The sequence below is a fragment of the Hibiscus syriacus genome, unplaced genomic scaffold (genome assembly GCF_006381635.1).
Source record: "Hibiscus syriacus cultivar Baekdansim isolate YM2019G1 unplaced genomic scaffold, ASM638163v2 tig00110556_pilon, whole genome shotgun sequence".
Classification (NCBI taxonomy): Eukaryota; Viridiplantae; Streptophyta; class Magnoliopsida; order Malvales; family Malvaceae; genus Hibiscus; species Hibiscus syriacus.
In genome coordinates this window covers 729,778-801,866 of record NW_024062779.1, presented here as the reverse complement: position 1 = coordinate 801,866, position 72,089 = coordinate 729,778, and the positions used below count along the sequence as shown (strand labels likewise).

Here is a 72,089-nt window from a genome sequence, read left to right as displayed (position 1 = left end):
TTGATCCTATGAATTCATAGTCATAGGAATTAATAATTTACTGGAGTACGAATTTTTACTTGGCGGGAAAAGTAAAATGAATAAATGATTTTGATTTTAAAAAATGTTTTGGGTGTCGTCATTGATTTTTTGTGTTAGGTAGGTCAAATACCTAAAAATAATCTTTTAAAATAGTTTTTAATAAAACATAATTTAAAAGATAAATTGATCTGTATAACCAAAAAAATTTAGTAAAAAGGGGATTCGTGGTCGGTTACGTTTAGGAAGATTAGCACCCCTATAACGCCCAAAATTGGTACCATTAATTATAAATTGTCTCTATTATTAAAAATTTAAGAATTCAAAAATATATTTAATTCATAATCATGTGATTTCAAATTTATTAGTATAATTCCAAGAAAATATTAACTTTTATAAATATATATTTTGTATATTTTTATAAATAATATATTTATTTACTTAAAAATATCAAAAAAACTTCTAGTTGCTTTAAGACATTTATTTTCTTAATATTAAAAAAAATAAATATTAATAAAACATTTCTCTAAAAATAATTAATATATATATATATAATTTAAAAGTAGGATATTCAATTATTTAAAAATATCAAAAAAAGACTTTTAGTTGATTTAAGCAGTCATTTTCTTAATATTTAAATATTAATAAGAATATGATAATATAATTCGAAATATCATAAAATATAAGTATTAATAATGTGGTTTAACCATAATTAATTAATCGGAATATCATAATGAATTATATATATATATATATATTTGTAACACCCCTAACTCATATTCGACCTGAATACAAGTCCAAGATGTCACATTGACTTTTTAAACTTTAATTCTTAAAGAAAAATCCCGGGAATTTAAAACTTTCATTAAAACAAAATACTTTAATTTAAATAAAAGAGACCACTTAATACAAAATCGATCAGAGCATTCGTAATTAACCACTTATTACATACCAACACTTTATACACAACAAAATACCTACTTTGTCAATTACTTATGATCTGATTTCTTAGTAATGTTGTTGTCGTGCCACTGTTATTCTGAATCTTCTTATTTCTTGGTACATACGTGTAAATCACTTACACGCTAAGTCATAGAATTAGTGAGGCAATAAATGAACATGCAACAATATATTCATAAATATGCATGTATCTATTACACAATAACATATATAATCATATCATGCATGTACAAAACTTACCTTCTTGTACCACTTTCACTTTACTTTGTGTTTCAATTGCCCATATATATTATTGAGAATAGAGGTATGTGAGTACATAGAGGTTGTGCACTAATGCTGTCACCACAGCTCGTATCAATTCCCTCATGGGGCACCGAACCTTAGTTCAGTATTCGTCCCGAAGGACTGTCATATATGTCTCGTAGGACCACTACATCCCAAAGGACTACGTCCCGAAGGACTATTATACCCTCGACTCTTGGCATGCCAATTACACCTATAGCTCTCATATCGTATACTATAGGCATTATTCTTATATTTATCATGTACTCATGTCATGTTCATGTATCTCATGTCATTTCTCTTGTGATCATGTAGCTCATGTCATGTCTCATATCACATGTGTATTTGAATCTATTCATATATATACATCATTTATCCAATCACATGAACATATATATGCCTTATGCATGTATTACAATAATTATCATGTATGCATGTTCACAACTATTGTACATAAAAATCAATATAGGAATTAGACTTATCACAAGTCTTATTCAATTATACTATACATATAGTATGCACTCATCTTAGCTTTGCTTTGATTCGATTCTAATCCTTTGATCGTTCCGGAATAAGCTTACTTTTAGTATCTACATAATCACACATGGATCTATATCAGTATTATAGCTAATATACTCTAATGGTTCACTCTTTAGATTAAGATAAATGTCAATTTTCTCTTTTAATGAAGGTATGCATCGATGCACTACTTGTGCATCGGTGCATAAAATGCATTCGATGTTTTATTATTAATGGAATGCATCGATGCATGCCTTATGCATCGATGCACTAATTGCATTCGATCTTTTTATTTTAAAAGAGTGCATCGATGCACTACCTGTGCATCGATACACCTTCAAACAATTTCTGGGTTTTAACCTTGATGCATCGATGCACTATGAATATGCATCGATGCACTCTGCCTAGAATCCTCTTTTTGAACCCGAAAATTCATTCATTTTGGATTAAATCCTTCATGTTTAATCCTCTTTTTCATTCTTAACTATAGTACACATCCTTAAACCAATTTATACTCATTTATTTCATCTTAAACCTCCAAATTCTATCCTTCATATGTAATTTAAGAATTACATCAATAAATCAACATGTTTGAATTCCACTTTTAACACTTCGTATATCTTAACTAGATTAATGACAAGTCAAATTTAACTTTCAATTCTAGTTATGAACTCTATTCCAAGATATCATTTAAGAACTTCAAATCTTAAATCTCTCCTAACTCAATCATCCTTTGATGTTAAGATAACTTAAGCTTTCCTTAAGCTTAGTTATTATCTAATAATCAAAACCTAATATTAAATTTAACGAGAAACTCAATAATCAGAAATCTTACCTTTGCTTTTGTTCACACGCACAAGGAAGAAAGAAGAAGAAGAGAACTCTGGAAGTCTTGGGTGTTTTCTCCCCTTCCACCCACGTATATCCTTATATATACATACTTATCCCTTCTTTAATTATTTTTCCTTGCAATTACTCTATTGTCCTTTCATTCATTCTTCCTTTCAATTCCATCCTACACAATAATTTACATGTAAATCTTTATACTCTTCATTCATTTTATTTTAACCACCAAATTCTGAGACTTTACAATTTAGTCACTAACCCGGTATTGAGGATGTTACAACTCTCCCCCTTAAGAAAATTTGTCCTCAAATTTTCATTATGCAAAGAGGTAGGGGTACTTAATCCTCATGTCCTCTTCGCGTTCCCATGTTGCTTCCTCTACTTTGTGATTCCTCCACAAGACTTAACCAATGGAATAGTCTTGTTCCTTAGTTGCTTGACTTCGTGAGCTAATATTTGAACAGGTTCTTCCTCATAAGTTAAATCTGGTCGAACTTCAATTTCTTCAGGAGTCACAATGTGGGATGGATCGGATCGATATTTCCTAAGCATTGAGACATGAAAGACATTGTGTATCTTTTTCATTTCATGTGGCAAAATTAGCTGATATGCTACTGGTCCTACTCTCTTAGTAATCTCGTAAGGTCCAATGAATCGAGGACTCAACTTTCTTTTCCGTCCAAACCTTAATACTTTCTTCCACGGAGACACTTTCAAGAACACTTTATCTCCGACTTGAAATTCAATCTCTTTCCTTTTTAAATCAGTATATGATTTCTGTCTATCAGTTGCAGCTTTCAGATTATTCTGAATTACTTGAACTTTTTCTTCCATATTCTGAATCAACTCAGGACCAATAACTTCTCGATCCTTCAGTTCATACCAGTTCAAGGGCGTACGACATCTTCTTCCGTATAGAGCTTCATAGGGAGCCATTTTGATGCTTGATTGATAACTATTGTTGTATGCAAATTCAGCAAGTGGTAAATACCTTTCCCACGATCCTTTGAATTCAATGACACAAGCTCTTAGGATATCCTCCAGAATTTGAATAGTTCACTCGGATTGACCATCGGTTTGAGGATGAAACGTTATACTGAAGTTCAACCGAGTTCCCAGTGCTCCATGTAATGACTTCCAAAACCGTGATGTGAATCTAGGATCTCGATCAGAAACTATGGAAATAGGTACACCATGCAAACGTATAATCTCTCTAATGTACAGTTCCGCATACTTATCCATGGAGAAATCAGTTCGTACCAAAATAAAATGGGCTGACTTAGTCAATCTATCTACGATCACCCAGATTGAATCCTTTTTGTTCGGAGTTAAAGGCAACCCCATTATAAAATCCATCGTTATGTTTTCCCCATTTCCATTAAGGAATTGAAATTGGTTGTAACAATCCTGACGGAACCTGATGCTCAGCTTTGACTTGTTGACAAGTCAAACACTTTGATACAAATTTCGTAATGTCTTTCTTCATTCCTGGCCACCAATATCGACTCTTGAGATCCATATACATTTTATTCCCTCCCGGATGCATTGTCAATGGACTACAATGAGCTTCCGTTAACAAATCATTCTTTAATTCATCATCATCCGGAATTACCAATCTTTCTCGATAATACAAATTCTCATAAGACTTAATCTCATAATCCGTACCCTCTCTATTTCTTATCTGTTGTATCTTCTTTAAACACTTTTCATCTTTAGCTTGCAATTCTTTAATTTGATCTAGCCATGCTGGCTTGACAGTCAATTCTGCACAAATTGCACCATCTTCTCTTAACGATAATCTAGCATCAAGAGTTCGCAAAGCTGCAAACGTCTTTCTACTCAAGGCATCAGCTACCATATTTACCTTTCCGGGATGGAAATCAATCAAAAACATCATAATCCTTGAGAAATTCCACCCATCTTCTTTGTCTTAAATTCAACTCTTTCTGAGTCATCAAGTATTTTAAGCTCTTGTGATACGTATACAAGTAGCACTTTTCACCATACAAGTAGTGACGCCAGATCTTTAAAGAAAACACTACTGCCGCCATCTCTAGGTCATGTGTTGGATAATTCTTCTAGTGCGGTTTTAGTTGTCTCGAAGCATAGGCCACCACCTTACCTTCTTGCATTAGTACGCATCCCAAACCACTAGGAGACACATCACTATACACTATAAAGTTCTTACCAGACTCAGGTTGAACTAACACTGGAGCTTCTGTAAGAATCTTCTTTAACTTTTCAAAACTCTCTTGACATTCTTGAGTCCAAACAAATTTTACTTACTTTTTCAACAGTTTAGTTAGGGGTAATGCTATGATCAAAAAGTTTTTAACGAACCTTCGATAATAACCAGCTAACCCCAAAAAACTTCTAACTTCTGATACATTCTTTGGAACTTCCCACTCTAGAATAGCTTTAATCTTTTGGGGATCCACTCGAACTCCTTCTGCAGAAATTACATGTCCAAAGAATGTCACTTCATTTAACCAAAATTCACACTTAGATAATTTAGCATAAAGCTCCTTGTCTCGTAAAATCTGTAAAATAATTTGTAAGTGTGAACTATGCTCTTCTTCTGACTTTGAATATATTAAAATATCATCAATAAACACCACAGCAAAATGATCCAAATAAGGTTGAATATCCTGTTCATTAGATCCATAAAAGCAGCTGGTGTATTCGTAACTCCAACGGTATCACGATAAACTCATAGTGACCATATCTTGTTCTAAACGCCGTTTTTGAAATGTCTTTCTCTTGAATCTTTAATTGATGATAACCCGAACGTAGATCAACTTTTTAGAACACTGAAGCTTCCTTTAATTGATCAAAAAAATCGTCAATTCGGGGAAGTGGATACTTATTCTTGATGGTCACTTTATTGAGTTATCTGTAATCGATACAAAGACGCATTGATCCATCTTTCTTTTTAACAAATAGAACAGGAGCTCCCGAAGGTGATACACTTGGTCTAATAAACCCTTTGTCTAGTAACTCTGTAATTGAATCTTTAATTCTTGCAACTCTTTTGGAGCCATCATGTATGGTGCCATTGCAATGGGCGCTGTTCCCGGTATTATCTTAATCTGGAATTCTACCTCTCTGTCCGGAGGTAAACCTGGCAACTCTACAGGAAATACATCGGGAAATTCTCTGACTATAGGAATTCCTTCAATCCCTTTCTCCTTGGTTCTAACATCCAACACATTAGCAATGAACCCTTGACATCCTTGTAACAATAACTTCTTCGCCGACATTACTGAAATTACATTTGCCAATGGATTTCATCCTTCACTAAACACCACCACATCTACCCCTTTTGGACTTCTCAGCGTTACTATTTTCAATCTACAATCGACATTAACTTAATAACGATATAACCAATCCATTCCCAGTATCACTTTAAATTTGTCGAAAGGTAATTTCATCAGATTAGCAGGAAATTCAATTCCCTGAATTTGTATGGGACACCCTTAGCTCACCAAATTTATCCGAGCATTGTGCCCTAATGGGTTCGTCACTATCACCTCATTGCTAGTAGTTTCTAACGGAATATTCAATTCTTTCACTAACTTACTAGTAATGTATGAATATGTAGACCCCGTATCAATCAATACAATTACACCTTTGTCAAACAATAGAAAGGTACATGTTATAATATATGGGTCATCACAATCCTCATTGGTCTTGAGGTTGTACACTCGAGCAGTGGAGTGTATCTCCTGTTGAGCAGAGGATTCGATTGGCTTCTTCCTCTACCTCTACCTCTTCTTCTGCCTCTACCTCTTCCTCTCTGGCATGCAAATAGATCTCTCTGGCTGTGTAGCTTTACTGGTTAACATTGGACAATCCCGAACAAAATGCCCAGCGTCCCCACATCTAAAGCAAACTCCAGAAATCATCCGGCATATCCCTGAATGATTCTTTCCACAATGTGAGCATTGTCTGGCTTGACTCTGATTAGATCTCTCAGCTCCAGATCCCACTGACTGAGTTTGTCTACCTCTTATCTGATTTGATCCTCTTGCAGAGGATGCCACTGACTCTGATCTAACTTGGGGTCAAAAACCAGTATCTCTGCCCCTTTTTTATGATGTGAAACTCGAAGAAGCACCCGTTCTTTTGACTGTCTGAGCTCTCAATTTTCAAACCTCTCGTTCTGAGCTCTTTCCAAAGCCTTGGCACGATTGACTACCTCTTGAAACGAGGATAAATTCAAGATACCTTCAACCTAGGACGTAACCCCTCTACAAACCACTCACAACTATCCTTCTCCGTAGGAATTAACTCGGCAGAAAGCGGCTCAACTTATTGAATTCACACTCATACTCATATACAGTGTGATTCTATTGCTTCAAATTCATGAACTCTTGATTCATTTAACGAACAAATTGATCTCCGATGTACTTATGTTTGAATTCTTCTAAAAATAATGACCAAGTTACTTGGGCGTTAGATATCCTCAATGTAACATTGGTCCACCAGATCCTTGCTTGTCCTCTCAACAAGGAAATTACTCCATCCAGCTTCTCAGCATCGGAACAATGAAGTCTCGTAAGCATGACCTTCAGGTCATTAAGCCAAAGGTCCGCAGTAACAGGACCTTCATTGGCTTCCCCTCTAAACTCTAGAGCTTCTAATCCCTTCAACTCTTTCGCAACATTCATTTTTGGAGTTGAAGTAACAGGAGGTTGGAAACGCGTCAATACCGCGTCTAACGTTCTAAAGAATACATCTTGATTATTTACAGACATTCCAGAGGATGTCTGTTCTTCACTCTACCTGACCAGGGCATGTGAATTACTACTTTCAGCGGGTCTATCATCTCCCGCTTTATTCCTAGAACTACCTCGTCCGGACATCTATAAAATTACAACCATATAGTTCTATTAGCAAAACAACATACTTACTATTCCATCATATCAGAAGTTTCCACTATTTTGTTGGTATGTATACATTATCAGACACTCTAGACTCTGCCGAGAATCGACTCATATTATGACCTGAATACAAGTCCAATATGTCATTGACTTTTCAAACTTTAATTCTTAAAGAAAAATCCGGGAATTTAAAACTTTCATTTAAATTACATAAAAACAAAATCGATCAGAGCATTCGTAATTAACCACTTATTACATACCAAAACTTTATACACAATAAAATACCTACTTTGTCAATTACTTCTGATATGATTTCTTAGTAATGTTGATGTCCGTGCCACTGCTATTCTGAATCTTATTATTTCTTGGTACCTACGTGTAAATCACTTACACGCTAAGTCATAGACATAGTGAGGCAATAAATGAATATGCAATAATATCTTCATAAATATATATGTATCTATTACACAATAACATATATAATCATATCATGCATGTACAAAACTTACCTTCTCGTACCACTTTCACTTTACTTTGTATTTCAATTGCCCATATATATTATTGAGAATAGAGGCATGTGAGTACATAGAGGTTGTGCACTAATGTTGTCACCACAGCTCATATCAATTCCCTCATGGGGCACCGAACCTTAGTTCAGTATTCATCCCGAAGGACTGTCATATATGTCCCGTAGGACCACTACATCCCGAAGGACTATTATACCCTCGGCTCTTGGCATGCCAATTACACCTATAGCTCTCATATCGTATACTATAGGCATTATTCTTATATATGTTCATGTACTCATGTCATTTCTCTTGTGATCATGTCATTTCTCTTGTGATCATGTAGCTCATGTCATTTCTCTTGTGATCATGTAGCTCATGTCATGTTCTCATATCAAATATCATATCACATGTGTATTTGAATCTATTCATATATATACATCATTTATCCAATCACATGAACATATATATGCCTTATGCATGTATTACAATAATTATCATGTATGCATGTTCACAACTATTGTACTATAAAAATCAATATAGGAATTAAACTTATCACAAGTCTTATTCCATTATACTATACATATAGTATGCACTCACCTTAGCTTTGTTTTGATTCGATTCTAATCCTTTGATTGTTCCGGAATAAGCTTACTTTTAGTATCTACATAATCACACATAGATTTATATCAGTATTATAGCTAATATACTCTAATGGTTCACTCTTTAGATTAAGATAAATGTCAATTTCCTCTTTTAATGAAGGTATGCATCGATGCACTACTTGTGCATCGGTGCATAAAATGCATTCGATGTTTTATTATTAATGGGATGCATCGATGCATGCCTTATGCATCGATGCACTAATTGCATTCGATCTTTTTATTTTAAAAGAGTGCATCAATGCACTACCTGTGCATCGATACACCTTAAAACAATTTCTGGGTTTTAACCTTGATGCATCGATACACTATGAATATGCATCGATGTACTTTGCCCAGAATCCTCTTTTTGAACCCGAAAATTCATTCATTTTGGATTAAATCCTTCATGTTTAATCCTCTTTTTCATTCTTAACTATAGTACACATCCTTAAACCAATTTATACTCATTTATTTCATCTTAAACCTCCAAATTCTATCCTTCATATATAATTTAAGAATTACATCAATAAATCAACATGTTTGAATTCCACTTTTAACACTTCGTATAACTTAACTAGATTGATGACAAGTCAAATTTAACTTTCAATTCTAGTTATGATCTCTATTCCAAGATTTCATTTAAGAACTTCAAATCTTAAATCTCTCCTAACTCAATCATCATTTGATGTTAAGATAACTTAAGCTTTCCTTAAGCTTAGTTATCATCTAATAATCAAAACCCAATATTAAATTTAACAAGAAACTCAATAATCAGAAATCTTACCTTTGTTTTTGTTCACACGCACAAGGAAGAAAGAAGAAGAAGAGAACTCTAGAAGTCTTGGGTGTTTTCTCCCCTTCCACTCACGTGTATCCTTATATATACATACTTATCCCTTCTTTAATTATTTTTCCTTGCAATTACTCTATTGTCCTTTCATTCCTTCTTCCTTTCAATTCCATCCTGCACAATAATTTACATGTAAATCTTTATACTCTTCATTCATTTTATTTTAACCACCAAATTCTGAGACTTTACAATTTAGTCACTAACCCGGTATTGATGATGTAATAATATTCATGTAAAAAAATTAAGGGATTATATATAATAAAGTAAAACATAGAGATTAAAATAAAAAAAGGAAAACATAACACCTAATTTCGAAATAATAATAAAAATAGAGAAATTAGGAACTAAAGTGTAAATATGCACATAAATTAGAGGGATTATTTCATGGTTTTCTCTATTTTTAGTGAATAAAGTAATGAACTCCAAAGTCTAGGGACCTGGCATGGTTTATCCAAAAATTTTATAAACTCAAAACTCATCTTCTTCCTCCTTATTTTACACGCAGAACACCCAAAACTTCCAACTATCCTATTTTCTGTTTTATTTATTTATCTATTTAACTTACCTTTTTTTCGAAAATAAATAAAAATAGAATATAAACTGAAAAAAATCAAATGTAGAAATAACCTTTGTAGAAATTTTTATTTTCGACTTTCTTTGTGTATTTTGCTAGATTTCTCCTCAATTTCTCTTGATTTTTTTCTGTGTAAATTTACATTTTGTTCTGGGGTTTTTATAGCCCCAGTTTACATGAAGAATCAAAGATGATTTTTCCTTTCTCCTTGTATGTGTGGACTGTTGTAGAGGACCAGCTGTTGTTGGTGGAAGCTGTTGGAATTTGTTGTGGTGGAGGGGATGCAGGTGCTAATTGGAGCAGGGAACCAGCTGGACCAAGGTAAAAATGGTGATTATAGCTGCCCTTCTTTGCTCGTTGTTGTGGAACAGGAATGGAGCATAGACATAAAGCACATTTTTAGCTTGAATTGTTCAAACTTTTGAGCTATGTGTTCTTCTTATTATGAACTTTTCGCTCACTTTGGACAAGTTCTTCTTCAGATGAATTCTTCTTCAGATGAGTTCTTCTCATTATGAACTTCTTATGGAAATGTTGATGCTGATATATTTCCATATGCAATAGAGTTGAGTAAAAGGTTGAATAAGTTCTTCAGATTATGAACTTCTTCTTTTTCTTCAGTTGAGTTCTTCTTATTACGAACTCTATCTGGAAATGTTGATCCTTGAAAGAGATGTTGTTGATTCAACTTCATATGTGATGAATTAAGACAAGGTTAAACAAGTTCTTCTCATTATGAACTTCTTCTTCCTCTTCAGATAAGTTCTTCTCATTATGAACTTCCTATGAAAATGTTAATCCTCTTCAAATGAGTTCTTCTCATTATAAACTCTTCCTGGAAATGTTGATGTTGATATATCTCCTTCTGTGATAGAATCAAGCGAAAAGTTGAACAATTCTTCTCATTATGAACTTCTTCTTCCTCTTCAGATGAGTTCTTATCATTATGAACTCTTCCTGGCAATGTTGATGCTGATCTATCTCCTTCTGTGATAGAATTAAGCGAAAGGTTGAACAAATTATTCTCATTATGAACTTCTTCTTTCTCTTCAGATAAGTTCTTCTCATTATGAACTTATTCTTCTTCTTCAGTTGAGTTCTTCTCATTATGAACTCTTCCTTGAAATGTTAATCCATCGAGTGATGAATTCGAATCTTTGCTAATCCTTTAAATTCCTTTCAAATATTCAACATAGATAAAATGAATGGAAATATCCCTATTTTTATAAATGCCTAAATATGATGCATGATATAATTTTAAAATTATGAGCTCTTGTATTCTCATTAATTAATGTTTCATTCTCTTAACGAGTCTTTATCTTTGCTGAGATTTCCTCTTTGCTTGGATTTGACTTACTCTTTCCAAAAATTCTTCATTTAGATCTATTTCCCAAAATACCCCATCAATTTCTCTTTGCTGAGAATTTTTTTTGTTGCTTTTCTGCTTTATTTGTCTTCAAATGACTTTATGGCAGAAAAAAACTTGTTCGCCTTTTAACAATGATTGCAATTGTTGACATTAAGATTTACCTTGGATTCCATGCACTCAATAGTATTAACATAAAGTGATAGCCAAAAATCTTTTGCTTATTTAAAAATTATGTTAATCCATTTGCATGATGTTTATATAAAAGAATAAATTGAATTTCAAAAAGAAATTGAGTTTCGAAAAGATAAACTTGGAATCTATTAATAAATATATAGAAATGTATTCAAAGTCATGGCAAACATAGGAATGATAAAAATTCAAATGACTCAACAAATTACTAGCATAAATATTACTAAACTAATCAATTTGATATAATTTAGAGCACTGAGGTAAGCTTATGTCTGGAAGATCTCAAATGTTGCCCGAATGCTTGTAGATGTCAAGCTTCTCCCAAAATATCAAATTCTTAAGAGGGTTTTAATTGCCATATGCCTAATATCAACATGCATTTGAGCAGCTCTTTCAGGTTTTCAACTCAAATCCTTCATTTGGTTTCAAGACGCCCTTTATGGGTTTTCATCTTGACCCTCCTTTTTATTTTCTACTTTTTCTTTTCTTTTTCTTTTTTTCTTCTTCTTTAAGCATAATATTTCTTGACAGAATCTGAGTTTATCGGGTTTCTCAGAACTTTTCCATCTATTTCTGCCAAGATCAACGCTCCTCCGGAAAAGGCTTTTTTACAACATATGACCCTTCCCAATTAGGCATCCATTTCCCACAAAAATCTTTATGCATAGGCAAGATCTTTTTCAGCACTAGATCACCCTCTTGAAATTCTCTTGGATGTACTTTTTGTCATGAGACTTCATCATCCGTTTCTGATACATCTGTCCATGGCAAATAGCTTTCAATCTCTTCTCCTCAATAAGGTTCAATTGATCAAATCGAGCTTGGATCCATTCAGACTCATCCAATTTTACCTCTTTCAAGATTCGAAATGATGGGATCTCAACTTCAATCGGTAAGACAGCTTCCATCCCACAGACTAAAGAAAAAGACGTTGCCCCAATAGATGTTCGAACGGTAGTTTGATATGCATATAAGGCAAAAGGTAACTTATCGTGCCAATCTTTTAAGTCTCAGTAGTCTTTGTAATGATTCTCTTGATGTTCTTATTTGCTGCTTCAACTGCCCCATTCATCTTTGGGCGATAGGTCACTAAGTTTGCATGCTTGATCTTGAACTGTGCACAAAGTTCAGTCATCATTTTGTTGTACAAATTCAAAGCATTATTTGTAATGATTCTCTCTGGTAGCCCATACCGGCAGATTATTTCTTTCTTTATAAATTTGCAAACTGTATACCTCTTAATATTGGCATATGAAGCAGCTTCAACCCACTTGGTAAAATAGTCAATTGCCATTAGGATGAAACAATGTCCATTTGATGTTTTTGGTGTGATTACCCCAATGACGTCTATTCCCCACATAGAAAATGGGCCAAGGTGTTGTCATTACATGTAAAGGTGATGGAGGTGCATGAATCTTATCTGCATATACCTGGCATTTATGACATCTCCTGTCATAATCAATGCAATCTGTATGCATAGTAGCCCAATAATATTCATATCTCATTATTTTTCTAGCCATGGAAAGACCATTTGCATGTGTTCCACATATCCCACTGTGTACTTCCTCAATGATACTTCTGGCATCGCTAGCATTTACACATCTCAATAGCATTTGATCATTGCTTCTTCTATACAAAGTTTCACCATCAAGAAAGTATTCAGCATCCATTCTTCTCAATGTTCTTTTATCAATCTCAGATGCATTTTATGGATAGCTTTGATACTTGATATATTGCAAGATATCATTATACCATGGCTTGTTATCTGCCTCTTCTTCCACGCTACAGCAATGTGCAGGAATTTCATATACTTGCATTTTGATTGGCATCATATCAACTTTCTTATTTGCTTGAAACATAGCAGCTAATGTAGCCAAAACATCTGCTATTTGATTTTCCTCTCGAGAAAGATAATTGAATGTGACGCTTTCAAATTCTTTCACTAATTCGAGGGTAAAATTTTGGTATTCCAGCAATTTGGGATCTTTTGTTTCCCATTCTCCTCGTAGTTGATACACCACTAACGATGAATCTCCGTATATTTTGAGAAATTTAATTTTACTTTCTATGGCTGCCTTCAATCCCATGACACAAGCTTTATATTCTACCATGTTATTGGTGCAAAAGAACTCCAATATGCTTGTAAAAGGATAATGATATTTTCTGGAGAAATTAACACTGCCCCAATTCCTCTTCTCAAGGCGTTGGATGCTCCATCAAAATAAAGCTTCCAAGATTCATCATTTGTTCTGACTTCTTCATTCATGGATATGCACAACAAATCATCATCTAGAAAATTAAAACTCAGAGACTGATAATCATCTGATACACCACTGGCCATAAAATCAGCTATGACACTTCCTTTATCGCTTTTTGGTTGACATATACGATATAAAACTCGGATAATAACATCTGCCATCTAGCCATTTTGCCTGTCAAAGCTGCTGATTCCATTAAGAACTTTAAAGGATAGATATCAGCCAAGTGGTATGATATAACATGTATTGTCTGAGTCTTCGAGTAACCCACACCAAGGCACAACATAATTTTTGTATTGGTGGGTATCGAATTTCACAATCAGTAAATTTCTTACTCAGATAATAAATGGCTTTCTCTTTTCTTCCAGATTCATCATGCTGTCCCAGTACGCATCCTATCGAATTTTCAAAGACTGTCAAGTAGAGAATTAACGGTCTGTCAGGCACTGGTGATACTAAAATGGGGGCATTAGATAAATATTTCTTAATAATATCCAAAGTTTATTGACATTCATCATTCCAGACTTCAGGATTGTTCTTTCGAAGTAATTTGAACACCGGATCGCATTTGTCAGTTAATTGAGAAATGAACCGAGATATATAATTTATTCTTCCCAAAAAGCCTCAAACTTCTTTTTTTGTATTTGGTGGCGGAAGATCTTGAATTGCTTTTACTTTATCTGGATCAATCTCGATTCCTTTTTGGCAGACTACAAATCCCAAAAGCTTCTCGGACGTTACCCCAAAAGTGCATTTAGCGGGGTTGAGCTTTAATTGATACTTCCTAAATCTCTGGAAAAGCTTTCTTTGATTTTGAATAAGTTTTCTTCAATTCGGGACTTGGCAACCATGTCATCCATGTATACTTCAATCTCTGGACGTTACCATTGCTCTCTGATACGTTGCCCCTGCATTTTTCAGTCCAAATGGCATTACTTTATGACAGAAAGTGCCCCACATGGTTACAAATGTTTTTTTCCATGTCTTCAGGATTCATTTTTATCTGATTATACCCTGAAAAGCCATCCATGAATGAAAACCATGCATGTCCTGCAGTATTGTCCACCAATGTGTCTATGTGAGGTAATGGAAAGCTATCTTTTAGACTAAGCTTTGTTAATATCTCTGTAATCCACACACATTCGAACTTTCCCATTCTTCTCTGCACTGGGACTATGTTGGCTACCCATTATGGATATTTGGATGCCTGTAGGAATCCTGCATTAATATGCTTCATTACTTCCTCCTTAATCTACAACAACATTTCTGGCCTCATTCGTCTGAGCTTTTGTTGAACATGTTTATACTCTGGACTGATCGGAAGTTTGTGTACCACTATATTGTACTCAAACCAGGCATATCTTGATAAGACCAGGCAAATATATCTTTGAACTCTTGGTGGAGATCTATCAATTCTCGTTTTATCTGGGCTGACAAAGTAGTACCAATTTTCACTTCTTTCATTTCTTCATTGGTTCTCAGATTTACAGTCTCAATCTCTTCTTTGTGAGGTAAAATTTGTTTGTCTTCTTTTTCTATCAGTCTTAACAATTCAGTAGGAACATCACATTCTATTTCATCCTCACACTCATTGACTTCCTCCAAACATATGGGTAGCTCTAAATTTATCTCATGATTAAATTTAGGAATAATCAAGCTATTAACATTGTGACACCTACAAATTTAAATCGGACATATTTCCAAAAAGATATAGTAAATTTATGAAGTAAATATAAAGAATGAGAAATAATGAATGTAAAAATGTAAAATGTAAAGAATGATTGTCATTTGAGAATTTTAAGAAAACTTCTTGTATTTGATATTAAGTGAACTTAACAACTGCCCTTACAAGATAACAAAAAACTTTTTATATTCTTGGGCTAAAACATAAAGATTAGTTCTGAGTATTACTCTGTTTTAATACTAAAAACTACAGGGAGATCTTCAGCAGTCCAATTGTTGAGTGTTTCACCAGGAAGACAAGGGCGAATTCCAGCCAAGTATTTTCCAGTCTTGTTGTCATTCGTGATCATGTTGATAAATAATCCTCCCATAGCTTCTTCAACCATGCTTTGATCTTTTGTCAACTTTTCTTCTTTAAGGGCATCAACAAGCTGTTATTCTATATTAACCATTCCTCCTGATTTGAACGTGATCTTAAACTGAGGGAAAGACATACGTTCCCAAGGGATTTCTTCTCTTTCCAACCTTGCCTTTCTATCTTCGCCTCTTCTTTTCATCTCTTTGTTCCTTTGCTGAAAATTAGGCTTAAATCCAAGCCCAAAACGATCTTTCTTCATCTTAATACTCACAGGAACTGAACTTCCTTGAAGATTCTTTCCCAAACGTTTCTCAATTTTAGCTCCAATGCCTGAAGTCTGTCGTAGAGTAATTTTAGTGCAATCAGACAATCTGGGTTGTGGAATTTTGCTTCCCTCAGCAATAAAGGTTGCATTGACAAATTCCAAAGCTCGGAAAGAGCACTCGAGAGCATCATCATTTGTTTCAATGTACGGAGCATCACTTGTTACAGAAGTAATGATTTCTTCTTCAGCTCCTACACATATCAGTTGACAATCAACAACGAACTTCAGTTTCTGATGCAACGAAGAAGGAACAACTCTGCAGAATGAATCCATGACCTCCCTAACAAACAATTATATGTAGGGTGGATATCCATCACCATAAAGTCGATATTGTACACGACTGGTCTGATCAACATGGTATTTCCATTTTCCCAAGCACCTCCTTTTGAGTGCCATCAAAAGCTCGCACTACATTCTGATAACTTTTCATGTGCGATTTATCCACTGGCATTCTTTGAAGTGTGACCAGAGGCATCAAGTTAAGAGCAGATCCATTGTCAATCAATACTCCTGGCAAAACATGGCCATGAAATGTGTGGTAATATTCAAAGGTTTCACTGATCCCATTCCACCCTCAGGTATTCATCATCAGTGAACGTTATATAATTATCAGCAGCTATGTGCCCCACAATCCTATCAAGCTTGTTGAGAGATATATCTTCAGGAATAAATGTCTGATTAAGTATTTTCATCAAGGAATTTATATGTACTTCTGAATTCATCAACAAATCAAGAATTGAAATTCGCGCTTATTGTTTATGTAGCTGTTCAACCACACTATATTCGCTATGTTTCAAAAATTTCAAGAATTCTTGTGCTTACTTTTCTGTTACGGGCTCATTGACTGTTGGCGGGGATTCATCATCAAATACCTTTTGGGGTAGCACTGTAGTTTTTTCCTTTGTTTTTGCATGTTCTGATGCATTCGATGTCTCGGGAGAGTAACATCTCCCACTTCTTGTAAAGAATTCGACTTCACTTACTGCTTCAGATGTCGAATCCACATTATGTACTTTCTCTTATGCTTTTTCCAGAGAAACAGATCCTCCTACCATTGAAACATTGGTAGTATAATTCCAAGGTATCCTGCGGGTATCCTTATATGAAAATGGTAAAGGAGTTGTGATGACCACTTTCGGCTTTGATGGTACAGGATTCACTGTAGATGATTTCACAGTGATGATCACGGGATCACTTGTTCTTTGCTTAGGTTTAGAATATTCTGATGCGCAAACGTCATCTTCTCTTTTTCCTGGTACTTTTTCAAAAACTCTATCTCTTTGTCATTCATCAGTTTTTGCACCAAATCCCTAAATTCAGGGCATAGTTGAATTCCATGTCCCTTCTCTTGATGATATTCACAATAATTCTCGCCTTCATTATGATTTGGCCTGAATTGTTGTTGAATCATACCAGATAGGGAGAGTTGTTGAAATATCCAACCAAAAGGAGATTTAATCTCAGAAACATCCGTTTTTGTTTTCCTTCCATTCTCTTCATGGATTGTGTTCACGTTTTTATCTCCATGATTTGGCAGCGGATGATTTGATGTAGCTGGTGAATTGAATTCCAGTTTTCCAGTATTAATCAAATTTTGGACCACCCTTTTGAATGCCAAACAGTTTTCAATAGAGTGACTCATAATTCCGTCATGATAAACACAGTGTGCTTTCACATCATACCATGGAGGGAACGGTGGTTGCATGGGAATCAAATGATAGGGCCATGATATCTGCTTTTAACAGCGAATCATAGATCTCAGCATAGGGTACTGGTAAAGGTGTAAAAGACAACCTTTCACTTTCCATTCGAGATCCTCTGGACTCTACTCGATTAGTGTTTATTTCTTCCTTCTTAACCTTGGTTGGGTTATCGTAACACTTTTCGAGGTATCTTTGTTATAAGAGTTCGCATTGTTAACTTCATTATCTTTTCTTCGATACATGGGTCTTTTGAAACTAGACCCCTCATTTGATTCAATTTTGCCACTTTTCAAGACATTCTCAATGAGTTCTCCAGAAATGACCAGATCTGCAAATTTCTGGTTGCATTCCCCATTAAATGGCTTAAATATGGAGCCTTTAAAGTATGGACAAACATCAATGTGGCTTCTTTCTCTGATAGAGGTGGCTGAACTTGTGTTGTATATCACGCCATCTCTAGACATATGTCTGAATGTTTCATTATTTTTTCTCTAAATTTTGGAGAGTCCATCTATCAGGAACCATATCTGTCACGTGGCGGTACTGCTCTAGGAATGCTTTTGCCAATCCTTCCATGATCTATGTGGGCTTTGGTCAGTTGAGTATACCACTTTAAAGTGGTCCTGTCAAACTATCTTTAAAGCAATGAATTAACAATTTCTTGTCTTTCACATGTCCTGCCATTTTGCGACAAAACATAGTAATATGTGACGAAGGGCATGTAGTACCATCATATCTTTCAAATTCAGGAACTTTGAACTTGATGAGAAGGATTAGATCTGGAACCAAACTCAACTCGCTAGCGTCAAACCCATAGAATGATTCAGTTATTTCTACGGATTTCATTCTTTCCTCCAAACTCTTGATCTGTCTGGTCAATTCTTCATTGGCTTTTTCTTTCTCATTCAACTCATTCAGATCAGGCATTAGATGCTCAGCATTAAATTCACCTATCTTTATATCTGACATAAGTGGATTTTTTCTTGAAGATGCGGGATCCACTTGTTGATTTTCATTAGGTTTGGTCTCTTGCAATGCTGATGTACGAGCATGGATTTGCACAGGTATGGTACCAGAATGATAAATCGGTTCTGGCATAACCCTAAAGGATATATAGGTTCTTGTTCAAAAGATAAAGTATTTTCATGAATTTTTCCAATGGTAGCTTGCTTCTTGAGCATATCCTCTATTTTTGCATCATATTGTTTGTGAGTTTGCAATGTTGGCTTCAATTTTTTCTAACTTCATTCTCATTTCTGCTTGTTCTTTATTATATTGTTCCTCAATACGTTGTATTTTATCCTCCATGATTTTAGTCGCTTTTCTAGTACCGTAGTGGTGTTGAATTTCTTGTTTGGCCAGGATAACTACGATTGATTTTTTTTTTTAATTTTACTTAATGAATGTTTCTCTTAATGTAAAAAAAAATTATACATAAAGAAAATAATGCAATGAATAATGAATGTATGCAAAATGAATAATGAATGTATGCAAAATAAATGTATGCAAAAGGTATTGATCCCAAAAAGTTAACTGTCATAGAACAACTTCCATCGGTATACAAAAGTTTCTATATAATAGTTCATAACTACATATATGACATATCTTTCCTATTAAGCTCTATGATTTCCTTCATCAGCCATGACATCTTCTTTCCAAACTTAGAAACTGGATCAACGTGATGCTCAATAATCTTTGCTTCAACAGCTAACTCCCCAATATATTGGCAACTTCGCTCATTTGTACCATGGCCTCGAATACCATACTGCTTTTATCTTCACTTCTTTCTTCATAGAAATCAGTTGATTTTTGCCATTGCTCATTAGTTCCATCGAAAGTTTGCTCTAACTCAGTGATTCTTACTTGACAACTGTGCAAAGTACTTTCAAGATCTCGGATTCGTCTTCGTAGTGAAGCGTTCTCCTCATAATTCTCTTTAAGATCACTAGCTCCTAGACGAACCTTCTCTGGGAATAATGATTCTTCAAGTTGCAATATGTAAGCCTTAAACTCTGTGTTTTTATTTCTACACATATCCAAATCCTCTTCAAGTTTTGTTCGTGTTTCTTATGTTCTTTTACTGGTTTTCTGGATTTGCACATTCTTGTTTCTAAATCGTTGCATCCAAGTGCTGGCCACTTCTTGTTCTACTTCAAGTCTGGTGTTGAAATTCTTCCTCTCCAACTCCCATATTTCCTTTTCAACATCAAACTCTTCAATCCTTTGGCCCCTGACTTCAAGTTCGGCAATCAGATTGTTCATTTCAGATTCAAATCCCTTGAACATGGTGTTTTTCTCATCCTCAAATCTCTCAAACATACCGTTCTTCATCTATTCTAATTCTTTAGCTCCATCTCTTTCTTTCTGCATTTTATTCATAATCTCGCGATTTTCAGCTTTGAGCATTATAATTCCCTCCCTTTTGTTAACCTCGAGATCTTCCATTTTCTGCTTTCCTTTCTCAAGGCTTTAGAGTAAACGGCTACTTTTTCCTTTCAAATCTTCGACTCGACATTTCTCAATATTCAACTCTTTGGTCATCTGTGTTGTTGCTCTACTTGATCTTGATGCTCTTCGGGATTTTTGCAGCTCATGGTAATTCTTTTTTAATGTTTTGAACTCACCATCTACTTTTTCTTTGTTTTCCCTCAGCATTGCACATTGTGTGGAATGAAAGTCAACATCGATGCCCAACATAGCTTTATCTTGTCGTATTTGTTCTAACTCTTTCGACCAACCCTCTCTTTCTGCTTCAAACTCAGTTTTTAGGATTTCTATCTCTGATTGGACTATCTGAATACGATCTTCCATAGAAATGTCCTCATTTTGGTCTGGTAGAGGAATATTTTCATTTTTCCTAACAAACCTCCATTCCTCATAATCAGGGGTTAATATTACTTTCACTGCTTTGGCTCGAATACATAAAGTTATTTTCCAAGCTTTAACAACATCTACGATGTTTTTTTGTAATTTTTTCTATGAAATGCAAACTCAGACGAATGTAACCCAACAGTAACAGGAACAAATTGACGACCCTCGTACTGCCTTATAGCTAAAGTGGTGCATATCCAATTCCTCCCCATAAATCGAGCAGCATTACCCAGTTGTAGTCACCACATTTGTAAAAGAACTCCCTTTGTACTTGCCACGGGGCACGCCAAACGATGTCGTTGCTTGCAGATTTCGAAGGACATTTATCCACATGTCTTTTGTGACTTCTTTCGTCCATTCTTGCTCTAGAAATTCTTTCAACGGTGAGTAATCCGTACTAAAGCGACGGTATGAAACCTTTTCTATCTCCAGAAATGGCTACGAATCCAAACATATAATAATTTTGCACATCCGAAAAATCGTCCACTTCTCAATCTTCTACAAGTGCTTAATGATAGAAAGGTTTCTGCTAGAATTGCAAAGCATGATTAACCCTTTTTTGTAACTGCTCGAATAAATCTACTACTGCAGCCTCAATGTATCCAATGCTTTCGGGAAGATGACTATACCATATATACCTAGAGCAAAGAGATCAAATCGTACTTTATCATCTGGATGACTCTGAATGATTTCTTTGATATTGGTCCAAGAAATGCTTTCACCCTCGGCCTTTTGCTTTGTACGGGCCACTACCCATTCTTCTCGTACTCCTGCAATCTTCGCTAATTTAACTCGAAAGGTTGAGTTTTGATTGACCTTGAATAAATTTGATTCTCCAAAGCCCCTTCTATATGTAGCAAAGTTGTATACTCTTCAATAGTTGGAACCAAGTCCTCTTTATTGAAAGTGAAACAATTATACCTGGATTCCAGAATTGAATCAGGGCTCAAAGTAATTCATCATCAACTTCGACATAAAGAAAATATGGGATATCAGCGTAACACTGATAGAACTGTAGTTTTTTGTTTGAGTCTCAACTCTCCCAAATGCCTCGCAGATCTTGAATATCATTTCTTTTTAGAGAAACTGGAGCATAACTTGCTAACTCTGGTATATAATCATCCTGCAAACTGTCTCCCCCCTGTCTTTGTAATTCTTCAGACCACTGTCTTACTTCTGAGTTTGGAACTATTTGATTTGAACACTTTTTATCCATAGATGAAGGTTTTCCAATGAGACAATTAACTCGAAGATCAATATCTTTAATCATGTATGATGTTATGCAGACAACAAAAATAAAAGAAAAAATAAAAAAATGAATTAGTTCAAATAAGAAAAAATTTAATTTAATGTTTACCCAAATATTTTTATTTAAACATGATTTCTACATAGCATACTTAAATAATACTATAATCTAACTTCACATGCAATTTATTTAGCAAAGAAAGAAAGAAATAAATAAATGCAAAAGTTATTTCTCTTTTGTGTATACCTATTTTAAACAAAATTTCGGCATGAGATTGGAAGAGTTTCTAAGGTTTACTATATGCAAAGTTTCAATTCTAAGAGTAAAGGTATCGAATTGTCCTTGTTGATGCCCCCTTGGGCTGTAAAACCCTCAATCTTAGTCCATTACAGACCTGAAAACTACTTGCTAGGTTGCACAGAGAATAAATTCTCACGAAGACGTCGCTTTCACTCTCACTTAAAAGGGATAAGCTTGATTATAAAACTTATGTTATGCAATACAAGTGTTGTGTGTGAGGAGAAATATTCAAACCTTTTGACAAACAAATAAAAATGAAATTTAATATCTGAAAATAAAAAAACATTAATAAAGAATAATATAAAAATATTATGAAAACCATAAGTAATAAAAAATTTGAATGAAAAGAATATAAATTAAATAATATTTTAAATTTCTAATTGATAGAGACAATTTATATTTGATTTTAAAGCTTGACCATCCCCAGCGGAGTCGCCAAGCTGTCGTAACCGGTTTTTGCACGGGTACGATTTTTACTTGGTGAAAAAGTAAAATGAATAAATGATTTTGATTTTAAAAAATGTTTTGGGAAGTCATCATTGATCTTTTTGGGTTAGGTAGTCAAATATCTAAAAATAATCTTTTAAAATAGTTTTTAAGAAAACATAATTTAAAAGATAAATGATCTGCGTATAACAAAAAAAATTAGTAAAAAATGGATTCATGGTCGGTTATGTTTAGGGAAGGATTGGCACCCCTATAACCCCCAAAATTGGTACCCATTAATTATAAATTGTCTCTATTATTGAAAATTTAAGAATTCAAAAATATATTTAATTCATAATCATGTGATTTCAAATTTATTAGTATAATTCCAAGAAAATATTAACTTTTATAAATATATATTTTGTATATTTTTATAAATAAGATATTTATTTATTTAGAAATATCAGAAAAAGACTTCTAGTTGCTTTAAGACAGACATTTCTTAATATTAAAAAATAAATAAATATTAATAAAATATTTCTCTAAAATAATTAATATATATAATTTATAAAAGTAGGATATTCAATTATTTAAAATATCAGAAAAAGACTTCTAGTTGCTTTAAGACAATCATTTTCTTAATATTTAAATATTAATAAGAATATGATAATATAATTCGAAATATTAAAAAATATAAGTATTAATAATGTGGTTTAACCATAATTAATTAATCAGAATATCATAATGAATTTTTTTTATATATATATATATATATTCATGTAAAAAAATTAAGGGATTATATATAATAAAGTAAAACATAGAGATTAAAAAAATGAAAATATAACACCTAATTTCGAAATAATAATAAAAATAGAGAAATTAGAACTAAAATGTAAATATACACATAAATTAGAGAGATTATTTCATGATTTTCTCTATTTTTAGTGAATAAAGTAATGAACTCCAAAGTCTAGGGCCCTGACGCATGATTTACCCAAAAAATTTATAAACTCAAAACTAATCTTCTTCCTCCTTATTTTACACGCAGATCACCCAAAACTTCCAACTATCCTATTTTTGTTTTATTTAATTATCTATTTAACTTACTTTTTTTGAAAATAAATAAAAATAAAATATAAGCTGAAAAAAATAAAATCAAATGTAGAAATAACCTTTGTATAACTTTTTATTTCCGACTTTCTTTGTGTATTTTGCTAAATTTCTCTTAATTTCTCTTGATTTTTTTCTATGTAAATTTTACATTTTGTTCTGGGGTTTTTATAGCCCAATTTACATGAAGAATCAAAGATGATTTTTCCTTTCCCCTTGTATGTGTGGCTGCTGTAGAGGACCCGCTGTTTTTGGTGGAAGCTGCTGGAATTTGTTGTGGTGGAGGGGCTGCTGGAATTTGTTGTGGTGGAGGGGCTGCTGCAGGTGCTAATTGGAGCAGTAACCAGCTGGACCAAGGTAAAAATGGTGATTATAACTCTGCCTCTACCGCTCATCATTTTCACGGCTCAATTTATGTAATTAACCATTTTAAATTTGAAGCTTGGTGATGAAGATGTAGTATAAATCCAATAATAATTGTATGAAATTCCCTTCATGAAAATGAAAGAGAGCTACCACTAAAATATATCAATTTAATGCATCATTTATTCTGGTTATTAAATTTTTCTTTGGTTTGATTTCGATGGCATCAAATCTAATAAAAGAAATAAAACCTGTAAGCAGAAGCAGAGTATATCTGAGGATGAAATGGCATTTCTTCTAATAGAGTTGTCTTTGGGAATAGCATTATCAGCAGCAGGTAATAAGTTCCTCTCAAGAGCAACCATTTCATCCTAAGATATACCGGCATGTTTCAACTTGTCTTTAGCTTCATCAATGTTCCGATCCTTCTACTCGGGGAGAATGAAGTGTGTCTGGAAGAACCAAAACGAATGAGAGCAGTTGCAAAGATTAATCATGAAAAAGCATAGAAGTAGATAGATATATATACATGCAATTGATAGGTTGGTGCATGTTAACTCAAAAACATCTATAAATTATCTGAATATTGAGAACACCCATCAATTACATAGCAACAACTGGCTTCCTTTCAAGGTAGCAGCAACAATAGAATAAAATGAACAAAAATAAAATCCTTAGCTGGTAGCTGATCTATGAAGAATCTTTGCTAAGTAATAAATACTAATGCAGATGTTAAGAGAGATTACAAGGGACATATCTGATGATAAATAAATAAATAGTCACTGGAGTTGTGTGCAAGGAAAATAAAAAGAACAAGAAGCTTACCTGGCTATAACTTGCAGACACGGTCCGTTTAATCCACAACATTTATCTGAAGGTATCTTCGTTTCCATGTTTCACCTCAAACTCCCTCCATTTATCCCAAAAATCTGCATCAGAATTGAGATGCAAATATATTCACTCCACGGGCACGATCAATTTCTCCTAAGCTCTTTCCCAACTCTGCATATTTCAAACACATCGTCTTCGCATCTTTATCAGGAAGACCAGACTCTATTGCCTGCTCATAAGTTTCTCTCGTTTTTGGAACGCCAAAGATCTGCACGGGCAATGTAAATCTCATACAGGCTGAGTTTCTCTTGATTCGGAACAGCCTTAGTTGCTTGATCATAAAACCACATAGCTCTCTTTGCTAACCCATAATCCTCCTCCAACTTAGCATATTGAAGATAAAGTGGTTTTACAGCATCAGCAGGTGCCTGGAAAATTGAGGAAACTTGATGTCAAAACGATTATCATATAACATTGGTAACTCAGAATCATTCAAGTCCAATGTAAAGGTAGAAAAATAAAGGAGTGGGAAGAAATAGAGCAGATCATAGAATGGGATTCCATGTAATCGTATTTCTCCACAGCTTCAAAACCCATGTTACAATCAGCATAGCAATCATCTAACTATTATTATTTCTTGCAATCTGATGCAGACTGAGTAATGCCATCAGACTAGTTTAATTTTTTTTTTTTTTTTGCAAAAATATTTCATTCTTGCTAGTGATCAAGCAAAAAAATTGAAATCAACCATGAACTATAGAAACATGTCAGCATATAATTTCCTAAATCCAGTATTCTCTCATAGACTGCTCGAGTTGACTCCAGAGTACCCGAACTTTCTTCCAAGTCTACATAAAACGCCACAGCCTAAAGGATTTAAGTAGCTTCATCTGAACAGGTTCATTCCCGTCGGCAGCCACTGCAAACAGAAAAATAGACCGATGAAGAAAATTTATAAGGTGTATAGATTATATCATTCTCTTTTTAAAAAAAAGAAACAGAAAAAAGGGTTTAAACTGAGATGAGAAAGGAAATCATATGAAGCAATGCAAAGGAATTCAAATCAGAGGCCATTTACTCGAGCAAGATAAACAGGGATTACCTCTTGGTTTGACCTCAACAGAAGGCTCAGCTGTGGCTCGTCCCATCAGCTCAGTGCACCTTTGAACTTTTTATGCCTCAGTTCCATCTCTGCCTACTCAGCCCTACACTTGCCAGATGATCAACAGTCTTGTAATTTACTTGGACAGCTTTATCAAAAAGACGAGCATTGCCAGATCTTTATAAGTCTCGTACAGCTTCGCAAAAGCCACCCACAGTGTATGGGGCTTTCCAACAGCTTTGATTGGGACAATCATCTAAGTCCTCGATTTGCGATCACATTTTTTTTTTTTGCATTGCGTTTATCGAAGTTATGAACATAACGGATGTCATCGCGATCATTATGAGTGCGGTCGTAATTTTTTTTAAAATTAACACAATTTATCCTAAAACATAATAGTTATAATTATAATTTTAAGAAATTATTTTTAATAGCTTTTAAAATGTTTTCTAAACAAAAATAACATATATATAATTTAAAGAACATAAAATAACTCAATTAAATAAAACTAAAATAAAAAGGTACAATTTAAATTTTATAAATTTAGATTACTAAAATTTGGAATAAATTAAATAAAAATTAAAGTTTACATTTAAACTAAGAATTAAATTATAAATTATGAAAGAGGAGGGAATAGTACGAAAATTAACACATCAAAAAATATTTTAAAACTTATAGCAAATTTTTTGGAGATTTGGAGTGGAGCAGCTGACCAAAAAAATCTCTCTTCAACAATTTAAAATAAATTCCAGAACCTTTCATTTTCTCAAATCTCTACTAAAAACATATATTTAAGAACCCAAGATCTCTATTTTCTACCATTGTTTTTTACTAAATTCACAGCTCCAAAACCTTTGATTTTTTACCTTCTCAAATAGAAATCTGTTGCTGTCTAACTACATCATCGACGGCGAAACTCGACGAAAGCAAGATTTCTCCTCAAAATAAACTTTGTTTTTTTTTTTGTCCCCTTCTCAATTTGATCTTTGGTAGTCTTGACTCTTGATATGTGATCATGCTCTCTGTTTTTTCTAGAGTTTACAGGAAAAAAATTATAATGCATGTGTTGAAATTTTGTTGCCGTTTAATTCAATACCATTTAAACATATTTTTCTAGCATTTTCGGGTGAAAATTTTGGTTTTTTTTTTACTTTTGTTTTACAGTAACGGTATGATAGCGTTAATAGCGTCCCGCTATTAGCGCTACACATCGCTACCCGTTAAATTGCGGGCGCAATCCGCCGTTATCGACGTGAATCCGGAACTCACCGCAAATATCGTCAATATCAATTTCGGATCGCAACGCTACCGTGAAATAACGACCGCTATTACAATTTCATTCCGCTATTTGAATCCCTGTCCTAACTGCCTCTGTGTATGTCAATATTTGCATGGTGGGTTTCCCTCAAATAGCTTGACCCTACGACTCCATTGTTCTACATTATGTGGATCTGGCGTAAAAGGACACTATTAGCCATTTCAAGCCTTCTATTCATTAAATGCTCTAACCGAGCCACCCTCACATCAACATCATTATCATCACGTAACCAAAACCCCTTAAATATCTTCTTCTCAAACTTCGATTTTGATTTTGCATAGAGCAAGGTCCAAACAGATGTCCTCTTCAACATCTTCTTCTTCCTCGTCACTCAAATCCATGTTCTCCATTTTAAGAGCCACCATACTCTCTTCAAATTGTGAATAAGCATCAAATATGACGCTGAAATCCCTCACAGTAACCACAGTTGTCATTCCCTCCTCAAAAATATCCCCGCCTTCTCAAACAGATTTCTTCTGATGTATTTCAAAAAAACAAAAAAAAATTCTTCTGACGTAATAATCAGCAAGTGAAGTCCAAAGTCTACCAACTTCATCTGTAAACTTTCTAATTCCACCTCTGATTATTGCATCCACATTGAGCCCTGAAACCTCTGTTGCATGCGTTGTCAGCAATTCACACAACTCTGACCACAACCGATGCTTAGTTTCACCCTGTATCGAATAGAACTGATAATCATTCAAAACAGACGCTAACCTCTCTGCGGCTTCTTGCCATTGACTTAAATTCACCAAAAATTCAACAAAATCCTCGATATGACTAGGATCGTACTTCAAATATCTCCTATAAACCCTGTTAGCGTATATAATTGGTGACTAAGTAGGTTGTTCACTTTGTTATGAGCAGGGATTTAATGCGTTTGTGGCCGCGTTTTCGAACGTATCGTGTTTATTGTGATTGTGGACATAACGGATGTCATCACAGTCACTGTGAGTGTTGCGTTTGTAAAATTTTATAAATTTCGCACAACTTATCCTAAAACATAATAATTATAATTATAAAAAAATCATTAAATCATTTTTAATGATTTTTAGAATATTTTCTAAGCGAAAATGAAACACACATATAGTTTAATCAAATAGAATATTTTAAAAATCCGGTGATAAGATAAGATAATTAATTTATGATGACATTGTGAATACATTATTATTTAAAAGAAATAAGACTATCCACATAGGAAAAACTCTAAAAAATTAAAATGGATAAATATATATATATATATATATTAACAACGTATATCTCAAATGTAAGCAAGAAAAACAACGCATATCTCGTGCAAGCAAGAAAACAATCTTCAATAAAGCAAAAATATAAAGTATGATGTACAATAACTAAAACTACACATACTTCATGCTACCTAACTATGTTAATGTTCAACAATCTTCATCATGGTGTCTCTCTTTTAATCTGAAACCAATCGAATAAAGTAAATTAAAATCCAAAAAAATATTAACTAACTAAATTGCATAGAGACATATATTCTTTTGGTAGGCAAAATACCTTAATTAGATATGGGGTAGTAGCAGTTTCACCAATTAGTTGAATGACGAGGAATATCAGATCCTTCACCTTCACTTTAAGAGTGATCTTAACTTGATCTCTGTGGTCGTTGTCCAAAAATATATCCAGAAAATGTAGCATTTTCACCTTGATTTTCTAATAATTGAGATGAAGGATATATTTGAGGAGAACGATACAAGTGAGGTGGAGGTGGGTGATACATTTGTGCGGAGAATGGTACATTTGGGGCTGATATAGCACAACATAATTAGGAAATGGTGGATAATAACCATGGGAAGGTTGAAGATATGAAGATTGTATCGATAGATAAAAACCATGAGTGCTAGTAGATGAATCATTATACCTAGGGTTACTAAAAGTCTATCTCCTACGAAAGAAGAACCTTCAGAAGTATTTTTTGGTGTCTTTCATTTTTCCTTTTTAATCGAACTTTGGGTTCACTTTTTTCTCTACTAGATGCAACAAACATATTACCTCTGAATTTTGACCTATCACAGAAATGTCCACTACCCAGTACAAACATATTCTTCTTCATACCGACAAAAATATCTAATTTCACCTCCATCGCCACTCTGTCTATCATTTCATCAATTGGGATGAATCTTTCTCCACGATATATTCCAAATGATCCATGAGAAAAAGATCGTCCTTCTTCATAAAAGTTACCCCAACCACCCGAACTTCGTCTGAATTCTTCTCTTCTATATCACTCGTGTTGTGATTGGATACTTTCTCGAGTGGCTTGTCTCATAGCAAAAACATCATCGATGAATTCATTCTTTTCTTCCCTTAGTTGTGATAAGAATTCATTGTTCTCTTTTTTTGTCCACTTTCTTTTCCTTGGTTTCTTTAAGTAATTTCATTATGCATTCTCTAATGATACATGTAATCAAATAAATATAATTCACACTATTAATTATGTATAATCTATATTGTTAACATTTAAAAATAATTATAAAGAATATGTGTCAAAAAAATCATAAAGTATCACATACCAGTGACATTAGGGCATGGTGTAACTTCATCGGTTTTATGAGGAATGTATTCTTTAAACCATGTTAGTCTTCCTTTCGTAACATTGTCACAAAGTTTACATACAACATTTCCTTTCGTATTTGGAACTGTATCTCTAAAGTGCCAACCTATATCTCTACTCGGTGTACCATCTAATATTTCAGACGAAAACTTTTCAGTACGTGGTGACATGCTTCAATTTCAATAAAAACTAAAATTCGTATATACATAATGTTAAACAAAAATTAATTATTTTTAAGCTTGAATCATTATTTAATTACACTAGTTTATCTTGATAATAAAAATGTAATGAAATACAAAAAATGAAGGTTAAAATGTAATACATTTAAAGAACACAAAATGATTCAATTAAATATAATTAAAATAAAACGTGTAAACTTTAAATTGCAAAAATTTATACTACTAAATTATGACAAAATTAAATAAAAACTAAATTAATATTTTAAACTGAAAATTAAATTATAAATTCCAAAAGTTAGGAGGGATGACAAATTAATATATCTTTTAAAATTATATTTAAAAAATTTTAAAATTTTTTTAAAAAAAATAGAGTGGACGATTGACTATCCAAAACTCTTAAAGCTTAAGAGTTAAGAGAGCTCCAGAAACTTTCATTCTATCCTCAACTCACAACCTTTCATTCTTTTAATAAAAAAAGAACCTTTCATCCTTTACAAAATTCCGTTTGAGTGGCAACCATGCTCATCGATGACGACCACCGTCTGCTGGCGACGATGAACACAAAAAAAAAAGATCTTTTCTCTTTCAAACTTATTTAGGGATATTTTTTCAAGTTTAGAGACAATTAATCCAAAATGAAAAACCTTTGATTTTTTATTTACCTTTTCAAATGGAAGCACGTTGGTCGTTACTGCTCAACTTTTTTACCAGCAGCAAAGCTCAACGGACGCAAGATTTCCCCCAAAAAAACTTTGTTTTACCGGTTTGTCCCCTTCCCGATTTAATCTTTGGTGTGTCTTGAGTCTTAACTCTTGAAATGCTCTCTCTTTTCTTAATTTTAGAGTTTAGATAGTTTTTTTATAATGCATGTTTGAAATTTTGTTGCTCGATTCAATTCAATGTTATTTAAACTGAATTTGGACTTTGGATTGGCCTTTCTTTTGTACCGCAATACTATTTTTGTAAATTTCTTTGATTTTTTTCTTTCTTTTCAATCAAGTTTTGATGGCTTTTTTTACTTTTGTAGAGGAATATATTCCTTGCATTTTTCTATATTTTTTGTTTTATAAGAACGGTAGATAACACTAATTGTTAAAAAGTCAGAATTGATGAATTCAATTCTTTGGCAGTCGGCGGCTGTTTTGAATTCAAAATAAGGCTGCTAATTTTGTTGAATTTGGGTAAGGGAAAATTGTAAATTTAGTCCCTACACTTTAGGGTATTTACAAGATTAGTCCTTAAGCTTCAACTATAAATACCCTAACCCATTTAATTTCAAAATCATCCCAAATCATTTCTTTCTCCCAATACTAAAGAGTTTAGAGAGTTTTCTTGTGAGTTGTGAGTGTTTTGTAAACACCTGTAAATTTTTTCTCTTTAGTAAAAGATCTGCAGCAGTCTGGAGACGTAGGCATAATTGGCCGAACTCCGTTATCAATTTCGAGTATTATTTTTCCGCTTTTATTTCGCATTATCACTAATCTGGTTATAGGGAAATTACTCGTTTTATTCCGCAACAACTTGTATCAAGAGCTTTTGGTGGTAAATTTTGTCGATTTTTCTGTGATGTTACTATTTATGTGAATAGTGAATTTTTTGAATAGTAAAATTTGGTCGGCGATACGAGTTTGTCAATGGAGGTGTTGTAATACACGGTGATTTGCAGGAATTGTCAGAAACGATCCAAAAGAAGTCAGATTCGAGTGGGAGCGATGGCTGCAGACGAAGGGAATGTGAAAATTGAGAAGTTCGTTTGGGAAGACCGCAATGAGCCAAGGCATTGGAAAATATCCAAGGGTATTGTGGAGTCCCGCCTTGATAGATTGGAGTCCATGGAGGACATGTTCAAGGACAAGACACAACGAGTTGGAGATGGCTCAAGGGAATAATGCCCATGAAGCCGAGGTGATGACTTTAAGAAACGAGGTAGATGAGCTCAAGAGGGAGCTGCTCATATGGAAATGAATGAATGGGGTACGCTCAAGACCTTCTTGGAAAGACTTAGACCAGGGGTGATACTCGAGGGAGAACAAGGTGATACGCAGAGACTTTCAGAGGCCATAGATGTAGCCGAAAAGCTTATTGAGCTTGCGGGGGACAAACCAAATAACAATGTGTAGTCCAGGACCATGCCTAGAGATAGTGACAACAGTGGGGGAGACTAGGAAAAGGTACAGCAGGGAGATTGTAGAGAAAGCTCTTCGAATGGCCAAGGTGAGCCATCGATTGTTTGTAGCCAAGGAAAGCCATCAGAAAGAATGGAAAGGCTAAGTCTGGTGCGAAGAAGAAGACGAGCAAGGAAAAGTTGAAGTGTTACTTCTGTGATGGTCCTCACTTAATTAGAGGATGTCCCGAGAAGCGTCGCCTTGCAACCATCATGAAGTGGATGTGAGAAGGAGAAGTAGCAGGAATTGGTGCGGTTGCAAGTGTTAAAGCTACCAAGCCAGGGAAAAGACTTGGTCCAATTGAGGGGATCAATTAGGCCAAGCAAGGAGAGACGAGGTAAGGCTTTGATGTTGAGGCAGTCAAACCCAAAGAAAAGACCATGTGATTGCGAGTGCCCAAAATCAAGTCAGGAAAAGCACTTGGTGATGCTACATGTTCCAAAGTAGCCGAATCAAGGTGAAAGCATGGTGCGACTACGAGTTCTCAAGTAGTCAACCCAGTATCGAGACGTGACGAGACTTCAAGTGTCAAAGATGTTAAGCCGAGGGTAAAGAGCAAACGAGGAGGCACAAACTTAAGATGTCATAAGTGTTGCAAGATTACCCGAGGGGAGCCGAGTCATCCAAGGTGATAGATGAGCCCAAGATCGAGTTGTCCAGAGAAGAGGACGAACCCAAGATCGAAGAGGCGTTAGAGTTGGCTCAATAAGGTTTATTTTTGCCAAGGCGAGTAGAAGCCAAGTGCAAGAAGAGTAGTCCATGTCCAAGGAGTTTGCTGAGCATGTTCGTGTAGAGAACAGGGCTTCAGAGACCATATTAAGAGAAGTTTCAAAGAAGGGGCTTGCCGAGGATGTTCAAGTGAGGAACAATCCATCAAAGACTAATGGACAAGAGTCAAAGGGAGCCAAGACGTTGAGGGACAAGGCAACCACGGAGAAACTGCCCATTTACAAGATGGGAATGAGCTCTAACCTTCGTATTAGAAGGGAGAGGCAAGAAGAGGCATCGGACTTTGCCGTGAGAAAGTGCCGATGCATGATGGCGCAAAGAACTCCAATGACAAGGGTTCAATGAGAGGAGTTTCAGACTTCATGGAGTAAGAAGGGCTTACGCAAATTTTGAGTAAATGCAATGAAATCATAGGGGAAGGTACATCTCAACACTACTCTAGTGTTCTTTTGAGTTTGATTTGTTGTTTTAAGTGAGTATAGGTCGAGCAAGACCTAACTTTTAACGCGAAGGAAACAAAGTTTGGAGGGGATCCAAGACTTTGTCGCAGGACCGGGAGAGTCCAAACCGTGGCTAATCAAGTCTTGTAGGAAAGAGAGTTTCTATGGTAGAGATGCACTTGTGGGCGTGTTAGCCCATTTTATCACTTGGCGGCAAGAACCGAAGCAAGCACAGTCGTTATGAGAGGCTGAGTCCTTATGGGGGACATGAGCAAGTGGTGGCGTCGAAAGGCAACCAAGTTGATGCAAAGTATAGCGCGAAAGATCGTGAAGTTACATGCAACAAAAGCTAAGGCAACATTGTATGGGATGACCAGAGTGCTATGATGAAGCAATGCAGGTGAGGATTCAGTCAAGCTATGATGAAGCAGTTCGTATGGTAGTCTTCCATGAAAGATAAGATGAACTCACTTATGTCAAATCAGACGTGAGAATTAGATGTATTACCACCAGACAAGAAAGCGCTTAGTAACAAGTGGATTTACAGGACGGTGACTACGGACAAACTGAAGTTGTGTTCAGCTTCAATTGACATACTAGAGTAACAAGACTAGAAATTTTGTTGCATTGATCGAGGTGTGAAGACAGATTAAAATCAGTCTTCAAGTGGGAGATTGTTAAAAAGTCAGAATTGATGAATTCAATTCTTTGGCAGCTGACAGCTGTTTTGAATTCAAAATAAGGCTGCTGATTTTGTTGAATTTGGGTAAGGGAAAATTACAAATTTAGTCTATGTATTTTAGGGTATTTATAAGATTAGTCCTTAAGCTTCAACTATAAATATCCTAACCCATTTAGCTTCAAAATCATCCCAAATCATTTCTTTCTCCCAATACTAAAGAGTTTAGAGAGTTTTTGTGTGAATTGTAAGTGTTTTGTAAACACATGTAAATTTTCTCTTTAGTAAAAGATTTGCAGCGGTCTGGAGACGTAAGCATAATTGGTCGAACTCTGTTATCAATTTCGGGTATTATTTTTCCGCTTTTATTTCGCATTCTCACTAATCTTATAGAGAAATTAGTCGTTTTATTTCCCAACACTAATAATGTCCCGTTATTGTTGCTATACATCTTTACCTATTAAATTAAGAGCGTGATAGACTAATATCAACATTAATCTGTTATCCATCTCTAAAATTATCAAAATCGATTTCGGACGACGAACTACGATATAGCGACCACTATTGTATTTTTGTTCGTTATTTGAAACCCTGGTTATGAGTATGTTGTAGGTTTATTGCATTTATTGTTGAGTCGTTGTTGAGTCAGCTTTCCATTCACGTCTTTGTATTGAAGAGTGATGATATATATTTCCTTGATAAGTCTAAGCAAAGAACAAGTTGGTTTTCTGAAATATTATCAAAGTTCTCTAAATCATTTCTACAGGAAGCTAACATGATAGCATTCGCTATGTATTCTGGTTCTGGGTTATATTCTTGCTTCCGTTGGTAATCATGCCTCGTGGTCTTGTTTCTAATATCAGTACGACGAATTTTGACGCTGCTCCGGTGTCTCACTCCAAGATGTTCACTAATAAAAGACCAGTGCGGTTCTTGATTAATTTAACTATTTGTTTTAGAAACAACAAGTTCTCTTGGCTATGTGGAGTCATCGGATGGAGAAGTTGTTGTTGCTTGGTTCTGTTGTGTCGCCACCGCAAACGATGGTCCGTGAGGATGGTGAATCAATGGAAAACGAGGATTATGAGGTCTTCGTTGTTCAAGACAGTGCTCTCGCGTCATGGCTTTTGTCGTCGGTGAGTCCTCCTTTTCTTCCTCAGCTGGTTGGTGCATTCACGATGGCAGAGGTTTGGAGTGCTATTGCTAAGTTTTTCTCTAGTAAATCAACCACCATCATTATGAACCTTCATTATAGGTTAAAAGCAGTTAAGAATGCTGAGTGGTACATGCATAAATACATTTCTCAAGTGAAAGATATCTACGTCGCTTTGGCGGCTTGTGGAAGCCCGATTTTTTTATCACGAGAAAATAGACTCTATTTTTGGAGGTTTATCTGCTGATTATAAGCTATCTGTGGCTGTTTTGACGGTGAGTCGTGACCCGAATACCTTTGACGGGGTTGTTTCTATGTTTCTCGATGCTGAGTTACAATATAAGGGGTTTGATTAGTTTGAAGACTGAGTTTGAGTGCTAGTGTTGCTGATGGCTCTCGTCGTCCATTTCAATCTTCTGGTTCACGAGGTGGTCGATCCCAAGGATATCAAGGGGATCGTGGAAAGGGCCATGCGCGATTTCAGTGCCAATTCTGTGGCAAAAATGGTATCTCATTGATAGGTGTTGGTACAGGTTTGACAAGACTTTTCAAGGGGTTTCTTCTTCTACCAGTAAGTGTGACTCTACTGTTGTTGATTCTTCATCAAATACAAATGGGTTTGGTGCTAATCTTACCAACCATGATTGTGACTGTGTTTATCACAAATCTAGGTAGTCAGGTGGGAATGTAACTTCTGATCATGCCAAATGGTTCTTCGACTCTGGGGTAACTCATCAGATTACTGCCAATTCCGAGGATGTAGTGGACGGAGCTGATTAATCTGGTGTCGGTAAGTTGATGGTTGACGATGACACAGGTTTACCTATCTCTAAAATTGGGCAAGCTTCTTTATTTACTACATCTAAAACTTTGAATTTAAATAGTATGTTATTAGTTCCTCACATTTATAAAAAAGCTTATCTCGGTGCCAAAGCTTGCTAGAGACAACCAAGTTTTTCTTGAGTTTCATACTAGTCGATGCGCGGTTCGTGATGAAGAAACATGTGCGGTTCTGTTACAAGGGAAAGAAGTTAATGGCTTATACAATTTTGATCCAGAAAGCTCAGTTAGTGATACTAGACTTAAAGCTTGCGGTTTGCAGCGGATTTTACATTTTGGCATAATCGTCTACGTCATCCTACTTTTGATGTCTTAGTTCAAGCATGTAATAGTTGTAATACTAGTAACACCCTTGCCCGTATATGGTGTCATATGTGAAGTAGAATGTCACATCAAATGTATAAAGCATATATTGTTTAAAAATCAATATAATTTTTGTTTCAATTAAAATCGACATTTAAAATAAATAATTACATTTAAAGACTATAATATAAAATATTTAAACTACTATTCATTCATCATATGATCAAAAAGACTTCAGAAATATTCGAATCAGAACATCAAAATAAAAATATATACATGTCAACTATAAAAATAAAAAAACATCATAAAGATGTCATACTGATAGTATGGATGTCTTAACTGGTATGTCAAAATGTAGGATGTCATGCTTGGCTATCTACTTTGTTGACGTCAGTTTCCCTACTTGTGAACTAATCACACGCTAAATATTCTACTTAGTGAGGTAACTTATAAGATAAATAATATATAAAATAAAAAAGCGTATATAAAAACATCATTTATGTAAATCATGCATGAAATAATATAAGAATAAAACAATTATTAAAAGTCTTTACTTTAAACCATGTATTAAATTTATACTATTCTATTTCATTTCATATCATTGTCCACTGTACTATTATGAGTAATCTATGGTATGTGAGTCATATGAGTGAATGTCTAATGTGCAGTCGAAACTGCTACTAGTAGTACTCCTAGAATGCACTGAATTACTCCACCTCGTGTATCATTAAGACACCCGAGTCATATGAGTAACAATGTTGTATCGTATAACATATAAAATACCCTGTAAATTGCACCAGATCACTCCACCTCGGCACTACAAAGGCACACGAGTCATATGAGTAATTTATATTGGTGCAACTCGTAAGCTTGTACTTGTTCACTCCACCTCTTGGCATGCCAATTGTACCATTAACTCTCACTTACATACAACGGGATTACTAAAAATCATATGCTATTTTGTATGTAATATAATCAAATATTCAATTCGAATAAAATCTTGTAAACATTGTAATGGGCAGTTCATACCCAAAACAATCATACACTATAAAATAAAACAATTTGATAAAATCTATGCATGATAACTACTTTTAAAAAAATCTTTTAAATAAAAACGATCGAGGTTGACTCATCGCAACTCTTCCTCGTAATATTTTGTTAAAAAGTTAGTTGCACTTACATGTTGCCTCACTACGCTTTAATGCTACTTTTGTCGTACTCTCGACCTTAATCCTTTTCTTTTAGTTCACTTTGTATTTGTTTTCGATCGCGACCTACACAACGATCATTTTCCCATTGTAAACAAATTTCAATGTACGTTAGTACTTTAACTAATATTATAACCATATACTCAACAAATTTCTAAAAAAAATAGAACCAATATATATTCGAGACTAATTTCTCTCTTAATTTAATCAACTTTAAAATACTCCCTTCTAAGTCCCTCTAGATTTCACTCTTTACCCAATAAGTGGAATATCAAAAGTTGACTCCGTGTCCAAGCACTAGACGTGCATAATTGGGAATGTAGGACAGTTAGGATTCAGCAGCTACTCGGCCCCGGCACAATGGAAAAAAACTTGAAATTTGACCAAACCCAACTCAAGTAATTAATTGTGCATGCCAAGTTCAAGAATCTTAATACTTAAATCGAATCACTTGCAAGCCAAATGGAACTTTTTATTCTTTCACCTTTTTTAATTAACATTGAAATCTTTCAACTCAAACTTGAGCACATTTTTTTAAAGTTTGAGCATGGAAATCAAGCTCATTTTTTACCAAGTAACTTGAATCTAATCGTGTGAAGTCAAGCCGTTCAATTTTCACCCAAGTTCTCACCAACCAAGTCCATGGCCGTATGCTTCATTCTTATTTCCTAATGGTTTTCAATCCCATTTCATGTTTCTATCTTATTCTACAACACTCCTAACATCCTTTTTATTCTTTAATTCAATGAAGTTTAATAAAATCAAGTCTCCCCTTCATCCACATAAATCACCCACGTCCACCATTCAAGCATGAAATAATGAAATAATGACACCAAATTGTAGAAAAACTAATGTAGTTATTTTCTTATTTCACACTTTAGTCCAAAATCCTAATAAATTGGACCAAAAATTGAAAGAAAAAAAATAAACTTCCCTTCGGCTATGGAGGTTCGACAGCTTGCTGGAGGAGAGGAGCAGATTTTCTTGAAAATTCTAACCAAAATATCTCCCAATTTGACTTTTAAAAGTTAATGAAAATAAATTTTTAATTTTTTTGGTCTAAAAGTCTAAATCACCCTTAATGAATCCTTATTTTTACCTCCTACTGATATTGAAGATGTTCGACTGTTGGGGGAGCGGTTTTCTTTAGAAGACCTAGATGAGTTATAGCATTTTTCTAGGGCTTGAGGTGGAACGTATCAATGGCCATTTGTTACTTCGACAACAGAAGTTCATCAAGGAACTGATTGTGAAGACTAGTATGTTTGATGCAAATCATGTATCAACACCCATGGTGTCGTATCCCAAGTATACAGATGTGTCGTTGGAGCATTTCATTATTTAGGTCACGCTCATCCTGATATCGCGTTTAGCATCAATCGAGTTCCTCTGGGCATGCATCGTCCATGTGAACACTTGAGGGCTGTTAAACGTATTTTGCGCTACTTAAAGGGTACGATGCATCATGGCTCCTTTTTCGTACAACCAATGGATCTACTGATCTTGTAGCATTTGCTGACTCTGACTGGGCAAGTAATGTTGATTATAGACGTTCTGTTACCGGTTATGGCGTGCTTTTAGGGAATAACTTGGTCTTCGAATAAATAGAAATCCATCTCGCAATCAACTATTAAAGCCGAGTAGGGGTTGTCTCAAAAAAGACGGATTAATATACGGTTAAGATACGGCGTGACCGGAAACTTAATAAGATAATTAATAAATTCGGTAAAGTGCTACCTATTATGTTGATAGACTCGTAATGTTGTAAGTAGAAAATATGAAAAACTATTAAAAAATTTGGTAACAGTAAACTTTGGTTATCGGTAAGTGTCGATACATATATATAAGTATTCATACTTACTTCATTGTGGAAAACATTAATTTAGGGTTATCTTTTGAATGAGTTTTAAGATATTAATTTAGTAATTATACGTGTTTAATAATTTATTTTTATTTTACGATATATATTATTATTAAATTAAAAATAATTAACATATATATTATATATTTATTATTATCTTTGGTTAAAATTGTTAAATTTAAATTCTAAATAATATTTTATAAAATATCTAAACAATCAAATAATTTTTTGTGTAAAAGAAATTATTAAATTAATGTTTAAGGTGAAAAACATGAAAAACTATTAAAAAAAATTAAACATAAATTTCATAATTATGTATCATACTTACTCTAAAAGTATGGATATTTATAGAAATATCATCTGAAAAAGTATTAATTCATACTATATTGTATGTATCGATACTTACATTTAAAACTTAACCGGTTAAAATAAAATCGGTGCTACTATTACATTAAAATACCTACCGATTTTTTTAAAGGTTGCTAATAATGTAAACGGTAAAAAAAATAGGCGTTACCTATTACATTAAAATATCTACCGGTTTTTTGAAGTTGCTAATGATGTAAACGGTAAAAAAAAATATACGCTACCTATTACATTAAAATATCTACCTTTTTTTAATGTTGCTAATAATGTAAACAGTAAAAAAATAGGCGCTATCTATTACATTAAAACACCTACAGTTTTTTTAATGTTGCTAATAAAGTAAACGGTAAAAAAATAGGCGCTACCTATTACATTAAACTACCTATCGGTTTTTTTTAAGATTGTTAATAATGTAAACGGTAAAAAAATAGACGCTACCTATTACATTAAAATACCTACCGGTTTTTTGAATGTTGCTAATAATGTAAACGGTAAAAAAAATAGGCGCTACCTGTTACATTAAAATACTTACCGATTTTTTCTAAGGTTGTTAATAATGTAAACGGTAAAAAAATAGGTGTTACCTATTACATTAAATTACCTACTGGTTTTTTTTAATATTGCTAATAATGTAAACGGTAAAAAAAATAGGCGCTACCTATTACATTAAAATATCTATCGGTTTATTTAAAAATTACTAATAATATAAACAGTAAAATAAAATAGGCACTACCTATTACATTAAAATACCTATTACATTAAATTATCTCCTAGTTATTACCATTATTATTATCAAGACAAATAACATTTTCGGTGAAAACATATAATATTTCCGATAATACTTTTAAATGATCATCTATTTAATCAGTCACGTCGTTTTTTAACCGTATATTAGTCCGATTCAGAACCTCCCCTTAGTGTGGCTGACACAACATCTGAAGTAGTCCGGTTAAAAAGCTTGCTGATGGATATAAGAGTTGTTTCTGAGACACTGAACGTTTGGTGTAATAATACCAGTACTGTCATTGTCAGTGCAAATCTAGTGTTACGTGCTCGATCCAAGCATGATGAGTTAGATGTTCATTTTGTTTGCGAAAAGGTAGCTGATGGTATGTTACGTGTTAACTACATTCCTACGGGGAAACAAATTGATGATGGCTTACAAAACCTCTTTCCAAGACCAGATTTGTTGATTTTCTACATGAGATTAATGTAGAAGAATGAGTTGCAGCAGAAAGGAAAGAGTCGAGAGAATGTTAGCGTATATAATTGATGACTAAGCAGGTTGTTATGAGTCTATTTTAGGTTTGTTGCATTTATTGCAGAGTCAGCTTGCCCTTACGTGTTTGTGGTGAAGAGTAATGCTAAATATTTCCATGTAGGTGTAAGCAAAAAACAAGTTGGTTTTCAGAAATATTATCAAAGTTCTCTAAATCATTTCTGTAAAAAACTAACCAACCTTAAGTGATGCCTCAATGCATACTCTTTTGACTCACAAAAACTAGATAAGGTTCCCAAATCCTATTATGTTGAGTCACAAGAAACCCACAAAGCGCTCTATAGAATGCCCTACGTGTCCTACTAATTAACTTCTGTTCAGATAGCGTCAACAAGTACATTATCAAATCCTAAGCATCTTATGCATTGTAACACGCACTTTCTCAAAAATATTATTGAGGGTTTCATATTGAGGGTGAGTAGCGTGTAAACTCTGAATGGTTTCGAGATGTTCGCGTAAATAAGCGTGCCAAAGCTTGTAACTACCAGGCAAAGCTTGCTTTTTTATTCTAAATCTATTCTTGAAAGGGGCGTCCGATCTAGCAATTAGATACCTCTACCAGAGCTTCAAACTAAAAGGGTTCCTTAACACTTCCTCTCATAAAGGTCATCTGGATATGGGTATAGTTCCTTTGCCAGCGACATTGAAGAAAACTATCCAAAAAGTAAACAAAACCCATAAATAAAAGAAAATTATTTAACCTAAAACCGAGAGAAACCCTTTGCTAGCCTTGGGGGAAATCGCGATCCTAGAGTATGAAAAAAAGGGGACAGTTGATGGGGATGGGGATGGCGCCCAAAAGACTGGGGGCTTTTGGGTTATTTGAAGTTTATAGAGTTTCTATGGTAACAAAAGGGGTTTGTTTAACCCGCTTCCAGATTTAACTAATATGTTTCATTGGACTGTGTTAACGAAACACTGAAGCCTATGTGAATTTGACTGGGCCTATGAATCTGCATGGACAATATGCAATGGACTTACTTAGAGTTCTATAGGTCAATTTGATCTTTATATATTAATAAAAAAATTGTATAATTATATGCTTAAAAAAGATATTAGTGATTTTTTTCTTAATAGGTAAAAAATCTACTTTATTAATAAAATAATCATTTATGTAAAAAATCTACTTTAAATGGATTTTTATTTTATAAGTTTATTTTGTAATCAAATATATATACTATAAATAGATATTAAATATTAGAGTTAAAGATTATTCTTGTATTCTTTTTCTCGTGATATTAGTGAATTTTTTTTCTTATGTTTGTGGTTTTTCTAGAATTAGTTTTCCACGTAAAATCTTGATGTTTATTTTATTGGACGATTGTTATACATGTTGTCAAGGATGGGCCTAGGCGGGGGCGGTCGCCTCCTAAAAATTTAAAATTAACATATACTTTAGATTTTATCTATGTATTTTCTGTTGAAAATTTATTTTCACCCTCCAAAATTTTATAAGTTCAAATTCGTCCCCAACATAAAATTCTAGTCTCTGCATGTCGTTATCTTCTAATAAAAGATACATTGATTGAGAAAACTCATAAATTTAATATAGTACATTACTAAAAACAATATTAAACTTTAAACCAAAATCAATTTCTAACATATAATAACGTAAAATTAGAAATAAACGTGATATTTTATGTCATAGGGATAAACTTATAAAATTACAAGAGATTAAAATAGATTAATATTAATTAAATTATATAATAATTTTTAAAAAAATAATAATAATTGTTCATGTTTTTTTCTCCCTCAATTTATCTGTGCGTAAAATAAAAAATTATTATATTGCATGTAATGTGAAATTGCACATTGAAAATTTAAAATAGTTTTATACATCTACGTATATTTTAAAATTATTTCTATGTATATCTACATATATGCATCAGTATGGGCAAGCATCCTATATGATTTAATGGCTAGAAATTCTTTAATGAATGAGTTACGGTCTCACGGAAGAGAAAAGAAAAAGGGCCAAGGCTATGGTATGAGGATGGGTGGAGTGTTGAGACCTAAACAATAATATAATAATACAATGCAAACGATTGGATTTGGATGGGAGCGAGCCAGCGCTTTTAACTTTTCAGCTCATCCAACTGCTACACGTAGACGCCGTAAGTACATAATAATATATTTCGTCCCACACGCAACCCCTCCTCCGTTTTCTCTCTCTGCTGCAACTGCAAACAATGCAAACACCGTTGCACGACATTCAAAGCCGCGTTTCGCCTTCTTTTTTGTGGGTAGTCTCCACTTGCACTTGTGCACCCCCACGCCATTATCGTATACTTTTATATTTCTTATCTTTAGCATATAAATAAATAATCTGACTTTTTGTTCTACTTAAATTTTGCATTGTGGACGTTGAAGGCTTTATTCATTTGGGATGAACTAAGGTAATAAGTTTTCTTGGGTGCTTTTCAGTTTTCGTGTTTGTCTCTGATCATAACTTTGTTATGTTCTTTAGCGTTATTTTCTTTGTTGGCTTCCGGTTTGGTTGCGTACGGAATCAGGTAGAAGTACAGTGTAAAATGTTTGATGATGAAGAATTCGTACATATGTTCTTTTTTTTTTGATTTCTGGGCATCTTTCGTTTTCTTTAAAATGATCTGAAATTTGGCTGGAGTTATACTGCAAAGTGTGCAGTTTTTTAATTAATGATGAATGGTTCTGATTATTCTCTCTCTTTCCTTTCTGTTTTATTGATCCAATTCTTTAGCAGTGAATAAAGTTCGGTTCTCTTTGTGCGTGTCCTGTTTACTTCTCCAATCCTCCATGCTCAAACACCCCATTTTATTTGATTCCAAGTTGAACCATTTATTCAATAATGTGCCGAGTCTTTACCTTAGTTGACGTTAAGCTGTGGCACGACAAGCGCGAGAGGGAAATGTATGTATTTTTCACGGAGCTGATGTATGCCACTCTCGAAGCAACAGTGGAGCTTGAGACAGCTTATGTGAGGGATGCTATTTTCTCATCATCTGAATACGCAACTTTCTTAAGCTTATGGCTCATTTTTGAAACCTCGGCTTCTACGCTCAAAGGCACTATCCTTGGCACTCATTGCTTCGCATATACATCTAAAATGGGCTGCCCTTATGCTAGAAATCATCTGGTCACCTATGGGGTGCTCGCCATTGTAGAGTCTCGAGCTTCTGCAGCTTCACCTGCTATTACCTCTGCTGCAGTTGTGCCACCTGATTTCAAAGGGAAGACAATGATGACGCCGAATGGGTTTCAAGGTTGTCAAACATGGAGGCAACAGATGAGCTTGCCAGCTCCATGAGTTGAAACCTTCATATAATTCATCCATGTTAGCTTTGTCTATTCCTGGTACTTGGAAGCTATATACAGTTTTTTTTTTGGTTTAGTGCTGTGCTAACTGATAATTCCCAGTTATATCGTAATGGATTATTAAGCTAATAACAGCGTGTACATCTTGACAATGATTTGATTGTTAAGTTCAAGATGCTATTTTTCTGCTGAATATGGAGAATTTTATGATCTTATGAGAATGAAATTGTGTTTTGATTGTCTTGTTATGATGGCTGAAAATTCCTCGAAGTCGATGTAGTTCATCTTGTTTTAATATGAGATGTTTCGTACTTACAGGTAATGTAATTGATAGATGTTGTCATGGAGTAGCCTTTGCAGAGTCCTTGATTGAAAGTCAAAATTACATGATTCAGTTCACCAGCTAAAAGAAATCGTTTGCCACTAAATCATTTAAGGGTACAAAGATTAACACTACCACGCATGAAACATGGTAGGCCAGGCAAACAACAAAACAATATAAAATCATCGTGTATGCAATTCTTCTGCAGGCACTTGATTTACAATCTCAATTCTTCTTTATCTGCAGGCGAGCTCCATAAATTGAACTAACTTAACATCAGCCTCACTGTCAGAGGATATTAGTTTCTTAGACCCCTCTTCCTCTATATACAGCCTGTAACGATGCAGATAAGTGGAACAAAAACTATACCGCCATAGACATAGACATAATAGTTCATTCCTTGCTAATGGAGAGAACTGCTGAAGGTTCCCCGCCAACATCTAGATTGAGACTGCTGCTAATTTTTTCTACTCCTGGCCCCTCACCAGGTTGTGTCTGAGTAAATTCTAAATTACTATTACTACCAGAGGTCAACATTTACATGCTTTGCTGTCTAGGGTATATGTCGGTGGAATCAATTTCATCATGCCGCCAGAATCAGAACCAGGTGAAAGCTCTTCTTCTCGCTCTGGTTGGATATTCAAGTCAATTTGGCCTTTAAAAGGTGAACTTGAGGATTTTACTCTATTAGGATCGCCTTCCGAGCCCTCAGTGGCAACCTTTTTTGGCTTTGGGCTGCTATTTTTTGCATCATTAGTGCAAGAGGGCGGGTCACCATCCACTACTTTATCAGGCGATAATGTTTGCTGCTTCATGCCAGTGGGTTCAGCTTCCTTTTGTGACTGTTTCTTCTCACGCCGCTGCATGAGGGTGCGGAATCGTCTCTTCACTGTTTCGCAAACATTACAAGTACATGTCTGCTTGTGTTTGGGGCCTTTCCCACTTGGGGGTTGAATGCATACGATACATGTGCAGCCAGGTCTATGCCGAGGGTGTTTCGTGGTGGCCTGAGATGAAGCAGGGAGAGAATCACCCTCTCCCAAGATAGCTAGGTTGGCAAGGGTATCAAGGCCTTCTAAAGCATCTACGTTTTCTGGTTCCTGTTTAGCTGCCTTCATTTTCTTAGCAGCAGCTGTCAATCACAATCACAAACAATTTGCTAATTTCACAATGGTAATAAACTACAAGAATCAGTTTTTTATTCAAAACTCATCAAGGAATCAAATTCATGTATAATTTACTTCGAGTGAGTCGCACAAAACATAAAGTGTTGTTTTCTTTCAGTCAACAAATACCTGGATTACATTGTAGCAGCAGATTTTCAAGCTGTTCGGCAGTCAATTCTTGAGTGGCTGAACAAGATCTGCCAGCATGGTAGATAAAGAAAGAATTGGTGCAATGTCCACACAACAAATTTTGAGTTTTTCACCCCCATCCCTCACGTGTTCTTTTCCGCTAAATTATCTTTTGACTTGATTGGTTGCGTTGTTCAATCAATGTGTGCTTACCTTTCTGGATCCCATGAGTTACTGGAACAGGTCCACTTGGAAGGAAGAAGAACATTAGAAGGCAATCTACGCCACTTAAAACAATCTTCGCATTGAGCCCACTGAATATTTTCCCTGGCACAAAAGAAAATTGATATTGGCTTGGTTTAGGACAGCTATTGCTTCCTATAAGATAAGGTAACAAAGTAAATAATAATAGGACTTTGTTTTCATAATGAGCATAGAATATTTGAATAAACCCACCGATGTTTCAATGTTATACGGGAATACAAAGTAAATATTATCCAGTATATACATGAGCATCCAAAAGAAAGTGAGTTACCCCATATTATCAGTAGCAAATATTGTTGGCTTCCCAAGAATCGGTGCATCCTGTTATTAACGAACACAATAAAATCAAGAAACTATTGAACGATTACAGAAAAGAGAAGGAAAGAGATAATCCGCAGAAATGATAGAAATCGTAGAACATATAAATATCAAAATACTACTAATAAGCAGCCTAAAAATAATGAACTGATTAATTAATAATCACATCCTAGCAAAAGTAAAATGAACAGTTGGTGATGAAATGGATTACTTCTTTGAAAGAAAAAAAACCCTGAAAAAGGCCAGAATGAGAAAGAATGAAATGTTCTCACATCTAATTATTCTGGTTCTGTGAAGGCATCCACAAACAGATAAAAGTATAAAAGATTCCAGAGCAACCTTTAAGTTTTCATCAAGGGTGCATCAACCATACAAATTCTAAGATATGCATGTAAGAGGAATTCAATTTGCCAAAAAATGAGTAACAAACACTACAAAAGACAAATTATGGCTTCTATTGCTGCCAGTTCCAACCAAGAGTGACTTGAATCACAACAGACGTTAAATGTGGTCAGAAAAGAAACAGATTAATAAGGATATACCATACCTCATATTCTTCAAACTCAAAACCTTCAATGACTACAACACTCGCCACATGATTAGGAGGGGGGCGAAGCAGCCCTTGAGCTTCTTCCCATGTTAACTTCAGCTCTATAAGGTCTTCATTATCAAATCTAAGACGCTTGCTTTTTGAACCTGGCATGCTGCTGTTCTTCCTCTTTCTGAAAACTGCCACTTTGGCTCCTAATGCTTCCTTTGCTATGTATCCCGACTTATCAACTTTTGACCATGAGGTAGGGTCTGCCATTTCAGCCTGGTTCATGTATAAAAAGCTAGGTGAAGCTGAGCTATTTTCAAATAATTAATAGTTAAGGATATCACCAGTTTTATGTTTTGAGGTACTGACATCTCCATGCATAGAAACTCCATTGCTATTTTTGGCTTCATTGTCCTGCCAATAAAAACACGCATGAATGAATGTAAATTGCTATTTGAATCAGTTGATCCATAAGGGGCCACTCAAAAGTTAAGTTAAAAAACAATTAAAAGCTGTTACAAAGACCAACCATAAGTTTTACCATAACTGAAGGGGAACAAAAGCACTCATATGAACCAGTTCTATTGCATTTTATCTTAGCCCTGGAGCATATAGGCACAATCAGAATAGATGCACAACCTGATCAGATGCTGAAGCAGTTGAAGCCTTTCTGAAACCCATGACCAACTTCCCTTCAGGCTCTAACCGACTAAATGTTACTGAGGAAACAGCATAACTATTTGTTTCAAAATAGATGTAAGTATCAAATGATAATGCATGATCGCAGAAAATAGCCACAGCTGGTGAGAAAGATAAAACAAAAGCAGGAGAGTATGAAAGATAAAACAAAAGCACGAGAGTATGAAACACACAACTAAAATCACTAGAGCAATAGGCTGGACCCGGTCATTATGTATATGAACTGGTAATCCAAGGAGCAACTAAATGAAAACAGAAAGGTTCTGCTGAATAAAAATAACAGAGGAAAGGCAAAGTAAATGCGATGAATTAAACATAGCATCTTTTGGGTCTCAGTGCATAAAAAATTGAAATACCTAAATCAATGTATTCCACTGATATCAATTTGTTACCTATGTCACCCGCTTGCACTTGCATGTTCTGTATGCAAGGAGTAACCCCCTCTAAAACATACATTCTGCTATTATTGTTGGGCCAGAAGCGGAACTGAAATATCCATTCTTTTCCTTTTGAATCCTGTACTTTAAGAGGTAAACCTTCTGGCTGAGATATCGGGGGAAAATGGGCCTGCCTCATAGCAAGTGTATATTAGTATGTTACAATACTATAGGAAACAGTTCATGAGAATCTAAGATTTACTACACCAAACACAAGGCTCGTATAAATTTAACTTCAGCAAAAGAAACATCGAATTAATAACAGTACAATACTAGATGAAAGTCTTTCCAGTATAAAAGTGAGCAAAAATGCATAAAGTCAAAACCTGCTACCTTGTGACAATAGCAACCTAGATAACTGATATAAAAACAGAGTTTACTGCCAAGCTTTTTACTAGAAAGCTGTTAAAAAACAAATGCTAATCAAATTAATAACTTTTAAGCAGGTTAGACTAAGAGCAATGACTCACTCACCTCCGCACATTTTTTGGGCAGCACTAGACGTCCAATTCGCCCAGCATCACTAGCACTCAACATTTTCTCAAACAAAGGAGTGATAATAGAATTTGAACTTAAATATCGTTAAGTCTAACTGAAAAACAACGCAATTAAAGAATGGACATGATTAGCACATAGGTATTAATCATTACGTACACAACAAACACATTTAGACAATAATCCAACTTTGAGATTTGACATTACTGGAGATATTTTACAAAAATTGTAAGTATGTCTTTCACGTAAGAGCAATTATCAAGAATGCCTTATAGAACTAAAGGATACTCTCCTGTTATTTGCTGCAGGTCTTGGTCAGTAAACCTAGGCCAATAACGAGGAAATAAATTAGTTTTTCCACGGACATCTGGTCGAGGCCTCCCATTTCGAATCTGAGTTTCTCTTGATGAGTCCATCCCATTTTGAAGAGCACTATGAAATTGCTTGGTAGGTGGAGGTTGAGGGTTTGGTCGTAATTGAGTTCCAGAAACCCAAATTTGACCATTTGCTTCATCTTGAGATGTATAAGGTACAACTAACCCAAATGATGGATTAGATGACTCTTCATTCACGGTAGACTGCTGAAATTTAGTCAAACATGTATTATGCTGCCCCTCAAAATTGATTCCTGGACAAGAAATGGTTCACACAAGGTTCAGCACCCACCACTAAGCTGATTTTACAAACAATTTTTGCAGAACAAAATGCACGTCCTAGCATGGGAGGCGGCATTCACATGAAAAAGGTAATACAAGAATTAATGTTCTTATTATATGTTCCCTAAGATTACAACGGTTGATACAAGGAAAAAGTTTTATAAACCTGAATTTCCCTTCTTCTGTATATCACGTGTTCCAGGCTTCAGATTTCTATTCATTAACCTTTCAGAGAAGTCCGAAACATTCTTCTTTTCCAGGGAAGGAGTAGATAATCTGTCGCAGACATTTAGTCTATCGATGACCGTGGATAAGTCAACTTCATAGGGCACTGTAGAATGCAACTCAGGCTGAGCAACAGAAGAATTGAACAAGCTGGGTGCCTGCCGCCAAGGTACAGGACCTGAACCAGCTAACTGAGTCCAACCTTTTGCAGAATATTCTTTATATTTCTCAGGCACAGATGAATGGAAAAGCAAAGGTTCTGACAAGGAAGAACTTGATCCCTGAGACAGAATGTCAAATAACAAGGTTTATACTTTATAGCATATTACACAGCCAAGAAATGCTATTGACCAGGAAATACAGTTCAAAGCCGCCAAACTTAAACTAAGAGAACATTTGCTAGAAAAAATGTCTTTTGTTCATATATGACTACAAAGCAACTAGGAATGAAAGATTACGGCTCTATTTTAAAAAGTACAAAATATATTCTGGAAGAGACATCAGAATAGCACAGCAGAATCATCCAAGCTCACCAGAACAACATTTTTCCTTGCACACGCTATGCACTCTATGCCTCCAGCATCCAACAAAGTAAATGCATGAACTGAAACAATGCATCCGCAATGAACCCGCTGCGGAGATATAAGGAATGTAAACAAAGGTAAAGTCAACAAATGAATCTAAAACTAAAACTAGGGAAGATCAAATAACTCATTTGGAATCGTACACCAAAATATAGCAAATAACGTTTATAATTGTGTCCAACTAACCTTCCCACATGACACACAGCTCCTCCAACCAGAAGCATTCAAGTGAAAAGTATCACAAAATCTTCCCTCCTCGAAAGCAGAACTAAAACCACAATGAATTTAATTCAGATTATAACATGTAAAGTAATTTAAGCAATTTTAATTAACTTTTAAGGCTTCACGTTTAAGAAAAAAATATTGATTAAGTCATATTGAACATCTAAACCGAGTGAACAAATTCCCTAAATTAATCAAAGTGATAGCCATAAAAGGACAATAATTATGCAATTAAACTTAATTTCACACTAAAATAAAACAAATAAATGGAAATATAGAAACAAAGAAAACGGCTAAAAATCGAAGTCAAAAGAGTCTCAAGAAAAAGTAAAACTCACGCGCATCGATCACAAAGCTCAGCAAACTCTCCCGTTCGCAACCGCCAAGCTTTCCTTGGTATTTCCGGTTTCAAGTCCTTACAGTCCGAATTGAAGCAAATCTTAGAGGACCAAGCTGCTCCAGTTGACGTCATCTTGTTATTACTCTTTTCTTCTCTTTTTCCTTTCAAAATTTCAAAAACCCGCAAACTAAGATTCTAAAGCTTCTTATCTTCATAAAAAACACCAAAAAGGTATAAAAAAATGGTTAGAGGCTGATCTGCACAATCATGATTCATAAGAAACCAAAGAGAAAGGAAAGGGGTTGAAGAAGGGGGTTTTAGAGAGAGGAAGAGTGAAATTTAAGTGAGATAGATAAAAATTAAAGAATAAGAAGATTATAAAATGCATTTTTATATTGTAATAATAAATTAATAAACAATCAGACAGAGTTTTTTTTTTACATAAACAATTTATTCTTCCTTAATCTAATCGAAATTAAAAACTTTAATTAAAACTAAACATATAAATTCAATTAAAAATTTATACCCTTAGAATAAATTGTGTTTTTACTCGTATTTTTTCATTTACGTTCACTTCTTTATTTATTTTTTTAATTACTATAATTCTATAAATATTGAGGCTTATACTGAAAAGACACGTCGAGTCCGTGGCCTTTTATATCTTGGGCGTCGTCGTGTTTTTCTTTAATGGTTTTGATTATTTGTTGTCAACCTTTTTGGATAAATTTAAAATTTTTTCATATTTAGTATTCGGGTCCTTTGACTTGTCCTGGACGTGTAGTTTGTTTTACAAAATTACCCTTTGAATTGCAGGCATATCCAATAGGAATGGACATTATTAGATGATTATTAATAACCTATTTTATTTTAATTTTTTACTACACATTAAATTCATCTTGGTTTCAATTTAAATTGTATTTGATATTCAAATGTATTACTTAATTCACATTATATATATGGATTAATATTTAATTTTTTATTTATTTTATATTTTATATAGTTTAAAAATGATTAGTGACTATAAATATCTTAACCTGTATTTTCATTTGGAAATTGAATGTGAATTTAGATGAAAATTAATTTAAATATTGGGTAAATCTGTGGAGTTTGATATTTAAAAATGATCACATATAATAGATATCTCGTATCCATATAACTTGATTAACTTTTTTAATACTTTTGTAAGATTAATTAATTTAGTTAATTATCTTGACGTTTTTTTCCGAAAAATCATCTTTTTAATTTAATATTCTCGATCAGGCAACGGTCAGACTATATTTCTCGATCTAACACCCTTTGCAGTAAGGTGCGCTCCCTGTAACGCGTTATACGTTGTTTTGGCGCCACGTGGAGTAAGGCACGCCTTATGCTGACATGAATATACGTGTGTATGGCGCGGGGCATGTTGATAATTAAGGGTATAGTGTGGGGCAGAGGCCGCGCCTTACCTGTGATTCTGACACGCGTCAGAAAGACGCGGCTCCTGCCCCGCGCTATACCCTTAATTACCAACCTATCCCCGCTCGTTCACACCTATCTCTCCCTATAAATATCTCATTCTCAATCACTTTCATCACACCAAATCCTCTCAACTTTTCTCAAATACTTTTATATTCTCTTATTAAGGTATATTTTATTATATTTAGTATTTTTTTAGTAATTTATTTAATTGTTTTAATTGTTTAATATTTTATTTAATTAATTTTTTTTGCAGATATAAAATGGAAGGCGGTCTACTTTGGTTGGATAGAAATCATATATCTCGACACTTTGCTGATACGGTAACATTTTAACGTTTTAATTTAATTAATTAATTAATTTAATGCATGATTATTAGTTTAAAAATTAATTTGTGTAATTATTTATATTTTAGGAAAGAGACCGTATATTAGATCCTTTTATTAGAAACCTTAAGTTAGTTATACCTACTCGTGTAATGTCGTATTTAGTAAAGGCTAGATTCGATTACCTGGGTAAATATCAGGGTTACTGTAAGATAGAACCAAACTTTATTTTTGCCTTAGTAGAGCGGTGGAGGCCGGAGATCCACATATTTCATCTTCCGTGCGGAGGGTGCACGATCACGCTTGAGGATGTTTCTATGCACCTAGGGCTTCCGGTGGATGGAAGTGTGATATCAGGAATAGCTTTCGGTTCTTAGACTACTTTGTGTCAAGTTAGTCTAGGATGTGTCTCGGAAAATTTTAACGGTGAACGGATACTGTTAAATTGGTTAGATACCATTTTCGGGAGTTAAACGAGGACGTATCTGACGATGAAGTTAAATAGTATGCACGGGCATGCATACTGCAGCTGATAGGAGGGTTGCTGATACCAGACAAATCGCGCAACCAAGTTCACTGTATGTGGTTGCAACATCTTGGCGACTTTCATCTGGCTGGTTTACTCAGTTGGGGTTTGGCAGTTTTGGCTTACCTGTACAGGGAGATGTGTTGAGCCATTGACTACAGGCGTAATGCTATCGGTGGATGTCTCTTGCTGCTGCAGTCTTGGGCATGGTATCGATTGCCATTTTTATGTCCCGTTGTGAAGAACCCATTCGTATTTCCACTACTCCTAAGGTAATTATAAAACTGATTTTGTATATTAATAATTTTATAAAGCGTATAATAATTTTTTTCCTTGAATAGGTGGTCTACTGATAGGAAAAATCATCAAGAGCTACCTGATGATTTAGAAAAAAATTAGGGTGCTAATCGATCAGAAGGCTGGCACACAGGTATGAATTTTAATGTTTAAAAATCGATTTTAGATTATAGTTATATAATTAGATTATTCTTTTGATAAAAATTATATATATTTATTTTAGTTTGAATGGGTATCATATTCTACTGATGATTTGAGGGTGGTGATCCCACCTGAGTTAAGGGGCCCATCAGATGTTTGGATGGCGATAATCCCCTTGATCTGTTATGCGACCGTCGAGTGGCACTCCACTGATCGCGTGCTCCGACAATTTGGTTGTTTTCAACCAATTCCGGAAGCACCTCGCAATATGGACGAGTTGCATAGCACATATAGACGCGGCAAGACAGATACAGATTGGCTAGTGAGGCATCATGAGTGGGTCGTGTTGTGGGAGGATCGACATCGACGCCTTCCCCGTAGAGAGCCCATTTTTGATGACCTCTTGATGGTTGCTGACGGTTATTATGAGTGGTTCAACAGTAACGGGAAACTGTTTATGCTTCCCGAGGATGCACGAGGGTAAACCTTTCCGTGACATCGACAGAGACGTTCACCGACACAGCACCATCGTCTCCCGACTCGTAGACGGAGAGCAGGTGCTTCCGGTTCATCCTCAGCTTCACCAGTAGGACCTTCACAGTAACAACCATATCCGGAGACTTACATACCGCAACCATATATGATGTCGCCACCGCCTTTCCATTACCAGATGTCACTGCCGCCTTCACCTGGTTTTATGACCCCGCCGCCGCCACCGTCACATATGACCCCTCCTGGAGGCTATTATGGGTCTATGTTTGCATATCTGACTTGGGGTTCATATACTGGATATTTAGCGCGGGTTCAGCCTCATCACCCATGACCGCAGCACATACACCTCTTGTACAGTTTTCACACTCAGCGATGTCTAGGTTTTATGAGTTTTCCCAGTTTTTGTAGGCCGGTGGGATAGTCAGTTATACACCTCAAGAGTCCTTAATCTATGGAGGTGTTTCATCGTCATCAACTCTTCATCAAACTAATGTACCTACTCAGGAAGAGGAGGAGGAGGACGACGATGATGACGACAATAATGATGATGGTGATGGTGATGATGATGACAGCGAGGAGTCACAACCAGTGATACGAAGAAATCCTCCTCGAGACCGACAGCCACCACCCTGCGTAACACATTCGCGTTGCAGACATCGATAGATTTTGTTTTTTTATACTTGTATTTAGTATTTTTTTATTGTAGTTGTTTATTAGATTTTTTATTGTAATTTTTTTATTATTTATCATTTAATACTTACTTTGTTAATTTATCATTTAATATAAGTTATTGTAATTTGGTTATCATTTATCATTTAATACTTATTGTATCGTTAATATCAATTATTCGTTAATATAACGCCAACGTCTAATCTCGTATAATTGTATCATTTTTTTAATCTTCATCATCGGTTATCGAATAACATTAACTTGAAGTAAATGCAAAGTAAAGTACAAGATTTATTATTTGATAAACAACTACATCATTTCCTCATCAATTGTTACTTTATGACAACAGAAGTGGACATATTTTTCTAGTGTGTCCTGGGTTTCTACAATGCCCACATCTTCTGTCTTGTCTAGATCTTTCTCGAATATCCATATCGCAATGAATTCGATTGGATTTTGGACGACCACGCTCCCTCAAAAAACTCAAATTTGGTACAATCGGAAGCCAATCTTGACATTACCTATGGGGGAAACTCCAATTCGTATACCTTAAAAACTTCATATAGTAGGTATACGAGATCTACAAAACGGTTATAGTCTTGACGTGTATGCGAGCAAGCTGCTATCACATGAGAGCATGGATACTTCAAAGCTTGAAAAAACCCGCAGTCGCACGTTCTGTCCCTTAGATTTACTCTTAATGACACAGCTTCAATCCCTTGAAAAGGTTGTGGTAACTCTGTGACACGAAATATTTCATGACTTATAGAGAAGCTTGTTACAGACATTCCATTTGATGCAACAATTTTTTCTGTATATCTGCAACTAATCTAGGGTGATAGACATGATCGCCTTGCATCCAGTTTCAACTTGTCCCCCGAGCTTCGCAAAAAGCACCCTCAAACGAAAATATGTAGTTTTTACCAAAGTCGCTATAGGTAAGTGACGTGCACCCTTTAAGGTTGAATTGATTTCCTTAGCCAAGTTGGTCGTCATGTGTCCATATTGATATCCACCATCATATGTGTTCGTCCACATTTCTTTATCGATGAGGTTGATGTAATTGTATCCTTCCTCGTTCTTCGCCCGTAAATCTTGAAGCATTGATTCAAACGTTCGAGGAAGTAGTTCGTAATCTGATCAAAAAAATGTATAACTTAATAACTTGATTTCTTTGCAAAATTAAAATGATCAAAAAATGTATACCTTACTAACTTGCTTTCACTTACCCATGCACACAATTAATTGACGCTCATCATTCTTCTTGTACTTTCCATGGTAGTTCGCAGCAATGTGTGAGAGACAATACCTATGTTGGACAAAGGGTGGTTGCCACATTGGACCCAAAGACTCCATTGCTGCTTTGATCCCAGCTCAGCGATCTGAAATGACACAGATTTTCTCCCTCATGATAACATGTGCACGTAAGTTCGGAGGAAAAAAGCCCAAGAATATGTATATTCTCCTTCGACAAGAGCAAAAGCAACTGGAAGAATGTTGCGATTGCCATCTTGGACAACTGTCAATAATAAAACTTGCTTGTATTTTCCATACAAGAAAGTCCCATCGATCTGGACCACAGGCTTGCAGTATTTGACAGCATTAAAGCACTATGGGTAAGTCCAAAAAACCTGGTAAAATTGGCATCGATTGCGTAGAACTCGATCATTATGGTATGCATAGGAGGCTTCGAAGTCCACAATTGTCCTAGGATTCAACGTCCGCACCAGCCTAAACCAACCTGGAAGTTTGTTGTAAGATGCATCCCATTTGCCATGAAGTTTGACAATGGCATTTTGTTTTGCCAACCAAGTTTTTTTTATATGAGACATTGTACCCATATTGCGATTGTATAGCAGAAATCAACACTGCAACAGCTATATGAGAGCTTGCTTTTACCATGGGCATGATGGCTTGGCATATCACTTCAAAGTCCAAGTTGGGATGATCTTGGTTAACCTCTCCAGCACAACATGTGTGAGGAACGTTGTATATTGTTAGTTCCCATCTGTTGTTTTTCCTCTTCGATATGCGAACCATCCAATTACATCCGTTTTAGCGTCGGACACAGTAACATACATATTTTTCGTTCGTGGAGCGGTCAACTCTGGAATGAACAGAATTACGGATATTGTAATTTTTGATAGCCATCATCGCTTCTTCCTTGCTTGAAAACTCCATACCTAAAGATAACTCACCATTATTTATTGATGGGTAATATCCATAGTCACCGAGATGAGGCATATCCGCAAATTCTGGTCCGTACATTGCATCATAATCAGCTTCATACATGTATGCTGGAGGGTCAGTTTGTGCCATATTTGCTGGAACTTCATCTACATCATCATCACCATCGGAGTTGAATTGCGGTGATTCTGGGTGAATGAATAGTCCAGTCTCAGCACCATTCGCACCAGGCTCACGAAGCGGTTCTTCTGGTGGAGATTATGGTTCCTTCGTGCTCTCCACATTTAGGTCGAAGAACCTACTACTGGCACGCCTTCCCCTTGAACTATAAGGCATATCTGGATTGAGATCGAAAAAGCTTGCAGTCGAATGCCTCCCCCTAGAGCTTGAAGCCATCGTGTCAAATGGAGACTGCACAGATTGTTGCGTCGATGGCATCTCCATATTAAGGTCAAAGAAATTTGCAGATGAATGCCTTCCCCTTGAACTGGACGCGATGTTGCCATACAGATTGTTCGTGAACCCACCTTGGTACATATCATAAGGAGTTGCGGATGAATGTCTTCCCATTGAAGTTGATGTGCCGGCACCATGATGTGGATTTCCCATTATGGCATTAAAATCATTACACATTACTGTAGTCGGACTGTCAACTTGATCAACTTGTTCAGCCAACCCATAGTGTGAGCTTAATGGTTGACCCCGAACAGCACGCACTTGAACAAACTTTGCATACATCTCAATATCGTCGTATGAATAATTACTTTGAGAATCAGCCATCATTTCAACATCATCATTGTTCGATAGTTCGAACACTGTATAAATTGGCAAAAATGATGTTGGAAATCTGTACTGCAACGATGACATTCTTCTACTACTTCCAACATGAAACTTCCTGGAAATCTTCGTTATCAGCTCCTCAAGAGTTATGTTTCTCTTGAATGATATTTTAACACGCTCATTTGATACGAAAACAACGCCGGTTTCATCTTCTCGAATTTCTCCATCATAATAAACAATAGCTTAAAGTCGCATCATTCTTAGAATTTAAAAATGCAACAATATTATATATGCAAAAAAAAACAATTGAAACAAACCTGATTAAATAAATAATATATGACAAAAAATATAACAGAATAAATTTTTTACACATAAACGTAAATAATTTAAATAATATAATTTTATATTATTACCTGCATCGCAAAAATATTTCGACGTATGCTCCCACTTTCTAATTCTACAAACACAGAAATTAATTGAAAACAATTAGTATAATATTTTTTCAAATAATCATATATAACTATAAAATAAATATTATAACAAAATTACCTTATAAAGAAAGATCGGGCAAACTTCTGAATCAAATATAAGATGATTGTCAGATGTTATTTACTAATTCAAAAGATTGTTGGTGAGAGAGTTTACGGGAGACAACTATTTATAGCCGAGAGAGGATGTCTTAAAGCCGAGAGGTTTGGGAAAATAATGCAAGGTGCGGTCCTTGCACCGCGCCTTGCATTAGGCATGTTTAATAATTGAGATAATTGAATAGCGCGGCCCCTGTCCCGCGCTATATATTACATGGCGTATGACACGGTCTCTGTCCCGCGCCATACACACGTGTATTCATGTCAACATAAGGCGCGTCGCAGGGGGCGCCTTACTGCAAAAGGCGTTAGATCAAAAAATATAATCTGACCAGTGCCTGATCGAAAATATTAAATTAAGAATATAATTTTACGAGAAAAACGTCAATTATCTTTTCATGTACTGTTAAAGGTATTAAAAAGAAGTATTGTAACGTAAATCAAAGACTAGTTTGAATGGGGCGAGGAGGGGGTTTTCTGTCACTGCAGTGGTCTTTATATGGCAATGGAGGAAATCGTGCATGTCCCGCCGCCACAGCCTTGCATGTTTCACGTAACACATGCTTCACTTTCTCTAAACTAACACGCGCTTCTGCCAGGCATTTCCTTTTCAACTCGTGTTTCGATTTTATTACTTTATTTTTTTTGTAAAATTGGTCCAAAAGATTGAATTTTGTACATCTTAGTACCTGCAAATTTACAATCGTTATTCATTACCAAATGATGCATAGTAATTAGGGTAGCGTCGAAGACAATAAGCCAGCTCAGAAAATATTTAACATTATATCAAAATATTATGTTATATTAATATCAATGATTGTATAACCAAATTTAAATAAAAATATTTTTTTTATAAATTTTAAATCCAATTTTAATTCTAACTAGAGGGGATGGGAATTATGGTATTTATTTAAATAAAAATGTCAATGACTGTAGTATTTGTTTAAAGGTATTCAACCATTTAACAATAAACGCTCGTACCCTTAACATTTTATTCTAACTCGAATCCTCAAAGAATAACAAGTCCTTTAATCACTGAAATCGGTTGATTCGTCCATAAAAAATAATATTTTATAAACGAAGTCCAATTGATTCTCAATCATTTAACAATAAACGATTGTACTGCTGACATTCGGGGTATTCAAACCCGAATCCTCAAAGAATAACAAAAAAATCCTTTAATCACTGAAATCAATTGATTCGTGCACAAAAAACAATATTATATATACAAAGTCCATTTGATTTAATATAATTCGACTCAACCAGTTAGTCTAGTCCAATATACTTCTCTATTAGTAACAAAATATAGTTTTACATTTACGTTAATTTTTTTTATAATCATAATGTTCGATTTATTAATTGATTAATTAGGATCATGTACTGTAGAGGCGAAAACGATCATCCCAACATAATTTGCTTCATTCTTAAACGTCAATATTTAAACTCCTGAACTTGCTTAAGGAATCTAGTGCCTCGTCCTACTGATTATTGGTTACATTAATGTTTCTTATAGTTTAAGAACCTTTCATTTTCTGAATATATACACACATAAATATATTTAAATATGATACACGAATATAATTTGAATATAAAAATCCAAAAAATCAAATATATTAAATTTTAAATATATATTTATATTTGCTATTTATTTTCGAGTCCAAACATAAGCATGCTAAAATGACAAAGTACATCGGCTCTCGACCACATCTAACAATGTTGCTAATTTCTCTTGTCGTTTCTTTCCTATGAGAAAAGTGACGCAATGATTGACCGCCACAAAAATAATAGTATAATTTTAGAGGGGAGAAAAAAGATTGTACCATAGAAAATATATTAAACGAACATAGACAAATGGAGGAGTGAACGAATTAAACCACATATTCTTAAGTGCAGGTCACTGTTCAAACTTCAAATCTTAAGTACTCGACATTATTAGCTTGGACTGATTCCACATGTTTTTTGGTAGTTAACGAGGATATTGAGACCGGGATTTGGTAGTTTTGTGTTTTGTATCTTTTTCTACAAGCGTGCAGATATGCTTAAACTAAGGTTGGAGATAACTATATAAGTTGATTGAGCATTTGTCGGTATATATATATATATATATAATTTTGCAGCGACTATGATCTAATAAGTTAAAATTGATAATCACAATTAATGCTTCGTCCTAAGATTATTCGTTCTCTTTTGGCTTCGGTCTCGACTTAATTTTTAATTTTGAGATTTATTCAATAAAATTGAATTGACTCTTTCTTATTTTCTTAAGATGTCTGAGAATTTTTGGCACTGATAAAGTAGAGTCAAATGGTGTTTAAATCCAATTCAGGTGTATGGAGTGAGAAGGGCTTTGAAGGAACAAGGATACCTTTGCTGGTGAAATCCAGAGCGGCAGATATTAGAGAGTGACCGCATGCATGGCACCATTCCCAAAGATGATCAAAATGACGTCAACAAATCTCATTTCTCGAAGTTGCCGAGATTTCGATGTTGGTTTCTGCAATAAGATTCAGTAGGTCGCAATGGCGTGATCAACCTTGTCAAATCATCATCCAAACCAAAGGAATGGAGAGAGTCCGTTCCAAATGGGAACTATGAGTGAAAACCCAACCATGACCGAAGATAAACACATGGAGAGTAAGGGGCGGGGCCTCTTTTTCTTGTTCTATTTTGTTTGCTGACATTATGGAACCCCTATGGAACAAGACGCATAGGTAGTCTGGCCTAAGTCTGAACTAAAACTGTATAAAATAGCATCACATTTTGTTCCCCTTTTGGTTCTTGTGTCCATGTTGTACCTACCGCACCGCATTCCATGTCCCATGCATCCTATCTTTCCCATTTTAGAGTCTTTGTTTTTTTACTTTTGGGTAAACTACATCCAGGTTTACTTTTGTTTGTGTTAAATCTTTTTTTGATCCTTGAACTTTCAATTGTTAAGTTTCAACTATTTACATCATTTATTTATTTATTATAATATAATCATTAAATCGTTAGCTAATTTATTAACGATAACAGTTTTATGACATCTAAATTATACAAAATGTTATTTAGCCCGTATATAGGTAGAACTAAAAAAATTATTCCATTACATATTTAGTCATTTTCAGTTCTAAAATTAATTAAATTAAGCACTATCCCTAAATTTGCTGATTCAATTGTATTTCAGATTTTTTTAATTTTAAGATTAATTGAAATGGTTGTAACAAATATTAATTAGATACATGTTAAATTTAAAGTTAGATAAATTAAATATTTTTTTACAACTCTAATGTTATTTAGATCTGTATTATTTTCTAATTTTAAACAAATTATTTTTTCTAATTTAAATAGTTGTACTTTTAATTCTTTATAATTTTACAATTAGACAATTTAAATAAAAACAAGACACATTGAATCCATAGCTGAAGCCCAAATTCAAAACCCCGGTTCCTTAAACCTCGCTTTGCTATCCAGATAGAAAGGCGACTCTGCAGACAGAGCTGCGATGGAAGAAGAATACGAAGAGGAAGCGACGGCGGCACCGTCGAAGCCCCGAGGTCTCCACATAAAGAAAAGAGCTCTAAAAAACAAAGCACTCACCGTTCCTTTCAACGAGAAGGATCTCAGGTACCATACCACACGCACAACACATTCTTTATTTCCACCATAGTCTATGGATAGAAAAGCTACATTATTTTACTTTGCTTTTTTATTGATAATCGGCGAATTGACAAGGGATTAGTAACTGGGTTTCACAAGAGGAAGAATAAGCGAAGAAAAGAAGCCCAGAAGCAAGAGCAGGCTGAACGCTGCTAGCGTATTGAACAGCGCAAAAACTTTTCCCTTTCTTCTCTAATTTCTTTAAATTAAAATGTTCTATAATACGCTGTTTTATTTTGATTCAGGTGTCTTAAAACTGCAGCTAATATTGTTGATTTTACTATTTTTTGCCTTCGTGGTTGAATTATTATGGCTGCTGTAGCATCGCTTCTAACAGATAAAGGAAACAGGTTCATTGATTTTATCCGTTGCCCTATGCAGGTGGAAACTAATTATCTTAGGCATCACAATTTGAACTTGATGAACTTACTATTGAATTGGTCATTTCTCTAGAAGCCAATCTGAAAGGATTGACACCATTAATCTGCCGATGAGATTTTAATTAACAAGCGAATCAATTGGCGCAAACATTGTGCTTCCGATGCATTCCGACCTCTGTATACACCTGTTTAAAGTTCAAGGAGATTATACTTACGTTACCCCGATTCTTTATTTTCCCTATAGTACCCATGTCCGACCCCTTATTGACCAAATATTTGGGCATGGATGTGAGGCATGATTCTCCAAATACATAGAAAAACTTAGAAAACATTGAACGCTCCATGTAAAACTCATACTGGTATCTGGCGCTCTCCCTTTTGTCCGAGTAACATAGGAGGATATGCAAGGAATTGAGAGATACCTATGCGAGTTCATATATATGCTAATAATCCTAGTAGATTCTAGTTTTCAGTTTTTTTGTTTGTTGCACCCTCTACTTAGTTTTATGTTGGCATTTTTCTTTCTCATCTAACTTGAAAATAATCGTAACTTTGGTTGGTGAATTCATCAGAGAAAGTTAGAAAAGGAATTTGCCTTATATGGAGGAGCACTTCCCAGCAAAGGCTCAGAACCTGATGGAGTTGATGAGAACAACGAGGATGATGAAGAAAGTGATCCAACTGCATCAGTTTCTGGTATTTTCTAATCCTACTAGCTGATGGATTGACAAGCTACTAAAATGTTTATCGACTATTGAGAACAATGATTTTCATGCTTTCAATTGCTCATATTGAACTGTGACATTTTGATGATGCAAAACATAAACCTGTTCATCTTATTATGTGGTTGGCTTTTGTTTATTGGTGGAAGGGACAACGAAATATGACGGCGAAAACACGACTGTCACTGTGATTACGAGCGAGATCTCGCTCAAGGAAGAAGAAGACTTTAACAGTGAAAGTACTCAAACACTGAGATCAGTTGGAGATAAAGTTGATAGAAAACAATCCTTGCCTGTGAGTAAAAGTAAACTCTTCAAGAAAGTTGCAAAACACAGATTTAAGCCACCAAGTAAAAGAGACAGAAATAAGGGGAAGAAACGGAACAAGAACAGGAACAAAAAGGTTGGTAGTCATGGATACCTGATGCTATTTCACGTGGAGAAGTGTAATACAAGTTTAACAACCTGAAGGAATTGGCAATCTGCAAGGAAGCCTTAGGTTATCTCCATCTTGCCTTTTCTTCTATTGCCTAGTATGAAGTTTATTTCAGCAATTTATAATTTATTCCTATTTCCCTTTTGAATTCAAATATGGAAGACGTTTTAAAATCCGGTTTTAAGTAATTTGAATGGATTATTTTTGTTCCACCTCCCACTAGCAGTATTTCCATTTTTTTCAATACAAGCAACAAGCTGCCAAAATCAAAGTTCAAAATTACAGTCGGTCCAAATCAAACCCAAAAGCTGAAGGCAGGAAAATGAGACACATATGGCAAAATTACAAAACTCAAAAGTCTAAAGATTATATGATTATAAATTTAAATAGGGTAAAATACATCAATCATTATTGAATTTTACTTTCTCTTTTATTTCACTCATTGTACTTTAAATCCGTTTAATTTCCTCATTGAACTTGACAATTATTTTAGTGAGTTTCAGAATTTTGACTTGGAGTTTGTATAAAAGTTTATTAAAGGACAAAGATAGAAATTGTATTCAGATAATTGAATTGAATTAAAAGTCTATAAAAATTTGAAGGAAGGTTGTTTTGGGTTAGAAAAATTATATGGATTTTTTTAATTAGTGAAATTTAAGTTGGATTGGTGGAATTTGGTGAAAATTACATTATAAAGTTGAATTGTATAATTTAGTGACTAAAATGAAATTTTGAAAAATTTGATAGCCAAAAAGGGAAATTGAGAGATGAGATTTTTACATCCAGTTAAGAATATTAAAATAAAATTAAAATAATTGCATGTAGGTAAAAATAGGGATTCATTAAAGGTAATTTAGACTTTTGGATTAAATTGAATTTTTAATTCAATTTAATTAGCTTTTAAAAGTCAAAGTTAGGAGATATTTGCTTAGAATTTTCAAGAAATCAACTTCTTTCTTCCAGCAAGTTGTCGAACCTTCATAACCAAAGGTGAGATTTTTTTTTTAATTTTTTATTCATTTTAATTAAAATTTGGACTAAAGTGTGAAATATAAAAATAATCTCCATTAAATTATCTTTCATTTAGTAGTAAAATCTCATGGTTTCATGCTTGATTTGGGAAGTCGTGAATATGGTGGATGAAGGGGAGATGTGAATTTAATGAAATAAGGTTGAATTTAGATGTTAGTAGTGTTATAGAATGGAAATCAAGCATGAAAATTGATTGGAAATCATTGGGGGATTAAAGTGAAATTTTTTGCCACTATGGGGAATTTTAGGAAAATGTTAAATTTGAATACTTTGATATGAAATTGATTGAGAATGGTTGAAATTGAAAGAAAATGAATTTTGGGTGATGAATCCATGTTGGAATCATAATTTAGATCTTGGGAAATTAATCTCCAAGTTCCGTCCATATACAGGAAATATGGGGAAAATATATAAAAATGTTTTAAAGGATTAGCTTGAGTATAACAATGATTGTATGTGCTTCGATTTGTGTTTTGGATCAAGTTGAATATCAATTGAGTTGTTAGAGACTGTTTCACAAAGTTTGAAAAATTATAGGATTATAAGGTAATTGTGGGAAAGTTAGAGTATCATGCTGAAAATTTATGGCTTGAATGATAAAATGTTGAATTATAATGATTACATGCTGGAATTTTAAATTTGGAAGTTGGTTGGAACCAAATTATAAGTTTGGCAAATTATAGTGGTGGAATTTGTAAAGTCCTAAAGTTTAGGGACTTGATTTCAAGTTCATTAAATGTGAAACTAGCATTTGGTTAAAATAGCACAATGCTGGAAATTTTATTAGTATGCTGATTTTTGGAGTTTGATTATAAGTTGGGAGCAATTTGCAAGTTTATTAAAATAAAGGGTTGAATTTGAAAAGTCTAATAAAGTTTAGGATGAAATTGTAATATCTTGAATGTTTAAGTTTCGGTTTGAATATTTTAATAAGGTTCTGGAAATTTTAGAAAAATTAATATGGAATGATCATAATTATGAAGAGTTATTATGAATTTAATGGAAAAGTTAAGGCGAATTCTAGGAAGAATTCATAATTAGTGGCCTGATTTTGTAAATTAGAAAAATTTGAAGGGTTGATGATGAAATAAATATTTATGGAATTTAATGAGTTTGTTTGAGAAGTTTAAATTTACAATTGAAGTATGATTTAGTTTTATATCGATTTAAGTTTCGATTTTATTTCTATTGAATTAATATTTAATCTTATATTATGTTAGCTCAATACTAATATATAGTTTGAACATTTTATGTTATTATATAACGACGTCATACCACAAAAAATCTAGTGATCCAAGTAACTCAAAGGGGAAGAAAAAAATGCGGGATTGAGAAGATTATCATGGAGAAAGTTCGATAATGAAGCAAATGTGAGTGCATTTAACTTGTATTTTTGTTATTGAAACAAACATTGGATTGCGATGAGCCAATGTCGGAATTACGTTAAGAAGTTACTCGTAGTGCATGAGAAGTGTACTTCAAGCTTATATGTTCAATTTGTAAGCTTATAGATTTAATGAATAAGTTAAGGATGCAAGATAGTGAAATATGCCCAGAAATTATGTTATGAACTAAAAGTTTAGAAAATCACCAGAAATTATAAAAAATAATAATTGAAGAATGAATATTATATAATTGGATTTTTATATCAGTCTAGTTTTATTTATAACAAACGGAAATTGATCTCGATGGATATATAAAAATATATTAATTTTTAATCGGTGATAAGTCAGAAAACAGGGCAACATATTTTGCCCAAAACAACTTCTATCAATCAACTTTGAAAATTCGCTATAAACTGTAAAGGTGGAACTAGATGGAGTTCCTTATATGGTTAGATTCGTATTCGAGTCTAGTTTTCATTGGTACAAATATAATAATTTTTAGGTATATAAATTAATACAGAATAATATTTGTTTGAAGGTAGTATAAACTGTCAGAATATGAAATTTTGATAAATTGTGTATTGAAAGTATTGGAATGCAAATAATTTAAATCTAAAGTTTAGTGAGACTTATATTTTGATTTAAAATAATAATAATAAAGTGTTAAAGTGAGTGCAGTTTATTTATTTGATTATTATAGTCGAGGATGACTTGCGATAAGTCAACCTCATTTTATTTTTCAGTATAATTTATAAATTTTCAGTATGTAATATTTCTATAATATTTTTCATTAAGTTTTATGAATGATTTTATGTATGAATTGTACAAGTATGCTATTTATGATGATGGATTCTAAATGTTTACAATTATCAGATGATTTTCAGTTATAAGATATTTACAGATATCAGATGATTATTGTTGAGTTAATCGAATGACGAAATTGGCCAAGAGGGGGGTGAATTGGCAATAAAAATTTTGTGGAAGCTTTTGCAGAAAATTGAAAGCAATTGCACAGCGATTTACAGTGGTTCGACTTTCTCAAACAAAGTCTACGTCCACTACCTTAGCTATCCACACTAAGGATTTTCCAACAAATTCACTAATTTGTTCTTTCTTTTGAGGCCAAAGAGATAACCTTACAATTCCCTCAAGAGTATACCCCAACTCTTGAGAACACTCTTTTCTCAAAGAGAAGATTACAAATTTGCAAACTTACAAGAAAACCTCACAAGGTAAGATGTTTGCATAATTCTAGAACAAAGAAAAGAACACTCAAAGATGAATACAATTGAGCACAAAAAGTGTTCTTGAAAGCAAAATGAATATTGAATGAAAATGGGCTTGAAATGCTCAAACTTGAGGTTTGATGCTTTCTCTTTGATTCTCTCTTGATTCTAGTTGCTTGATGTTTCTTGTTTTTGATCAATGGCTTCTAAGCTTGCTTAAATACACCTTGGATCACTTCTGAACGTTGGGGATAATTAGAGAAGATATTATAGCCGTTTTAGTGTGAAAACATTTAATAAAACAGCTTGGAGCGTGGGGGGAATCGGTTCCCTCTCATAGGGAATCGGTTCCCTAAGTGTAAAATTCAAATATTTCGACCGTTGAACAGGGGGAATCGGTACCCCCTTGGGGGGAATCGGTTCCCTCCGAGCATTCTGGAAATCTCGGAGCCAAACCATTCAGGGGGGAATCGGTTCCTCCTATAGGGGGGAATCGGTTCCCTCTGAGTAATCTGGAATTTTTGGCTTTGAATTGGTTCGAAATACTTTGTAAAATTATTTTGAAATTGTTTTATGATTAAAACTTAAATTTACACTTAAGTAAGGATCAAAAATGATTTTTGAAATATTTGGAGTAATGTTTTGATATTCGAATAGTTATATCGAATATACTTAGAAAATCATTTGGAAAATCTTAAAATCCATTTAACTTAATTTGTTATATCAAAATATTAAAATGTTTCAACAATCTCCCCCTTTTTGATATAACAAAACATTTTAGTAATTTTAAGATTTTTGAAATCAAGTTTTGAAATTACTCCCCCTTACTTTAACACTTCTTCAATTTATCATGTAAAACATTTAACACTCTTATTCTTCTCCCCCTTTTTGTTAAATCAAAAAGACATTGTAAAACAAGGTTTTGAAAATCATTTAGCCAATTGATTTATTAATTATAAGATTAAGCTGCTAAGATCACAATCAAAAGAGAGGTTAGCCATTAGTTTCATAAATCAATATTCATAAATAATGTGATATGGCAAAATTGGTCATGTTGCTAATGATAATGTAAATGATGCAAAAATGAATGAAATACACCAAACATATAAGTTCATACCATTCATAAATCCAAAATCCAACAATCCACAAAATCAAACAAATCAAAATGTTGAAACAATATTCATTTTGTTCAAAGTCTTAAAGTTAAACATAAAATCAAGCATCCAGATCGGTAGGAGGAAAACGGGCTCGCATAGCAGCCATTTCATGAGTTAGTTCATTGATACGAGCGTTGGTTGATTCATTGTTTGCACGCATCTCCCGAAGAATCTCTAATTGTTGAGCTCCCATTGTGGATAAATGGGACTCTATAGAGGAAAAACGCGAGTCCATGGTAGCGTATCGGAAATCGAATGTCTCCATAAAGGATTGAAAATATGGAGGCATTTGATGCGTTTGTTGTGCTTGTTCCTCTGACTGCTCTTCGGGTTGTTCAGGTTCTTCTTCAGCTTCATCAATATCCCTCATTAATTGTTCAAACTCGGGATCTTCGTCAGCTTCGGGTGGAGCTTGTGAAGAACTAGCTCCCGGAGTAGAAGAACGAACCCATTCACCGGTTTCTTTGTCCTTTACCCATCCCGCTCTCGTTAAGGAAAGAAGATTTATTTGTTCTTAAGAGGAAAAAACGGCATCTAGACCGACTCTAAGCCCAGCTTTGGAAAACAGATTACTCAAAAAGCAACCGTAAACTAGAGATGAACAGTGTTTCTTGTTAGGAACAAGATTTACGGTTTCAACAATTTCAGCAAAAATAATCTGAGGTAGGTTAATAATACGGTTTTCGAAACAATGTAACCACCAAAGATCCAAAGCTCTAAGAGTAGAATAACGACCTCCGGATGGTCGAAACCACCAAGAAATCATTAGATGAAGAAAACGCTCATGTAGGTCTAAGACACTCGCACTATCTCTTTTTGTAACGAGAACCTAAAATTTGTTTTTCATTCGAGATACCATCATTATCTAATCCAAATGTATTGGCTATATATGCTGGGTCAATATATAAGAATTGTCCTAGGAGGTAGGAACAAATTCCTATGGTTTCAGTTTCAGCTTGGTTTTTAACACATACGGCATTAGAGTAGAATATACGAACAAGTTGATGGTAAACGATGGGTTCAAGATCAAATAGTTATCAAATTTCCATTCTTGTAAAATGGGAAGATATTTAAAATCGATAGCTAACATAGCTTGACGAGAAGGAATACGTTCTTCCCGGATTTTGTAAGAATCGAAATATTGATAATACCAATATCGGTGATTTCTAGACCCAGGATGATTGAAACACGAATTTTGGATAGTCAAGTTAGGATCAGTGGGATTGGGATTAGAAATTGGAATAGAAGGAGGATTTGGAGGTGGATTTGGTTGACGACTAGAACGACTAGATGAAGACCTAGGACGTTTAGGAATTGACATGGTGAAGGAAATCGGAATAGATATAATAACCTGCAATTTTAAAACAAGTGTATGCAATTCAATTAATCCCAAAACTCAAATGAGTCCTCAATATTTCAAGATTCTCTAAATCAATCTAATGGGCAAAGTTTTTGAAAAACTTTTGAAAATATGGTTTTGAGAAACAATATGTATAGTTTTCATAACAATATAATTGATCAAAACACAATAATTTGAAAAATAACATTTTTTTATTATTTCGAAAATTTAAAAAATTTGAAAAATTCTTGTGTTTTTGATGAAATTAGTTGTAACATCTAGTTTCTAATCACTAAATAATCAATGCCCGATCACTATTTCAACCTAGAACTAATTGAAACTAATCCTATGTTCAAAAATAATGAAATAAAGAGTTTAGAAAAATTTACCTTGAATATGAAGATTGAGGGGATTAGATGTTGTTTGCACGATTTTAATGATTCCAACAGGTTTGGAAGATGATTTATGAAGCAAATTCCGATTAATATCGTTGATTTGAGGCAAAAATGGAGATTTGAGGCAAAAATGGAGATTTGAGGGGTTTAGAGGGTGAGAACGGCGGAAGATATAATAAAATGAGGGTTTGGGATTTTGGGGTGTTCTGTTCGATTTTAACAGAACCCAGGGGGGTATCGATTCCCCTGTGGGGGGAATCGGTTCCCTTCAAAGGGGGAATCGGTTCCTCAGGGGGGGATCGATTCCCTCTGCACCAAAATGCTAAAATCCGAATTTTTAAGCACAAAATGCTAAATTAATCTTTTTAGTGGTATTGGCAAATCATATATCAAACATTAATTATGTTCAAATAATTAAATTAATCTTTAATTGATTTTGAACATAAAATTAATTTTCATTAAGAATCACAAACTCCCCTAACTAATAGCAAGAATGCAATCAAAAATTATTATAAGCATTTTTCAAGATTTATTAAAAGTGCTAAAATTATTTTAAACACTAAGTGAAGATAGGTTGGTCAAAACCTAATTCTCTCCTAAGTGTCCAAAATCTTTCCTTGTCTAAGGGTTTTGTAAAGATATCCGCTAATTGGTGCAAAGTATCAACAAATTCTAGAACTACATCTTCCTTAGTGACATGGTCTCTAATGAAGTGATGTCTTATTTCAATGTGCTTAGTTCTAGAGTGTTGGATGGGATTTTTAGTGAGACAAATAGCACTAGTATTGTCACACTTGATAGGAATAGTACCTACTTCAATTCCATAATCAAAAAGTTGTTGTTCATCCATAAAACTTGTGCACAACAACTACCAGCTGAAATGTATTCGGCTTCAGTGGTAGATAATGCAACACAATTTTGTTTCTTTGAAAACCAAGAAATCAACATATTTCCAAGGAATTGGCAAGTACCGGAGGTGTTTTTCCTATCTAATTGCATCCTCCATAATCCGCATCAGAAAAAGCATGCAAGCTAAAGCTAGAGTCTCTAGGATACCAAAGTCCTAAACTAGGAGTGTCCTTAAGGTATCTAAAGATTCTAACAGCTAGTAAATGTGATTCCTTAGGACAAGATTGAAATCTAGCACATAAGCAAACACTAAACATAATGTCCGGTCTACTTGCAGTTAGATAAAGCAAAGAGCCAATCATTGACCTATATAATTTAACATCTACACATTACCTCCTTCATCTAAGTCAAGCCTTGTTGAAGAGCTCATTGGAGTGTTATGAGGTTTCCCATTTTCCAGTCCAAACTTCTTGAGCATATCTTTGACGTACTTAGCTTGATTAATGAAGATGCCATCTTTTCTTTGCTTGATTTGGAGTCCCAAGAAAAATGAGAGCTCCCCCATCATGCTCATCTCAAACTCACTTTGCATTAGCTTAGAAAATTCTTGACAAAGAACATCATTAGTAGAACCAAATATTATATCATCAACATAAATTTGAACTACTAATAAATCTTTACCTTTTCTCTTTAAAAACAATGTAGTGTCAACCTTTCCTTTTAAAAAACCTTTTCAATTAAAAAATTGACAATCTTTCATACCAAGCTCTAGGAGCTTGTTTTAAACCATAAAGAGCTTTTGTCAATTTTAAACATGATCCGGAAAATTTGAATCTTCAAAACCTGAAGGTTGTTCCACGTACACTTCTTTTTAAAAACCATTTAAAAAATGCACTTTTAACATCCATTTGATATAATTTAAATTCATTGAAACATGCAAATGCTAATAACATTCTAATTGCTTCCATCCTAACTACGGGAGCGTATGTTTCATCATAGTCTATGCCTTCTTCTTGAGTATAGCCTTGAGCAACAAGTCTAGCCTTGTTCCTCACTATATTAC

General features: G+C 34.4%; 2 protein-coding genes and 2 pseudogenes across 2 annotated transcripts; 2 read left to right on the top strand and 2 right to left on the bottom strand.

Moving 5' to 3' along the window:
* Positions 1–16,818: 16,818 nt before the first annotated feature.
* LOC120131790 lies at positions 16,819–42,016 on the bottom strand (annotated as a pseudogene).
* Positions 42,017–43,662: 1,646 nt separating this feature from the next.
* On the top strand, positions 43,663–44,649 carry LOC120131578 (annotated as a pseudogene).
* Positions 44,650–45,336: 687 nt separating this feature from the next.
* Positions 45,337–51,341, bottom strand: LOC120131833 (B3 domain-containing protein Os07g0563300-like). Its single transcript, XM_039148725.1, is given in 15 exon segments — positions 45,337–45,502; positions 45,505–46,062; positions 46,226–46,293; positions 46,439–46,552; positions 46,761–46,810; positions 47,355–47,621; positions 47,715–47,759; positions 47,985–48,064; positions 48,437–48,611; positions 48,956–49,052; positions 49,265–49,604; positions 49,799–50,138; positions 50,391–50,489; positions 50,628–50,709; positions 51,002–51,341. Coding segments are annotated over 15 exon segments (2,484 nt in total). The 5' UTR covers positions 51,136–51,341; the 3' UTR covers positions 45,337–45,467.
* Positions 51,342–61,950: 10,609 nt separating this feature from the next.
* On the top strand, positions 61,951–63,855 carry LOC120131789. The gene is made up of 4 exons (XM_039148700.1): positions 61,951–62,072; positions 63,048–63,181; positions 63,348–63,727; positions 63,764–63,855. The coding sequence occupies exons 1-3, from the start codon at positions 61,951–61,953 to the stop codon at positions 63,674–63,676; spliced, it is 585 nt and encodes a 194-aa protein (XP_039004631.1). The 3' UTR covers positions 63,677–63,727; positions 63,764–63,855.
* The last annotated feature ends 8,234 nt before the right edge of the window (positions 63,856–72,089 follow it).

Bases quoted from the DNA above. Each gene is read 5' to 3' on its own strand.
- LOC120131789 (XM_039148700.1), top strand. From the start codon at position 61,951: ATGGAAGAAGAATACGAAGAGGAAGCGACGGCGGCACCGTCGAAGCCC. The intron at 62,073-63,047 runs GTACCATACCAC...CTTTGGTTGGTG, and splicing joins TTCAACGAGAAGGATCTCAG to AATTCATCAGAGAAAGTTAG. The intron at 63,182-63,347 runs GTATTTTCTAAT...GCTTTTGTTTAT, and splicing joins TCCAACTGCATCAGTTTCTG to TGGTGGAAGGGACAACGAAA.